Source organism: Homo sapiens, chromosome Y (assembly GCF_000001405.40).
Source record: "Homo sapiens chromosome Y, GRCh38.p14 Primary Assembly".
In the NCBI taxonomy this organism is placed as follows: Eukaryota; Metazoa; Chordata; class Mammalia; order Primates; family Hominidae; genus Homo; species Homo sapiens.
This window is the reverse complement of record NC_000024.10, coordinates 24,459,396-24,531,484: the sequence shown is the minus strand read 5'-3', so window position 1 is coordinate 24,531,484 and position 72,089 is coordinate 24,459,396. Positions and strand designations below refer to the sequence as shown.

The window sequence follows — 72,089 nt, the reverse complement described above, 5'->3', positions numbered from 1 at the left end:
TGAAAGAGGACATGAACAAATGGAAGAATATTCCATGCTCATGGATAGGAAGAATCAATATTGTGGAAAATGGCCATACTGCCCAAGGTGACTCATAGATTCAATGCCATCTCCATCAAGCTACCAATGACTTTCTTCACAGAACTGGAAAAACCTACTTTAAAGTTCATATGGAACCAAAAAAGATCCTGCATTGCCAAGACAATTCTAAGCCAAAAGAACAAAGCTGGAAGCATCATGCTACCTGACTTCAAATTACACTACAAGGCTACAGCAACCAAAACAGCTTGGTATTGGTACAAAAACAGAGATATAGACCAATGGAACAGAATAGGGCCCTCAAAAATAATGCCACACATCAACAACCATCTGATCTGTGACAAACCTAACAAAAACAAGAAATGGGGAAAGGATTACCTATTTAATAAATGGTGCTGGGAAAACTGGCTAACCATATGTAGAAAGCTGAAACTGGATCTCTTCTTTACACCTTATACAAAAATTAATTCAAGATGGATTAAAGACTTAAATGTTAGACCTAAAACCATAAAAACCCTAGAAGAAAACTTAGGCAATACCATTCAAGCCATAGGCATGGGCAAGGATTCATGACTAAAACACCAACAGTAATGGCAACAAAAGCCAAAATTGACAAATAGGAGCTAATTAAATGAAAGAGCTTCTGCACAGCAAAAGAAGCTGTCATCAGAGTTTCTTACACTGTTGGTGGGACATAAACTAGTTCAGCCATTGTGGAAGACAGTTTGGCAGTACCTCAAGGATGTAGAACAAGAAATGCCATGTGACTCAGCCATTCCGTTACTGGGCATATACCCAAAGGATTATAAATCATGCTGCTATAAAGACACATGCACAGATATGTTTAGTGTGGCACTACCGATAATAGCAAAGACTTGGAACCAACCAAATGTCCATCAATGACAGGCTGGATTAAGAAAATATAGCACATATATGCCATGGAATACTATGCTGACATTAAAAAGGATGAGTTCATGTCCTTTGTAGGGACATGGATGAAGCTGGAAACCATCATTCTCAGCAAACTATCACAAGGACAGAAAAGCAGACACAGCATATTTTCACTCATAGGTGGGAATTGAACAATGAGAACACTTGGACACAGGGTGGGGAACATCACACACTGGGGCCTGTCATAGAGTAGGGGGAGAGGGGAGGGATAGCATTAGGAGATATACCTAATGCAAATGATGAGTTAATGGGTGCAGCACACCAACATGGCACATGTAGACATATGTAACTAACCTGCACATTGTGCACATGTACCCTAGAACTTAAAGTATAATAATAAAAATAAAAACAATAAAAATAAATTCTTTTCCAGAAGGGCATTCTTACACGGTTCAGAAATGGTTCAGAATCATAATAATGTTACATGGTTCAGAAATGGTTCAGAGCCATAATGCTACATGGTTCAGAAATGGTTCAGAATCATAATAATGTGACTTTTCTGCCTGGGAACTGCAAACAGTGGATATTTTCACATATCTCTGGGCCTATTGACTAGGTAATATATCTCTCTTGCCAATGGCCTTCCCATATCCAGCTGTGTCATATTGTTAGATACAGCATCTAGGTAATGTGTCTCTGCTCTCCTGGCCAGATCCTGCCCACTGAAGAAATTGTGACATACCACTGAGTGCAAAACCTAGGTGACATTAATGTTCTCTTTGTCCTGAACTCTACCAAGAAAGGAAATTATTACATATTGCTGAGCCCAGCACCCAGGTGGTGTGATTTTCTTTTTTTACTGTAAACTGTCTACATTGGGCATAGTGACATATTACTTGAGGCTGTACCCAGGTGGTGTGGCTCTGCTGCCTGGTTTCTGCCCACATGTTAGATTGTGACATATAACTAGGGAAGCACCTAGTTGATATGACTTTTCTTTGTGGGCCCTTCATAATGAGGACACTGGGATGTATCTCTGAGCCCAAGACTGAAGTGAAGTGACTTTCAGCTTCTGCCTGGTCTTTACAAGAAGGGATTGTGACATATCGTAGAGGTCAGAAGTCAGGTTATTTGTCACTCCTTATTTTCTGGAACCATTCCCACCACCCGAATTTTTGGCCTATTGCAAGGTCCAGCACCCAGGCGATGTTTCTCTTTTGCCTGGGTCCTGCATACAGATAGAAGTATGGCATATTGCTGGGGCCAAAACTCTGATAATTTCCTGTTGAGAGCAGGACATTATCTCATGACTCATGACTGTCCTGGAGCCACAGAAGGTATTTTGACACATCCTGGGCCCATCATGTGGGTGTTCTGATATCTTTTGCCTGGGTTTCTTCCACAGGTAGGATGGTTTTGTTTTGCTCAGTCCAGCACCAATTTAATATGACTCTAATTCCTATACCCTGCCAAGCAAGGGAGGACATAGTGACAAGTTGCTTGGCACAGCACCAAAGAGATGTTACCCTCCTGCATACATTTTGCCCACAAATGGGACTCTGACATATACCTTGATCTCAACATATGCCTTAGTTGAGATCACAGGCCTGGTGATCAGACTTATATTGGAGTCAGCCAATAGGAGATATTTTGCCTCTCATCACTAGGCTTTGGGCAATGGGTAAGGCCCTGGGTTGCATATTTGTATGAAGCTCACAGAGCTTTACAGCACTAACTCATAGTGTATAACCTCCTTGGGTGGTACAGAGAGTTTCAAGACAAGAACCAGCAAAATGTTCAGATTGGGATTCTTGGTTATGCACCCAAGTGAAAGTAAATGTTTCCATCCCACATGGCCAAAGCCCACTGTTAAGGTCCTGAGTCTAAAAAGTAAATACAGTAGAAAGTTGGAATTTTGACCTTCCTATGTGGATCTGACCACAGATGGGATAGCGACTCATTTTTACATCTAGCTCACAGGCATGACAATGGATCTCATTCCTTAACCCAGCCTGCAGAAGAGATGTTGACTATAAAACTTGGGTTTAGGGCAATATGTTAAGATCGTGAATCTATACTACCATGTAGGGGTCAGAGTGGTTTGCCACTCTCACACGTGCTGTATAAACCCTTAAAATGTTGTAGAGTGTCATACAACAGCCCAGGAAACATGGAAAATTGTGACTCTCATATACAAACCCAGCTCACATTCAATGGTGTCAACATCAAAGACAAAAAGATTTGGCATATTACTAGGCCTAGTAACCAGGTGTTGTGAGTTTTTGGATTACATTTTTTTTCTGTTGGGTGCATTGTGACATATCACTGGGTTAGAATTATAATAATGTGACTGTTCTGCCTGAGCCCTGCCAACAGGGCAAATTATCTCATATCTCTGGGCCTATAAGCTAGGTGATTTTTCTCCCCTCCCTGTGCACTGCCATCAGAACACATTGTGAAATATTGTTTGGCTTAACATCTAGGTTATGTGATTTCCTCCCCTGCCTGTGTCCTGCTCACCAAAAAAGTTTTGATGTACTGCTTATTGCAGAAACTATGTGATGTGACTCTTCTTCATATGCTAGGCCCTGCCAAGAAAGTGGATTATTACACACTGCAGAGCACAGCACCTATGTGGAGTAACTCCTCTTTTTCTTATTCCCTTTCTATAGTGGGCTTGGGGACATATTATTTGAGGCTATATCCAGGTGATGTGACTCTTCTAAATAGGCCCACCCTATTAATGAGATTATAATGTATCAGCAGCTCAGCACCCAGGTGATGTCTCTCCTGCCTTTTTGTGGGGAAAAGCAAGAGAGATCAGATTGTTACTGTGTCTGTGTAGAAAGAAGTAGACATAGGAGACTCCATTTTGTTATGTACTAAGAAAAATTCTTCTGCCTTGAGATTCTGTTAATCTATGACCTTACCCCCAACCCCATGCTCTCTGAAACATGTGCTGTGTCAACTCAGAGTTGAATGGATTAAGGGCGGTGCAGGATGTGCTTTGTTAAACAGATGCTTGAAGGCAGCATGCTCCTTAAGAGTCATCACCACTCCCTAATCTCAAGTACCCAGGGACACAAAAACTGCGGAAGGCCGCAGGGACCTCTGCCTAGGAAAGCCAGGTATTGTCCAAGGTTTCTCCCCATGTGATAGTCTGAAATATGGCCTCGTGGGAAGGGAAAGACCTGACCGTCCCCCAGCCCGACACCCGTAAAGGGTCTGTGCTGAGGAGGATTAGTAAAAGAGGAAGGAATGCCTCTTGCAGTTGAGACAAGAGGAAGGCATCTGTCTCCTGCCTGTCCCTGGGCAATGGAATGTCTCGGTATAAAACCCGATTGTATGCTCCATCTACTGAGATAGGGAAAAACCGCCTTAGGGCTGGAGGTGGGACCTGCGGGCAGCAATACTGCTTTGTAAAGCACTGAGATGTTTATGTGTATGCATATCTAAAAGCACAGCACTTAATCCTTTACATTGTCTATGATGCCAAGACCTTTGTTCACGTGTTTGTCTGCTGACCCTCTCCCCACAATTGTCTTGTGACCCTGACACATCCCCCTCTTTGAGAAACACCCACAGATGATCAATAAATACTAAGGGAACTCAGAGGCTGGCGGGATCCTCCATATGCTGAACGCTGGTTCCCCGGGTCCCCTTATTTCTTTCTCTATACTTTGTCTCTGTGTCTTTTTCTTTTCCAAATCTCTCGTCCCACCTTACGAGAAACACCCACAGGTGTGTAGGGGCAACCCACCCCTACACCTTTTCCCTGCTCTCAGGTGAAATTTTAACATATATCTTAGTTAAGCACACGTGCACAAAATAATAACCCTCATACTTGGACTCACACAGTAGAAATATTTTGACTCTCAGAGCCATGGGTAAAGTCCTGGATTTTTCACTTTTATAAACTTCATGAAGGATTATAACACTCAGATATATCATATGAAGTCTTAATGACAAAAAGTGTCAAACAGAGAACAGAAACAAGGGGCAGATGGGACTCTTGTATGCACATCTAGCTGGCATGATTGTCATTCTCACACAGAACAGGGCCTAGGAATGAGGCACTAAATCTCACACATAAAAAGCAGTTGAAGGTTGAAATAATTACTCTAATTCAGGAATCTGATTCACTGGTGGTTTTGTAACATTTGAACCATGATTCAGCACACTGTGGTGCTCTGACTCCCCTGCTGGAACACAGTGTTCAAGTGGGATTGGGGATCTTATACATGGATCTGGTTCCAGGCTGAGACTGTGACTCTTCTACTTCAACCCAATGCATAGGAACAGTTGACTCACATAAACAAAACCAGGACTTGTGTGGGATGTGAAATTTATTTCTGAACCTTTCTGATAGTGTGATTGGAACAAGATAACTTTCCCAACACATGACTAATATGACTCTTTTCTAGGCCCAGACCATGGAAGAAATTGGGCCATATGTGGAACAAGCGACTAAGCAATAGATCCCTTGTTTCATGGCTCTGCCTACAATGGGAACTGTTATATATCATTGGGACCATCACCCAGGTGATGTGCATTATCTGCATAAAACTCATAAAACTACCTACAAAAAAATTGTGTTTTATATCTAGATCCATCACATAAGTGTTGTGGCTCCCTGCTACTGTTTTGGCCCTTCACTTACAGTGCATTGTGACACATAACCATGTACTGTACCCAGTTGATGTAATTCTTCTTTTTGGGTTCTGCTAACAGGAAGCATTGTAACATGTCACTTGGATCAGAACCTAGGTGGTGTTTCTTGGCTTTTGCCTGTACCTTGACCACAGGGAGATTGTGACATAAAGCTGGGCCCAGCACTAATGTGAGGCCACTCTCTGGCTTCTGTACTGCACTGAACAGACATTGTGACATATATCTAGGCCAATGGCCTTGGTGAAGTGAGGCTCCTCTCTTACCAAAGTCCTGCCAAGAGAGGGGGTTTTGATATGTCCGTGAAATTAGCATCCAGGTGATGTGACTCTTCCACCAGGTCCTTCCCACAAGGTGGATTGTGACATCTCACTGGAACTGCACCCACGTAGGTGATGAAGCTTGCTTTTTTTTTTTCTCTTGCCACAAGTGGTATTGTGCCATAAAGCAATGATTATAACAGAAACCTAATAACAATTAATATGCCTGGAGCCTAGGACTTGTGCAGGATGGTGGCTGTTACTATTAAGCCTTTCCACAGGTGTAATTGTGACATATACCTTTGCCCAACTACTGACTTATTTAATAATTCTGCCAAAGTATAGCCCATAAATGGGATTTTGACAAACACATTGGCCAAGCACTTTGGTAGTTTGACTGAGGTACCTTAGAAATGTCCTCAGGGGAGATTGTAACTGATTCTTGGATGCTTCATCTACATGACTCTCCTCTTTTGCCTGTACCCTGCTTCCTTTGGTAATTGTAGCTCTTCTAAACACTGCATCCAAATGATATGACCCCTTGCCTGGGCCCTGTCAACAATAGGCATTTTGACATATTTTTGTGCCCATCATTTAGGTGATATTACTCTCCTCTCCTGCCTGGACACTGCCCACAAGGCACATTGTGCCACACAGCTGGATCTATCACACAAGTTTTGTGAGATTTCTGATAGGGCACAGAATACAAAAAAATTTTTTGAAATAATTCTAGCCCAGCATTTAGGTGATGTGGTTGTTCTGCCTGCTTCATAACCACAGAGGGAATTGTAACATATACCTAGGCATGGCTCACAGGCATGATAATGACTCTCATATGTGGACTCAGAAAATAGAGAATATTTTCACCCTTATAACTAAGTTTAGGGACACGTTTGATGTCCTGGATCTCCTCCTTGTACAAAGGTCACAAAATATTACAACACTCACATACATTTTACAAAGTCTTTGGACTATACAGTCAGAGTCAAATTGGAGCTAAGCACCCAGGTGAAATTTTGAGTCTTGTATACCCACCCAGCTGAAGGTAAGGACTGTTATCATCTCACATGGATGAAGGCAACTGTCACACATGAAAACAGGACATGTGTGGTATTGTAAATCTCATCTTTGGAATTTTATGACAGTGTGATTGTGATATAAATGTTTGCCAAGCACTTGTGTAATTTGACTCACCAGACTTGTTCCAGCCCATATATGGGATTATGATTCCTACCGAGGCCAACATCGAGGTGATATGACTCTCCTACCTGGTCATATCTCTCAGTAAAGATTGTGAGATATCACTGGATCTAGCACCCTGGTGATGTTACATAGTTGCCTGTGCCAGGCTCACTAAAATTATTGTGACATATTTCTCTGTGCACTTCATAGTTGATGTAAGTCTTCTCTCTGAAATGGGCACTGTACAACAGAAGGATAGTGACACACTGCAAGAACAGGCACACAGGCAAGGATATTCCTTTGCAGAGGATCCCCAAAGGAGGGCATTGTGACATATCTCTGGGCCTATCATCTAGGTTATGTGGCTTTACTGCTTGGGCCCTTCCAAACTTGAGAGTTACATATTTCTAGGCAAGGCACACAGGTGATGGTATTCTTTTGCCAGGGCTCTGCCTCATAGTGGACATGGTGACCTATCTCTGGGCCTATCACCTAGGTGAAATGATCCCCTCCTTGAGCCCTACACGTATGGAGCATTGTGGTATAATCAGAAAACATACACCTAGTATGATGTTTCTCTCTTGGCTGGGTGCTGCATTAAGAGAGCCTTTGATGTATCTCGGGACCCACCACCCAAGTGATGTGGCTATTCTGCCTGGTTTTTGCCCACAAGTCACAAAGTGACATATTCCTAGGGAAGCACGTAGGTGATGGGCCTCTCCTCTTCTACATGAGCCCTGCCTACTGGGGACATTAGGACATATCTCTGAACCCATGACCTAAGTGATGTGACTCTCCTTTTCTGCCCGATCATTCACAATAGGAGGATTTTGGCACATGGCTGAGCCCAGTACTTAGGATATGTGACTCTCTCCTTTTACCCAAACCATGCCCACAGGAAAGAAAGTTTGACTTATTGCATTGCCCAGCACCCAGATGATGTTAACCATCTACCTGGAATCTGCATAAAGAGCTAATTATGATATATTACATATTGCTGGTCCCAGTACCCTTATGATGTGACTTTCCTGCTTGTGCTGGAGCTACTAAGATATGTTGATGTATCTTGGGCATACTGTGCTGGTATTTTGGCTCTCATAACTTGGCTGAGTCTTTTCCCATATGCAGGATTGTATCATATTGCTGGGTCCAGCATTCAGCTAATGTGACTCAATTTCCTATACCCTGCCTAGAGAAGACATTGTGAAGTATTTCCTGGCACAGCATCAAAATGTCATTACCCTCCTGCCTAGTGTTTTTCACACGTATGTAATTATAATATATAACTGCTTCAGTTCACAGCCATGATGATCAAACTTATATTGGGATTCAGCCAATAGAAAATATTTTGCCTTTCATTGTTAGGCTTGTGGAAATAGGTAAGGTCCTGGGTTGCATGTTTATACCAAGCTCAAGGAAGCTTACACCACTAAATTACATTGTATAAACTCTTTTGTGGTAGAAATTTTCATAACATGAGCCAGCAAAAAGTTCAGATTGGAAGTCTCTACTACACCCCCGGGTGAAATTAGAAGTTGCAACCATCCCACATTTAGAAAACCCACTGTTGAGGTTCTGAGTTTAAAACCCTCACAGGCGGGTTTTTCATATGTCACTAAAAGGAACTTCCAGGTGATGTGACTCTTCTTCCAGGGTCCTGACCACCAGGTGGATTGTCACATCTCACTGGAACTGCACCCACATAGGTGGTGTGACTTTCTTGCCTTCTCTCTTACTACAGGAGATATGGTGTCATATACCTGAGACCATAATAAAAGACTAATAAAAACTCATATGTCTGGAGCCAGGACATGTATAGGATGGTGAGCCTTATTTTCAAACCTTTCCACAAGTGTAATTGTATGTACACCTTTGTCTAGTGCCTGTGAAATTTAACACTTCCACCTAGGTACGTCCCACAAATGAGATTTTGACAAAACTTGGGTCACGGACATTGGTGATTTGACGGTGCTACCTTACCAATGTTTTCAGGGGGACTAGCCACATATTTCTGGACCCATTATCTGGGGTATATGACTCTCCTTTTTGGCATGTACCCAGCTTACTTTAGTAATTGTAGCATTTCTAAACATTGCATCCAAATGACATGACACTCTCTTCTGAACCTTCTCAACAAGAGGAATTTTGACATATTTTTGGGTTTAGCTTTTAGGTCAACCACATTGGGTGATGTAACTCTCCTTTCTGGTATAGGTCTTGCACAAAGGAAGGATAGTGACATATTGCAAAGCCAGGCACACAGGTGGGGATATTTTTTTGCCAGAGCCATGCCCAAAGGAGGGTATTGTGACATATCTCTGGTAGTATCACTTAGGTTATGCCGCTCTTCTACTTGGTCCCTGCCAACCTGGAGAGTGACATATTTCTAGGCCAGGCACACAGATGATGGTACTCTTTCCCCAGGGCTATGCTTCAAAAAGGACATTGTGACATATCTCTGGCCCTATCACCTAGTTGATATGACTCAATGTTTGGGCCTCACCCACAGAGAGCATTGTGATACGAAAGTGAAACCTGCACCAAGGTGATGTAACTCTTTCACTTTGTTTCTCTTCTAAGGGGGACCTGTGACACATCTTAGCACCCAGCACCTAGGTAATGTGGCTCTTCTGCCTGGTTTCTGCCCATGTGTTAGATTGTGACTTATACATAAAGAAGCACATAGGAGATACTACTCTCCTTTTCTTTCTTAGTTCTGCCTACTGAGGACTTTGGGACCTATCTCTGACCCCATGACCTAAGTGATATGACTCTCTTCTCCTGTCACCCTTCAAAATGGTGGGGGTGGTGGTGGTTGTGAACATATTGCTGAGACCAGCATTTAGGTCATATGATTCTACTCTTTATTCTGAACCATGCACACAAAGAGCAATTTTGACCTATTGCACTCAGGTGATGTTACTCTTCTGCTACTGTCCTGAATAAAATGAGAATTATTGCAGAATGGTGGCCCCAGAACCCTGATGATGCTACTGTCCTGCTGGTTCCAGAGCCACAGACACAATTTTTACAGGTCTTCAGCTTATTCTCTAGGTGTTTTGGCTCTCATCCCTTGGTTAATCTTTTTCTCAAGAAAAATTGTGTAATATTGTTGGGCCCAGCTCCCAGTTAATATGACCCTCCCCCTATATTCTTCCTAGGGAAGGCATTGTGACAAGTTGCTTACCACATAACCTAAGTGATGTTATTATTTTTCCTAATTTTTTTGTCCACAAATGAGATTATGACATATACTTTGCTCCACTTCGCAGGCATGATGGTCAAACTTATATTGGGATTCAACCAATAGAAGATATTTTGCCTCTAATCACAAGGCTTAGAGCAATAGGTAAAATCCTGGTTTGCATATTTGTACCAAACTCAGAGTAGTTTACAACACTAATTAGTATTGTACAAACTCCTTTGGTGGTACAGAGAGTTTCATAACAAGGCCTAGCAAAAAGTTAAGATTGTAACTCTCAATTAGACACCCAGGTGAAAGTAAAAGTTGTCACCATCCCACTTTTACAAAGCCCATTGTTGAGGAACTGAGTTCAACAGGTAAAAACACTTCAAATATGGAATTGTGACTCTTATTTGTGGATCTGGCCACAGGTTCGATCGTGTCTCATTTTCAGAGCCAGCTCAAAGCATAAAAATAAGTCTCATTCCTGAGCTCAGCCTAAATGAGAGATGTTGACTATCACACCTGAGTTTAAGGCACTATATAAGTTTGAGAGTCTATATGAGTGTGTGGGCCTCAGTGTAGTTTGCAACTCTCATGCATACTATGTAAGGCCCTCCGATGTTGTAGAGGGCATCATAAAATGATGCAGCACACACATGACAATGTGACTCATATACACACCAAGATCACTGTTCAAGGTGTCACCCTAAAATATGAGGAGATTTTGTCATATCATTAGGCCTAGTACCCAGGTGTTAAAACTTTGGCTCCAATTGTTTTCCATGTGTGCATTGTGACATATCATTGGGACAGAATCATAATAATGTGACTCTTCTGCTGGGGTCCTGCCAAGTAGGGATAATATCACATATCTCTGAGCCTATCTGATAGGTGATTTTTCTATTTTGCCTCTGATTTGCCCCCAGGGAACATTGTGACATCATCGGGGTAACATCTAGGAAATGTCACTCTTCTCTCCTGCCTACGTCCTACCCACTAAAGGAATTGTGACATACCGATGAGTGGAAAACCTAGGCAGTGCAACTCTTCTCTGTATTCTGAAGTTGGCCAAAACAGGGGATTGTTACATATTGCTGAGCCCAGCACCAAGATGGTGTTACTATCCTCTTTTTCTTCAACCCTGTCTACAGTGGACATGGGACCATATTACTTGTGGCTGTACCCAGGTGATGTGACTTTTCTGACTTGGCCCTGCTTGCAAAGGAGATTATAATGTTTCCTGAGCTTGGCATCCATGTGTTGAGACTCTCCTGTGATATTTCTGCCCACAGGTGAAATTGTGACATATAGCTGCATTCAGCTACCATGCACAAATATAACTATCATACCTCGACCCAGAAAGGGAGACATTTTGATTCTCATAGCCAGTCTTATGGCCATAAGTAAAGTAATCAGTCTCCTAATTGTGTACATTTCACAGAGGATTATGACACTCAGGCATATCATGTAAAGCGTGAGTGGTACAAAGAGTGTCATAACAGGGAACAACAATCAGATGCTATTGTCACTATTGGATGCACACCCAGATGACCTGATTGTCATTCTCTCACAAGAATAGGGCCTACAAATAACGTACTAGATCTCATGAAAAAAAGCAGTCGAAGTTTGAAATTTTTTCTCTCATAAATAAATCTGACCCAAGGATCCTTTTGTGATGCATGAATCAGCAGACCTGTGAAGCTGTGACTCTCCTCTTAGAACACAATCTTCAAGTGGAATTGGCATCTTATACATGGATCTTGTGCATTGTTGAGATTGTGACTCCTCTGTTTTGATCCAAGCCACTGGATGTGTTGACTCACACACGCAAAGCCAAGACTTGTGTGGGACTGGGAAATGTATTTCTGAATATTTCCTAGTGTGTGATTAGGACATAAAAGTTATCCCCACTCCTGAATAATTTAACTCTCCTTTTTTGGCCATGAGGACGGATGAACTTGTGACATATGTGGAACATACAACTAAGCAAAGGTGCCTGGACCTGCCTACAAATTGCACATTTACTTATCACTGGGACCAGCACCCAGGTGAGGTAAATTATTTGCCTTATCTCTGCCTATAAAAGGCATTGTGGCTCATATCTAGGTCTATCATGTAAGTGATGTCACTTCTACTTCCTTGGCCCTCCACTTATGGTGCATTGTGACACAAAACTGGGTACTGTACCCAGGTGATGTGACTCTCCATTTTGGGTTCTGTCAACAGGAAGCTTTGTAAAGTATCACTTGGCTCAGCACATAGGTCATGTTTCTCCTCTCTTGCCTCACCCTGACAGCAGGGGAGATTGTGACATATTAATAAACCCAGCACCAAAGTGAGGTCAGTTTCATACCTTGGTTTTGCACCAGCAGCCATTGAGACACATATATATAGCCAATTGCCTAGGTGAAATAAGTCTCCTCAACTTCTTAAGGCCTGCTCACACAAGGAATTTTGATATATCACTAAAACCAGTAGCCAGGTGAAGTGACTCTTCTTCCAGAGTCCTGGACACAAGAAAGATTGTGACATCTCACTGGATCAGCACCCACCCAGGTGATGCGATATTTTTGCTTGCTCTCTGCCCACAGATGATATTGTGCCATATACCTGAGGCCAAATAAGAGTACTAATCATGACTCTTAAACCTTAAGCCAGGTCATATACAAGAGGGTGATTCTCATTCCTGAAACTTTCCACCTGTGTCATTGTGACATAAACTATTTCCCAGTTCCCAAGAGACTAAATAATCCTGCCTACGTGTGGCCCACAAATTAGATTTGGATATATACCTTGGCTGAGCACCTTGGTGATTTGACTCTCCTATATTTACGGTATCCTCAAGAAGGATTGTAACATGGCTCTGGACCCATCATCTAGTTATCTAATTCTCCTTTCCTGCCTGGATACTGCTTCCAATGGGGATTGTACCATTTCTAAGCACTGCATCCAAGTGATCTGACTCTTTTGTCTGGTCCTTTCAACATGCGACATTGTGTCATATCTCTGGGCCTAGCATTTAAGTGATATGAGTCTCTTTTTGTGTCTGGACACTGCCAACAAGGGGCATTGTGCCATACATCTGGGTGTAACTCCCAAGTTATGCAACTTTGCTGACAGAAACTTGCCAACAAGGAGAATATTGGAATATTTCTGGCTCAGCATTTGTTGTACTTGACTGTTGTGCCTATTTCATTGCCACTGATTAAATTGTTACACATACCTAGGCACAACTCACAGGCATGATAATAACCCTCATATGTGGACCCCAGAAATTGGAGTAATTTTAAGTTTCATAACTTCGTTCAGAAACAGGAGTGAATAAATCACTTTCTTTTAAGAAAGGACAAAGAAGACTTTAACAGCCCTTGGCTTGTGCTGAGAGTGTATATATAATGGAACCCAGTAGGAAGGTGAAAGTGTGAGTCTCATATGCACACCCAGCTGACAGTAAGGACTGTCACTGTCTCACATATCTGAAGTCAAATGTCACTCATGAAAATAGGACATGTGTGGTATTTTAAATCTCATCCTGGTAATTTTCTGCCACTGTGTCTGTGATATAAATCTTGTGCTTGCTGGCCAAGCACTTGTGTGATTTGACTCTTCAGACTTGTTCCAGATCAATATGTTATTGTGAAATCTACCTGGGCCAACCTCTAGGTGATGCGATGTTTTTGCTCAATCCCTGCTCTCAGTAAGAATTGTGACGTATCACTGGATCCAGCACTCAGGTCATGTTACATTTTTGCCTGAGTCATGTGCACAGATATCACTGGCACTTATCACTGTGTCAACCACTTAGGTGACATAACTCTACACACTAGAATGGACCCTGCACACAGTGGGGGATAGTAACATATGGCTGTGTCAGGCAAAGAGGTGACAGCACTCTTTTGCGAGGGCCCTGTCCTTAAGATGACATTTGACAAATCTCTGGACCTATCACCTAGGTGAATTTGCTCTCCTGCTTGGGTCCTGCTTACTCAAATAGTGACATATTGCTAGGCCAGTCACACAGGTGATGGTGCCCTTTCACTAGGACCATAACTTAAGGAGGACATTGTGACATAGCTCTGCACCTATCAGCTAGATAATGTGACTCCCTGCTTGGGTTCTGCCCACATTGAACATAAGGGTAGAACCTGAACTCATTTGTTGTAATTCTCTAGCTAGGGTCCTGTCTTAAGGGAGGCTTGTGACATATCTCTAGACCAGCATCAAAGTGATGTGACTCTTCTGCATGGTTTCACCTAACACGTTAGATTATTTCATAAACCTAGGGAAGCATCTACGTGATATGACTCTTCTCTTATGCCTGAGTCCTACCTACCTGGGACATTGGACCATATATCTGAGCCTGTGTCTTATGTAATGTGACTCTTTTCTTCTGCAGGTTTTATTTTTTTTATTTTTATTTTTTTTTACAATTGGTCAATGTGACCTATTGCTAAGCCCAATAATTATGTAATATGACTCTTCTTTTTTTTCCCGAACCATGACCGTAAAAAGGAATTTTGACCTATTGCTGGGCCCAGCACTGAGATGGTGTTCCTTTTCTGACTGGGTTCTGCATAAAGATATAATTATGGCATATTGCTAGGACACACACTCTGATGATGTAACTCTCCTGCCTCTGCTGGAGCAACAGAAAGTATTTTTACATATCTTGGGCCAATTCTGTAGGTGATTTGCTCTCATCATTTGTCTGGGTTTGATTTATCCACGTTTGGGATTGTGTCATGTTGCTGGGTTCAGCACCCAGATATTGTAACCCGCATTTCAGACCCTGTGTAGAGAGGGCAATGTGACTTATTGCTTGGCACAGAATGTAAGTTGTGCTACTCTGCTGCTAATTTTTTTCTACAAATGAGATTATGAAATTTACATTGCTTCAATTCAGAAGTGTGACTATCAAACTGAAATTGGAATTCCACCAATAGCAGATATTTTGCCTCTCATTTCTACACTTAGAGTAATAGGTAAATTACTATTTACCTATTAAATTACAATTAAGAGTTGCAAATCTGAACAAAGCTAACAGAAGTGTAAAACACTGACTCATATTCTATAAAATCCTTGCGTGGTACACAGAGCTTTATAAAAGGGCCCAGGAGATGGTTAAAATCATGATTCTTGATTACACATGCAGGTGGAGCCAATGTTGTCCCCATCTCATGTTTACAAATCCCACTGCTGAAGCCCTGAGTTTAAAATGTAAATAAAGTAAAAAGATGGAATCGTGAGTTTCATATGTGGATGTTGTTACAGGTGAGATGGTGACTTATTTCTGGACCCAGATCAGGGGCATAATAATGGGTCCCCTGTCTAAATCCAGCTAATAAGAGAGATGTGGACTATCATAACTGGATTTAAAGCAATATGTAAAATTGTGAGTTAATATCAGCATGTAGTTCTCATAGTAGATTGCAAGTCTCATGCATACCAAGCCTTCAGATATGATAGAGTGTGTCATATGATGACCCGGAACACACGTGACATTGTGACTCTTATATACACACACCTAGCTAACAGTCAAAGGTGTCACCCTAACACATGAAGAGATTGTGTCATATCACTAGGCCTAGTACCTCTAGGTGTTGAGAACTTTTGGCTTACATTCTTTTCCATGGGTGCATTGTGAAATATCTCTGGGTTAGATTTATAATAATGTCACTCTTCTGCTTGGACCCTGCCAAACAGCAGATATTGTCACATATCTTTAGTTCTATCAGCTAGGTCATGTGTCTCTCCTGCCAGTTCCCTGTCCACTGGGAATACTGGGACATAGCTCTTGATATTGCATTAGGTAATGTGAATCTCCTCTCCTGTCTGGATCCTGCTCTCTGAAGAAATTGTGACGTACCACTGAGTCCCTGGATCAGAACCCAGATGATGAGACTCTTCTGTCTTGTCTCTGTCCAAAGGTGAAATTGGGACATACACCTGGATTCAGCTCATATGCCCAATAATAACTCTTATAACTAGACACAGCCATGGGAGGTGTTTCAACTCTCATAGCCAGTCTTATCAACAAAGGTAAAGTCCAAGATCACCCACCTGTAATAATTCACAGGAAAGTATGTTATTTAGGCATATCACATAAAGCCTGAGTGGTACAAAGGGTGTGATAACAGTCCCCAGAAACCAGGTGTTACTGTGACTCTTGGATTCACACCCAGCTGACATGATTGTTATTCTCACACATTAACAGCATCTACATATGAGGTACTAAATCTCACACATATAATCAATGGAAGCTTGAAATTGTTACTTCCATACATGAATCTGATCCACAGGTTGTTTGGTGACTTTTGAACCATGATTCAGTGAACTGTGGTGCTGTGAGTCTCCTACTGGAACACCATCTTCAAGTGGGACTGGGGCTCTTATACATGGATCTTGCTCATTGTTGAGATTATGACTCTTGTACTTAGACCCAACTGATAAGAAGGGTGGACTTTTGTCAATATCTGAGTGTTCTGACTTTCTACATCCAGGGCACGGTTGAAATTGTGACACACATGCAGCACACACTTATGCAATGGATGACACTTTCTTTGGCCATGTGACAAAGGCACTTTTACATGTCACTGCGACCATCACACAGCTGATGTGAGATCTTATCCTGACCCCTGCCTAAGAAGAGTACTGTGGCTTTTTTGTTTTCTTTTATGTTTTGCTTATTTTTTTTTGAGATGGAGTCTCACTCTGCTGCCCAGGCTGGAGCACGGTGGAGCGATCTCAGCTCACTGAAAGCTCTGCCTCCCAGGTTCACGTCATTCTCCTGCCTCAGCCTCCCAAGTAGCTGGGACTACAGGTGCCCACAACCACACCTGGCTATTTTTTTGTTTTGTTTTGTATTTTAATGGAGATGGGGTTTCACTGTGTTAGCCAGGATGGCCTCGATTTCCTGACCTCGTGATCTGCCTGCCTAGGTGCATTGCATAAGTGATGTAACTTCCTTCTACTACCTTGGCCCTGAACTCGCAATGCATTGTGAAACATAACTGGGCACTGCACCCAGGTGATGTGACTCTTTTTTGTGGGGGCTTTTTAACATATCCCATGGCTCAGCACCTGGGTAATGTTTCTTCTCTCTTGCCTGGGCCCTGAACACCAAAGAGATTGTGACATATTGCTGAATGCAGCACCAAGATTAGGTGACACTTCTGCCTTGGTTCTTCACATAGTGGCCACTGTGACACATATTCATGCCAATTACCAAGGTGAAGTTTGTCTACTGTTCTTCCTAAGCCTTGCCCACAAGGGGGATTTGCATATATCACTGAAACCAGCATCCAGGTGAAGAGACTCTTCTCCCACAGTCCTGCCCACAGGTAGGATTGTGACATTTCACTGGACCAGCACCCACACAGATGATGTGACTTTCCTTTCTTCTCCCTGCCAGAGGTGATACTGTTCCATATACCTGAGACCAGACCGAAACCCTAATAATGACAATTGTACCTGGAGCCAGGACACATGCAAGGTGGTGACTTTCATTTCTTAACCTTTCCACAGTTGTTTTTGTGACATATGCCATTGTCCAGCTCCTATGTGATTTAATAACCATGCCTACTTATAGCCCACAGATTACATTTTGACGTAAACCTATGCCAAGAACCTTGGTGATTTGATTCCCCTGTCTAAAAGTGACCTCAGAGGGGATTGTAACATATATCTGTACCCATCATCCAGGTTATGTGACTCTCCTCTCCTGCCTGAACCCTGCATCCAGTGAAGACTGTAGAATTTCTAAACATGGCATCCAAATGACATGACTCTCTGGCCTGGGCCTTTCAACAGGAGGCATTGTGACATATCATTGGGTCAATCATTTGTTATATGACTCTCCTCTCCTGCCTGGACTTTTTCCTCAAGGGCCATTTTGCCATAGAACTTTGCCTAGCACCCAAGTTTTGTGAAGTTTCTGTTAGGGTCTTACCTTTAAAGAAAATATTGAAATATTTCTGGCTCAGGATTTAGGTGAGGTGTTTGTCCTGCCAGTTTAATAACCAGAGAGAGGATTGTGACCTATACCTAGGCACAGCTAACAGGCATGATAATGACTCTCATATGTGAATGGAAACAATAGGAGAAATTTTGACTCTAATAACTATTTTTGGGACATGAGTGTTGTTCAGGTTTACCTTCTGGTAAAAAGGTCACAGATCATGACAACACCCACACATGATATCCCACCTTTGGTTTGTATAAAGAGTGTCATAACAGGTCCTAGCCCACAGAGAAAATTGTGAATCTTGTATGCACCCTCAGTTGACAGTAAGGACTATCATCATAACAGATGGATGAAAGCAGCTCTCCTACAGGTAAACAGGACACGTGTGTTATTTTACATCTCATCCCTAGAATTTAATTCCATCGTTATTCTGGCATAAAATCTTGCCAAGCACCTGTGTGATTTCACTCTTCAGACAGTTTCCAGCCTACATATGGAATTTTAATATCTACCTGAGTCAAACTTGAAGTAATGTGACTATTGTACACACTATTGTACTGAGGCCCTGCTCTCAGTAAGATTGTGACATCACTGAATCCCCACCCAGGTGATGTCATATTCTTGTGACATATCTCTGTGCCTATCACTTAGAAGACAATACTCTCCTCTTTTTTATGGACCCTGCACACAGGGCAGAATAGTGACTTATTCCTAGGCCAGGCACAGAAGTGATGAGTTTTTTTCCAGGGCCATGCCCAAAAGAGGGAATTTTGACATACCATAAAGGCCTATTATGGAGATGATATGGCTCCTCTCCCGGGATCCGCCCACTTGAATAATAACATATTGTAACATATTTCTGTGTCCATCTCATAAGTTATGTAACTCTCTTCTCTAAAATGAGCCCTGAACAAAGGAAAGATAGTGACACATTGCAAGGCCACGGACACAGGGAAGGGTACTCTTTTGTCTGAGACATGTCCACAAAAGGATATTGTGACATGTCTCTGGGTCTATCTTTGGGTTATGTGGCTTTTCTGCTTGGGCCCTGCCAACCTTGACAATGATATATTTTAGGCCATACACACAGGTGATGGTACACTTTTGCCAGGGCTATGCTTCATAGAGGTCATTGTGACATATCTCTGGGCCTATCATCTAGGTGAAGTGACTCCCTCCTTGGGCCCTGTGTACATGGAGGCCACACGGAGCATTGTGGCATAAACAGAGAACCCGCACCTAACTATCTTTGCTGGGTGCTGCCCTAAGAGAACCTTGTGAAATATCTCAGAACCCAGCACTCTGGGGTTGTGGCTCTTCTGCATAAGTTCTGCCCATATTTTACCCTGTGACATATTTCTAGGGAAGCACATAGGTGATATGACTCTCCTTGTTTGCCTAAGCCCTGACTACTGGGGACATTGGGACGTATCTCTGAGCCCATGACCTAAATGATGTGACTCTCTTTTTCAGCCTGGACCTTCACAATAGGAGGATTTTGGCACATTACTGAGCCCAGCACTCAGGTTATGTGACTCTCCTCATTTTCCCAAGCCATTCCTGCAAAACAGGAATTTTGGCCTACAGCAGGGCCCGGCACCCAGATGATGTTACTCTTCTGCCTTGCTTCTGCATATAGAGGAACTTATGGAATATTGCATATTGCTCGGCCCAGGACCATTGTTATGTGACTTTCCTCCTGTGCTGCAGCCACCTAACGTATTTTGACATATCTTGGTCTCTTCATGCAGGTGTTTTGGTTCTCATAACTTGGCTGGGTTTTTTCCACATGTGGGATGTTGTCATATTGCTGGGTCCAGCATGCAGTTAATATGACCAAATTCCCTATGCCCTGCCTAGAGAAGACATTGTGAAATATTGCTTGGCACAACATCTAAGTGATGTTACCCTCCTGCCTAGCTTTTTGTCCACATATGGGATTATAACATATACCCTGCTTCAGTTCACAGACATGATGTTCAAACTTATATTGGGATTCAGCCAATAGAAGATATTTTGCCTTTCACTGTTAGGCTTGGGGCAATAGACAATGTCCTCGGTTGCAAATATGTAACAACCTCACAGAAGCTTCCAACACTAACCTGTAGTATATAAACTCTTTGTTGATATAAAATTTCATAACAGGGCCCAGCCAAACCTTCAGATTGGGACTCTATGTTACATACCCAGGTGAAATTAAAAGTTATCACCATCCCACATTTACAATGCCACTGTCGAGATCATGAGTCTAATAAGGGAATGCAGCACAAAGTTGGAATTGTGACATTTATATGTGGTCCTGGCCACAAGTGGGATGGTCACTCATTTCTAGACCCAGCCCACAGGAATAATAATGGGTCTTCTTCCTTAACCCTGCCTAAAGGAGAGATCTTGACTATCAAACCTGGGTTTAGGTTAATATGTAAGATTGTGAGCCCATACCACCACATAGGCCTCACACAGCTTTGCAACTCTTATGCAGGTTTTATAAATCACTTGGATGTTGCAGAGGGTCATGCATTGTCCCAGCAAACATGTGAGATTGTCACTCTAATATACAAGTTTAGCTAAAAGTTAAAGTTGTCACCCTCAAAGATGATGAGATTGTGTCGTATCCCTGGGTCTAGTACCCAGGTGTTGAGACTTTTTGGCTCAAATTTCTTTCCATGGGTGCATTGCTACTTATCACTGGGTTAGAATCAAAATAGTGTGATTTTTCTGCTTGAGCTCTATCAAGAGGGTATAATATCACATATCTCTTGGCCTATCAGCTAGGTTATGTGTCTCTCCAGATTGTTCTCTGCATCCAGAAAAAATTTGAAATATCACAGAAATTAGCATCTAAATGGTGTAACTCTCCTCTCCTGCGTGGGTCCTGCTTACCAAAGGAATTATGACATATAGTTGAATGAAAAATCTAGGTGGTATGTCTCTCCTCTCTATTCAAAAGTTTATTTCTGTGCTGCATTCAGCTTCATTAATTTCTTTTTCTACTTTTATACTGGTACCAAAGTGCTTTGATTACTTTAGGTTTATTTTGTATTTGGAAATTGTTAAGTGTAATGCTTCCAAAATTTTTCTTTTTTTTATTATTTATTTTTTTCTCTTTTTTTTCTTTTTTCCCTCCCCCCTCCCGCCTCCCCCCAACCCACAACAGTCTCAAGAGTGTGATGTTCCCCTTCCTGCGTCCATGTGTTCTCATTGTTCAATTCCCACCTATGAGTGAGAACATGTGGTGTTTGTTTTTTTGTCCTTGTGATAGTTTGCTGAGACTGATGGTTTCCAGTTTCATCCATGTCCCCACAACGGACATGAACTCATCATTTTTTATGGCTGCATAGTATTCCATGGTGTATATGCGCCACATTTTCTTAATCCAGTCTATCATTGTTGGACATTTGGGTTGGTTCCAAGTCTGTGCTATTGTGAATAGTGCCTGAATAAACATACGTGTGCATGAATCTTTATAGCAGCATGATTCATAATCCTTTGGGTATATACCCAGTAATGGGATGGCTGGGTCAAATGGTATTTCCAGTTCTAGATCCCTGAGGAATCACCACACTGACTTCCACAATGGTTGAACTAGTTTACAGTCCCGCCAACAGTGTAAAAGTGTGCCTATTTCTCCACATCCTCTCCAGCACCTGTTGTTTCCTGACTTTTTAATGATCGCCATTCTAATTGGTGTGAGATGGTGTCTCATTGTGGTTTTGATTTGCATTTCTCTGATGGCCAGTGATGATGAGCATTTTTTCATGTGTTTTTTGGCTGCGTAAATGTCTTCTTTTGAGAAGTGTCTGTTCATATCCTTTGCCCACTTTTTGATTCAGGTTGTTTGTTTTTTTCTTGTAAATTTTGTTTGAGTTCATTATAGATTCTGGATATTAGCCCTTTGTCAGATGAGTAGGTTGTGAACATTTGCTTCCATTTTGTAGGTTGCCTGTTCACTCTGACGGTAGTTTCTTTTGCTGTGCAGAAGCTCTTTAGTTTAATGAGATCCCATTTGTCAATTTTGGCTTTTATTGTCATTGCTTTTGGTGTTTTAGACATGATGTCCTTGCCCATGCCTATGTTCTGATGGTATTGCCTAGGTTTTCTTGTAGGATTTTTATGGTTCTAGGTCTAACGTTTAAGTCTTTAATCCATCTTGAATTAATTTTTGTATAAAGTGTAAAGAAGTGATCCAGTTTCAGCTGTCTACATATGGCTAGCCAGTTTTCCCAGCACCATTTATTAAATAGGGAACCCTTTACTCATTGCTTGTTTTTGTCAGATTTGTCAAAGATCAGATGGTTGTAGATATGCTGCATTATTTCTGAGGGCTCTGTTCTGTTCCATTGATCTATGTCTCTGTTTTGGTACCGGTACCACGCTTTTTTGTAGTATAGTTTGAAGTCAGGTAGCACGATGCCTCTGGCTTTGTTCTTTTGGCTTAGGATTGACTTGGCGATGCAGGCTCTTTTTTGGTTCTGTATGAACTTTAAAGTCGTTTTTTTCCAATTCTGTGAAGAAAGTCATTGGTGGCTTGATGGGGATAGCATTGAATCTATAAATTACCTTTGGCAGTATGACCATTTTCATGATATTGATTCTTCCTACCCATGAGCATGGAAGGTTTTTCTATTTGTTTGTGTCCTCTTTTCATTCATTGAACAGTGGTTTGTGGTTCTACTTGAAGAGGTCCTTCACATCCCTTGTAAGTTGGATTCCTAGATATTTTATTCTCTTTGAAGCAATTGTGAATGGGAGTTCACTCATGATTTGGCTGTCTGTTTGTCTGTTATTGGTGTATAAGAATGCTTGTGATTTTTGTACACTGATTTTGTGTCCTGAGACTTTGCTGAAGTTGCTTATCAGCTTAAGGAGATTTTGGGCTCAGACAATGGGTTTTCTAAATATACAATCATGTCATCTGCAAACAGGGACAATTTGACTTCGTTTTGTCCTAATTGAATACCCTTTATTTCCTTCTCCTGCCTAATTGCCCTGGCCAGAACTTCCAACACTATGTTGAATAGGAGTGGTGATAGAGGGCATCCCTTTCTTGTGCCAGTTTTCAAAGGGAATGCTTCCAGTTTTTGCCCATTCAGTATGATATTGGCTGTGGGTTTGTCATAGATAGCTATTATTATTTTGAGATACATCCCATCAATACCTAATGTATTGAGAATTTTTAGCATGAAGGGTTGTTGAATTTTGTCAAAGGCCTTTTCTTCATCTATTGAGATAATCAGGTGGTTTTTGTCTTTGGTTCTGTTTATATGCTGGATTACATTCATTCATTTACATATGTTCAACCAGGCTTGCATCCCAGGGATGAAGCCCACTTGATCATGGTGGATAAGCTTTTTGATGTACTGCTGGATTCGTTTTGCCATTATTTTATTGAGGATTTTTGCATCAGTGTTCATCTAGGGTATTGGTCTAAAATTCTCTTTTTTGTTGTATCTCTACCAGGCTTTGGTATCAGGATGATGCTGGCCTCATAAAATGAGTTAGGGAGGATTCCCTCTTTTTCTATTGATTGGAATAGTTTCAGATGGAATGGTACTAGCTTATCCTTGTACCTCTGGTAGAATTCAGCTGTGAATCCATCTGGTCCTGGAATTTTTTTGGTCAGTAAGCTACTGATTATTGCCACAATTTCAGATCCTGTTATTGGTCTATTCAGAGATTCAATTTCTTCCTGGTTTAGTCTTGGGAGAGTGTATGTGTCAAGGAATTTATCCATTTCTTCTAGGTTTTCTAGTTTATTTGCATAGAGGTGTTTGTAGTCTTCTCTGATGGTAGTTTGTATTTCTGTGGGATCGGTGTTGATAACCCCTTTATCATTTTTTTATTGCGTCTATTTGATTCGTCTCTCTTTTCTTCTTTATTAGTCTTGCTAGCAGTCTATCAATTTTGTTGATCATTTCAAAAAACCAGCTCCTGGATTCATTAATTTTTTGAAGGGTTTTTTTGTGTCTCTATTTCCTTCAGTTCCGCTCAGATTTTAGTTATTTCTTGCCTTCTGCTAGCTTTTGAATGTGTTTGCTCTTGCTTTTCTAGTTCTTTTAATTGTGATGTTAGGGTGTCAATTTCAGATCTTTCCAGCTTTCTCCTGTGGGCATTTAGTGCTATAAATTTCCCTCTACACACTGCTTTGAATGTGTCCCAGAGATTATGGTGTGTTGTGTCTTTATTCCCATTGGTTTCAAAGAACATCTTTATATCTGCCTTCATTTTGTTATGTACTGAGTAGTCATTCAGGACCAGGTTGTCCAGTTTCCATGTAGTTGAGAGGTTTTGAGTGAGTTTCTCAATCCTGAGTTCTAGTGTGACCGCACTGTGGTCTGAGAGACAGTTTGTTGTAATTTCTTTTCTTTTACACTTGCTGAGGAGTGCTTTACTTCCAACTATGTGGTCAATTTTGGAATAGGTGTGGTGTGGTGCTGAAAAAAATGTATATCCTGTTGATTTGGGGTGGAGAGTTCTGTAGATGTCTATTAGGTCCGCTTGGTGCAGAGCTGAGTTCAATTCCTGGGTATCCTTTTTAACTTTCTGTCTTGTTGATCTGTCTAATGTTGACAGTGCGGTGTTAAAGTGTCCCATTATTATTGTGTGGGAGTCTAAGTCTCTTTGTAGGTCACTCAGGACTTGCTTTATGAATCTTGGTGCTCCTGTATTGGGTGCATATATATTTAGGATAGTTAGCTCTTCTTGTTGAATTGATCCCTTTACCATTATGTAATGCCATTCTTTGTGTCTTTTGATCTTTGTTGGTTTAACGTCTGTTTTATCAGAGACTAGGATTGCAACCCTTGCCTTTTTTTGGTGTTCTATTTGCTTGGTAGATCTTCCTCCATCCCTTTATTTTGAGCCTATGTGTGTCTCTGCACTTGAGATGGGTTTCCTGAATACAGCACACTGATGGGTCTTGACTCTTTATCCAATTTGCCAGTCTGTGTCTGTTAATTGGAGCATTTAGCCCGTTTACATTTAAAGTTAATATTGTTATTTGTGAATTTGGTCCTGTCATCATGATGTTAGCTGGTTATTTTGCTCGTTAGATGATGCAGTTTCTTTCTAGGCTTGATGGTCTTTACATTTTGGCGTGTTTTTGGAGTGGCTGGTACTGGTTGTTCCTCTCCATGTTTAGTGCTTCCTTCGGGAGCTCTTTTACGGCAGGCCTGGTGGTGACAAAATCTCTCAGCATTTGCTTGTCTGTAAAGTATTTTATTTCTCCTTCACTTATGGATATGAAATTCTGAGTTGAAAATTCTTTTCTTTAAGAACATTGAATATTGGCCCCCAATGTCTTCTGACTTGCAGAGTTTCTGCCAAGAGGTCTGCTGTTAGTTAGTCTGATGAGCTTCCCTTTGTGGGTAACCCGAACTTTCTCTGGCTGCCCTTAACAATTTTCCCTTCATTTCAACTTTGGTGAATCTGACAATTAAGTGTCTTGGAGTTGCTCTTCTCGAGGAGTATCTTTGTGAAGTTCTCTGTATTTTCTGAATCTGAATGTTGGCCTGCCTTACTAGATTGGGGAAGTTCTCCTGAATAATATCCTGCAGAGTGTTTTCCAACTTGGTTCCATTCTCTCTGTCACTTTCAGGTACACCAATCAGACGTAGATTTTGTCTTTTCACAAAGTCCCATATTTCTTGGAGGCTTTGTTCATTTCTTTTTATTCTTTTTTCTCTAAACTTCCCTTCTCACTTCATTTCATTCATTTCATTTTCCATCACTGATACCCTTTCTTCCAGTTGATTGCGTTGGCTCCTGAGGCTTCTGCATTCTTCACGTTGTTCTCGAGCCTTGGCTTTCAGCTCCATCAGCTCCTTTAAGGACTTCTCTGCATTGTTTATTCTAATTATCCATTCATCTAATTTTTTTCAAAGTTTCCAGCAATGGAACAAACTGGACCAAGAATGACTTTGACGAGTTGAGAGAAGACTTCAGATGATCAAACTACTCTGAGCTACAGGAGGAAATTCAAACCAATGGGAAAGAAGTTAAAAACTTGGAAAAATGCTTCTAATATTTTTCTTGTTTTTAAAGATTGCCAGGATTTTCATGTAATTTGTGGGTTTTGTAATTTCTATTTTTGGGAAAGTTTAATTTAAAATTGAAAATTGGTGGCTGGGCACGGTGGTTCAAGCCTGTAATCCCAGCACTTTGGGAGGCTGAGGCAGGTGGATCACGAGGCCAGGTGATTGAGACCAACCTAGCTAACACGGTGAAACCCCATCTCTTCAAAAATACAAAAAAATTAGCCTGGCATTGTGGTGGGCGCCTGTAGTCCCAGCTACTCGGGATGCTGAGGCAGGAGAATGGCATGAACCTGGGAGGTAGAGCTTGCAGTGAGCCAAGATTGTGCCACTGCATTCCAGCCTGGGTGACACAGCGATACTCCATCTCAAGAAATAATAATAATAATAAAAGAGAAATAAAATTGGTTTGTCAAATGTGTGGATCACTTCAAGCAGCATGGACAACTTTACAATACTATGTCTTCCAACCCTTGATAAACAGCATGCTCAAAAGTGTGTTACTGGCCAGGCATGGTGACTCATACCTGTAATCCCAGCACTTTGGAAGGCTGAGGAGGGTACATAGCCAGATCAGGAGATCAAGACCATTTTGGCCAACATGATGAAATCCCATCTCTACTAAAATGCACAAAATTAGCTAAGTGTGGTTGGGCATGCCTGTAATGCCAGCTACTGGAGAAGCTGAGTCAGGGGAATTGCTTGTACGTGGAAGTTAAGGTTACAGTGAGCCGAGATTGTGCCACTGTATTTCCTCCTAGTGACAGAGTGAGGCTGTATCTAAAAAAAAAGGAAAGAAAAAAAGTAAAACTATGTTAACAGTTAATTTTCATATATTTTTTCAGCTTTTCTCCCATTACTGATTTCTAGTTTCATTTCATTTGTGCTATAAAAAATTGTCTGCTAAATTTCAATTAAAAAAACTATTAAGACTTCTTTCATGGCATCACAGGTAATCCACCTAGGAAAATGTTTTATGAGCTATTGCAAAAAAAAAAAAAAAAGTGTATTCTTTTACCGGTATACATTTGTTAGGTAAATATATTGTATAGTGTATTCAAACTTTTTGTTCCCTTGTTGATATTCTGTCTTTATTTATTACTGAAAGTGGGATACAAATGTATCCTTCCATTATTGTATTGCTATCTATTTTTGCTTCAATTCTGTCAATGTTTGTTTTATGTGTTTGGGAAAACTCTCACATATTCACGGAATTTCAGTGAATGAACTCTCTTAATATAATTGAATGTCCTACTTTGTCTCTTGTGAATTTTGACTTAAAGCAAACTTCATAAAATATGACAGTTTTCAACTTAATAAATTGTTGCCTTTTCTCTTATGATTTGGTTAACACTTGCATGGCATGTATTTTTTATCCTGCCATTTTCAGTCTATTTTTTTAAATTAGGTCTGAAGTGAGTCTCTTGAAGACATGACATCGATACATCTTGATACAGGTCATAATATAGTTAGTTTTATTCTTTTTCCTGTTGAAGGATACTTTTGCTGGATATTGTATTCTCACTTAGACTTTGTAAAATGTTTCTCATCAAGTTTCCCTTCTTTTAAAGAAAAATACTAAATGTTAGAAATAAGATTTTCTTTTAAAGATAAAATTTCTTCAAAGCCTTCTTGTTTTGTGCTAATAACTCTTTGTTAAGCCCTACTCTATGTAGCTGTTATACATAAGGGAATAAGTACATTCTATGGCCTTGTACTTTCACCAGAACATTTCTTCTGTACATGCTCAGGCATGTCCCAGGTTGCAGCTTATGTCCCCTTTCTTATTTGGAAATCTTATTACTTCTCTAAGTATTTTTGCAAAAACTTTCCCTTTTTCTTTGTTCTCCATTGCCTTTACCTATTTAGGGAAGTTTCAGGTTGTTAGCCAATCAGGTTTAGCTTAGACTGTGATGCCTAGTTCCAACTAATGGAGATAGGACACAGAAGTAAGGACTCAATGCATACGGGTAAATATTCCTGCCTTTCTTTTTCATTGTGCTCTCAGGGTAGGATTGCTGATGAGCAGCACCCTTTCTGCAGAAAGTAAAATTGCCTTGCTGAGAAGATTCCTTGTCTGAGTATTAGTTCTATTTTTTGGCTCTGAGGAATAGGATTTTCTAACATAATTTTTTTTTCGGTGTTTTAAGTATGTTATCCTACTCCTTTTTTCCTGAAAGGTTTATGTTCATAAACTTACTGGTAATCTTACAGAAGCATGCATATAAATAACATAACTCTTTTTTCTTCCTGCATTCCAGATTCTCTTTTTGTGTGTGACTTTCAAAACATTGCTTATTTGGGGTCTTGTTAGAAATTTATTTGTGTTAGTTGAAATTTACTGAGCTTCTTGATTTTCTCATATTTTTAAATAATATTGAAGTGCGTATGAGACTTTTTTGTACTTCTACACTTTTTTGTGCTTTTTATCGTTTTCTTAATTTCATTTTTGTTATTTCATTTTGTTTTATTTATTTCCATTTAACTCATTAAGCATCATTCAGATGGTAAGTTAATTTCTCAGGTCAATTTATTTTTTCTTTCAAAAATAAATGCAGACTTTAATTGAAATTTTCTTAGGTAAGTTTTACATCTCTGTTTTGTATCATTGATTTCTGAATATTTATTTTTATCTTTGAGTGAGACATATTATCTTAATGTTTTGTATATGTTGTAGTCTTATGTTGCAATTTGTATAATAAATCACCACATGTGAAAATGCTTATTAAGTGATTTTTTCTTGGGAAATATGAACCAACTTTTGGGCTAGAGATTCTTGACGTCTCTCACTTCTGTTCTATACAAGTTTTATCTGGGCTTGTGTTTTTTCATTAAAAAATATTTCCAATTATTTATTATATTTTATTTTATTTTATATTTATTTTATTTTATTTTATTTTGAGTGAACATTTTACTCTTGTTGTCCATGCTGCAATGTGATGGCATGGTCTTGGCTCACTGCAAGAATCAACTCCTACTTTCCAGTGATTCTCCTGGCTCAGTCACCAGAGTAGCTGAGATTAGAGGTGCCCGCCACCATGCCTGTGTAATTGTTGTATTTTTAGTAGAGATGGGGTTTCACCATGTTGACCCGGCTGGTGTTGAACTTTTGACCACAGGTGAACAGCCTGCCTCAGACTCCCAAAGTGCTGGGATTACAGGTGTGGGCCACCACTCATGGACATTCCCTATGTTTCCTATTGAGATTCTGACTACAGTCAATTGCTATACCCATTTTCTGTCTATGACACTGAAGTCTTTTTTTGTAACAGTCATTTACCTTTGGTCTCACCAGCCCCAAACTGTCAAAGAATACCACTTTTCCTTTAAACACTGTCATATAATATAGAAATTAGTCTTTAGTAAGGTCTCACAAAACAAGAAGCCTGAACACAGGTGCCACTATTTTATTTATTTTTGAAGGGGGAAGACATGAGTTGGGAGTCTATATTTGAAGTCATCATAGGATGAAGAATGGCTGCGGTGGGTAAATATAAAACACTTTTATTACACTTCTATGTAGTTCTTGACATTTTGCTCCCTTGAAGTGCTATAAATTCTTAACTGATTCTTAGTCTTCTCACACAGGAATTTTGTTCATTATAATTGTGTTAAGTTTACATGTCTATAAAGGAATTACAGCCTGTGGTATTTTATTGTCACCTTGTTAATGTGCTTTGTGTAACTAATATTTGTAAAATGTATTCACATGAGCCTAATGTGGGAGAAATTTTGTTGTTCCTTTTGTTTTTGTTTTTCAGCTGGCTCTTTTCATATTACTGCAGACATATGGTGGGAACATATTATAAAACATTCATTTCAAAAAGTGATTCTGAGAAAATATGGAACCTGTGACCTTAACCATTTACATTTAAAAAAGACTAGCAAAGTGTGAATTACTACAAGGGACAGAAAGAAAAGCAGTTATAATTTCTTTCTTCAATGTTTATCAACTACCCAGAGAAAAACTTGTCAATGTTATAAATTTGGAAAGCTTTCCAGGTGTACCCAATCTTCAGTGAACAGAAGAAAACCTTTAGCAGAGAGAAATACTACAAATGCAAAGAATATGGCAGAAACTGTAGGTAGTTCTCAGATTTTACTATAAAAAATGGAATACTTACTGCAGAGAGATGCTACAGATATGAAGAATGCGGCAAAGCCTTTAAAAAGTTCTCAAACCTTACTGAACATAAGAGAGTTCATACTGGAGGAAAAACCTACAAATGTGAAGAATGTGACAAAATTTTAACCTGCTCCTCAACCCTTATTAAACACAAGATAAATCATTTTGGAAATAGATCCTACAATTGCAAAGAATGTGTAAAAGCCTTTAAATGTTTCTCAGACCTTACTAATTCTAAGAGAATTCTCAGAACTTGCTAAAAATAAAATAATTTATACTGGAGAGAAACCATCATACAAATGTGAAGAATGTCACAGAGCCTATGGGGGGTTCTCAGACCTTAATAAACATAAGATAACTCATACTGAAGAGAAACCCTACATATATAACTAATGTGGAGAAGCTTTTAAGTGGTTCTCAGCCGTTAGTAAACATAAGAGAATTTATACTGGAGGGAAACCCTACACCTGTAGAAAAAAAAAAGTCAAAGCCTTTACCTGCTTTTCAATCCTTATTAACCACAAGATAATTCATATAGAAGACAGCCCTTACAAATCTGAAGCATGTGGCAAAACCTTTAAGTGCTTTTCAGACTTTGCTAATCATAAGAGAATTCACACTGCAGGAAAAGCCTACAAATGTGAAGAATGTGGTGAAACATTAAGTTCATTCTCACACTTCATTAGAAATAATAGAACTCATAGTAGAGAGAAGCTTCACAAGTGTTAAAAATGTGGAAAAGCTTTTAAAGCATCCTCATTTTATGTCCAACATCAGAGACTTAATACTGAACAAATGCCACATAAAGGTAATGACTGTTGAAGAAGATTTAACTTAACATCTTGCAGCATCACTAAGAACTCGCTTTATACTCAGTGCTTTTGGGTTGGGTTTGTCTATTGCATTTTACTATTATGGAATGCCTTCTTTCTCTTAAAAAAAAACTACGTGGATTTTAAGTTTGCTTTGCTAGAAACTAGGATTGCATCACCTCCTTTTTTCTGTTTTCCATCTATTTGGTAGATTTCTCTTTTTTCTTTATATTTAGCTTAATTGAGATGAGTGTCTAGATTACAGAATACCATTAGATCTTGATTCTTTACTCAACTTGCCACACTGTTTTTTAATTGGGGCATTTAGCCCATTTACAGTTATGGTTAGTATTCATATGTGTTGATTTGATTCTGCCACCACGATTTTAGCTGGCTATTTTGCACATTTGTTTTGTGGTCGCTTTAGAGTGTCAGCAGTTTATTTACTTTGGTGTGTTTTTGAAGTGACTAATTACAGGGTTTTTTTTTTATTTAGTGTTTTCTTCAGAAGCCCTTGTAAGACAGGTCTTGGGTAACAGATTTCTTCAGCGTTTGCTTATGTGAATAGGATCATATTAATTTTTTTCACTTCTGAAGCTCCCTTTGGTTGGATATAAGCTTACTTTGGTCTCGTGGGAAGCTGCAGTATGGGGAAGAAACATGTGGACTGGTGGAGTCATAGGGGCTGTATTGCTGAAGCTCTTCAGGGATCAGGCATGGCCCACCAGTACCGATGCTATGGTATGGGATCCCAGGGTAACTGAGACTGCCCTGTAAGAACCTGTGGCCAGAATAGGTCCCTATAAGAGGCCAGGAGACCAAGGGGTATTCAATTGGAACAATTTCTTCTGATTTGCAAGACCATCCTGCAAAAATTAGGTCCAACAATTTTTCTAGGGCTAAAGCCTCTTATGGGAGAAAGTTGAACCTAGAGAAGTGGCCATCACTGGCAACATATTACTACAGATGCTCTTGCACCAACACTCTTGACACCACATGAGGTGGCTTGCTGCCCCTTCTTTGCTTGGCTTCTAGGGGCTGCATCTCAGAGAGATGTAGGTCAGCAATCCCTTACTACAGACAGCCCAGGATGGAGGATCTCTGCTTTTGGCCAAGTTTGGTGTTTACTGTCTTGTGAGGAGCAATAGGTAGCTTGTGGAACCCATGGAGGGTGGACTGGCCCTCACTCTTTGGGTAAAATGCAGCTTGTTTGAGGTGTAAATAAGGTACCTGGGTTTTGAATTTTTCATTAGTCTGAGAAGCATAGCAAGGACAGTTCTAACACAGAGATAGTGGCAGAAATATTTTCAGTTACTCCTAGAGGCTGTGTCCAGGAAGTTGCTAGGTTGCTGCAGGCTCAATATCCCTGCCAATGATTGGCTAATGGCCGAGACCTGGAGAGTCTGCACAGTGAGAATGTGTGAGAACAGGTGCTCATGTAACAGTATGGCCACTTTTCTAAAGGGCTGCTGCAGTATGTTTTGTGTCCACTGCAGTTTCTGGTCACCTCAGGTTTTACAGAATCTGAAGCTGTCCCACTGAATGCTGAAAAACAGCAACAAAGGCAGTATGCCCCATTCTCTGGAAGCTCCATCCCAGGCAGGTATAGACCTGTTTCCAGCCCAAAAGCACCTGAAGGAGATAGCTGGAACCCCTCTTCAAATGTCTTACCCAGTGAGGAAAACATAATTCGGGACCCACTTAAGATAGCAGTCTAGCCACATTTTTGTAGGAGAGCTCTGCTGTGCAGAGGTATCACTTTCATCCCTTGTTTATTTGGATTCTCCAAAGCCAGAAAGCTGGAACAGCTAAGTCACAAAAACAGCAAAAGTGGCAGCTCACTCTTCACTCTAGGAACTATACCCCGAAGAGGTTTCAAAATTCCATAAATCAAATAACACTGGTGGTGGTAGCTGGACACCCTGTTTGGGAAGTTCTTTTCAGTGAGGAGGAAGAGTTTGGGGACGTGCTTTACCAGGCAGACTGGTGGTGTCATTTTAGAGCACCTGTACGGTGCTATAGATCCTTGCTGCCCCAGTCAGCTTAGGCTTTTCAAAGCCTGAAGGCTGGGATGGCTATGTTGTTGAAACAGCAAAGATGGAGGTCCACTCCTGTTTCTGGTAGCTCCAATTCAGAGAGATACAGCGCTGCTGCCAATGATTGGCTGGAATTCTAAGCCAGTAGATCTTACTCTATGAGGCACTGTGGAAGTGGGTCCTACAGACTGTCACTGCTCAGGTCCCTGGATTCTGCCTATTTCCTATAGGTATGTATATGGGTATAACCTCCTGCTTTGCTGGCGTTGCAGCTACTTTTTCTGGGAATCCTGGAAAGCCAGAGTATCTGTGGCTCTGCAACACGCCAGTGCAGTTGCTATGCTGAGACTCCAAGTAGCTCTATGTGTTAGACTAAAGGCCTTGGTAAAGTAGGTTCCTCAGGGAGTCTCCCCATCTGAGGATTAAAAAGATGTGTGGGAGAATTGTAGGTTCCCAGGGTCACACATGCACTTACTGCTTTACTGGATGGGGAGGTTCTCTTGGCTCTATGTCTTTTCTGGGTGGCCCATTGTTCGGCCTTGCTCTACTCTCCACAAGTTGTTTATTTGATTATTCTGAAGGCAAATACCTGGATATTTCATTTGAAGGTGCTGTATTTATGCACGCCTTGCATTTTTCTCTGTGAGAACTACAGGGTCTAGCTGCTCCTAATCTGCAATGTTGGTCTCTTTCCTCTAAAAGAAACCTACTTTTTTATATGAAAATAATTTAAGCTGGGCACAGAGGCTCATGTGTGTAATCCCAGGATTTGGGGAGGTCAAGGTGGATAGATCATGAGGTCAAGAAATCAAAACCATTCTGGCCAACATGGTGAAACCCCATATCTACAAAAAACAAACAAAAACAAAACAAAACAAAAAAAACTTTTGAGCATGGTGGTGCACACCTGTAGTTCCAGGTACTCAGGAGTCTAAGGCAGGAGGATTGCTTGAATGCAGGAAGTGGAGGTTGCAGTGAGCCAAGATCACACACTGCAGTCCAGCATGGCAACAGGGTGAAACTTTCTCTCATAACAAACAAATAAAAATTTAATATTTTTTCAAAAGCAACTATTGATGGAATTTAAGTCTTATATTTGAAGCTGTGTGTTCATTTCTAGAATTTATGTGAAAGAGCATGGTCAATGGTCCCTGCACTAGATTTAAGAGAGGTTCTTCTATATTAGATTGACAGATTTATATACTTTCATATGGAAGATTAAGAAAACTGAAATCTAAGATACATGAAGAAATTCTAAGTGGAAAGTCTACTTAGTGGTTGGGTATCATAAGTGCAGTATCATAAGTGACAGGATGATAGGAGTGTGAAAAGTAACCAGAATAATATTCTGCATAGTAAGAGAAACAATTTGGATTTTAGAAGGAAATTGCTTTACCATTTGCAGATTAAGATAATTAAAATACAGTGAATTTCAAAATGCCTTTTTAATGGCAATGTGTAAACTTAATTTTTTTAATTGAAGAAAATATTTGTGAATGTAATAATGCTACTTTACATTGAATTTTTATCTTGCCACTGATGTTACTTATCCCATTTTACCCATGGTTGTAGGTAACAGATGGTAACTATATTCTATAGAATTACACTGAAATAATATCTCTCATGATTCCTTTGTCAGTGGTCTTTAACTTAAAATAATTTGAAGAATATGGTTCCTACAATTTATATTTTTGTTTTTCTTGTAACTACAGATTATTGTGATGGTTGTTATGAAGATTTGGAATATAATAGACCTATATGCTTTAATTCTGAATTCTGAACAACTATTTGCAAAATTTTATCCTACTTCTTTTTTTTAACTGATGACTTCTCTGGTCTGCTAAACATATTCATACCTTTATTTTTTATTTAAATGGATGTAAATATACAGACAAATCACTGTAAAATAAACTTTGTATGTAACAGCTTTATAGAGAATACTCATATTTGTTTGTGATTGTGTACCTACTTTGAGAAGCAAAGAAAAATATTAGAATAAAACACATAATTTTACATGTCTTGATAACTTACCAGCAAACCGGAAACTTCAAAGATTTTGAAAGCAAATCTATTTTCTCTGCCTTGTATTAATCCCGTTTACCAAAAATGTTATTGCTCTTGTCTTAGAAACATCTTGTGCACATTCTCCTTTTTTTGTCTGTTTGCTTGTTGCTCACTATAGACATAATATATACATTTATTTTAGTCTAATTTCATAAAGCATTCCTTGTATAATTTTCTCAGAGATGATGAATGTGACTTTGATAAAATTTAATGATCTTCACAAAATAATTTTTACATGTAATTTCATGGTGTGTGTATTATTGTATGCTATTTATTTAGTACATTTTTTATTTTATTTCAATTTGAGAATGCTATTTAATCCAATTTTTATTTATTGTTCATTTTACATTATGAACTTGATATAATTGAGTTTATTAAACTTATTAGGCCAATTTATTCAAATTAATAGTTGAACATTTATTAAGTCATGAGGTCCTTTTGGCATATACATGAAGTAAACAAGATAATACTAGCTATATAATAGAAGCTACATAATTAGAAATAAATATTCTTCTTGAAATTAGCCAGTAGACTCAGATGAAAATAAAAATGTCTATAGTATGACATGAATTCTGCATATGAAGTGAACAAAATTGTACCACTGCTGCACAGTTGACTCTCACAATTGAAACAAATTATAGAGTTGGACATACTATAAAAACTAAGTTAAAATCTTGTAAAATTTTTAAATTGCATTTCTACCTTTAAACATCTACTGAGTGAGGTAGAGGGCATGTCTATTTAATCAAACCTGGAATGGCTAATACATGTCAATACTGTGCACCACAGGTATCAAAACCTAAAATTCCCGAAACCCTTTCCCTTTAGATTAGCAAAATATGATTTTAATCTCCCAACTCTATATTGTGTCTTAGACAAAATTACTAGGCCATTTTTTTTACATTTGATTCTGGATTTTTTTTTTTAATGGAGTCTTGCTCTGCCACCCACACTGGAGTACAGTGGTGTGATCTCAGTGCACTACAACCTCCACCTCCTGGGTTAAATTGATTCTTCTGCATCAGCCTCCTAAGTAGATGGGACTACATGTGCCCACTGCCATGCCTGGCTAATTTTTTTGTGTTTTTAGTAGAGACGGGGTTTCACCATTGTTAGACAAAATGGTTGATCTCCTGACCTTCTGATTTGCCCATCTCAGCCTCCCAAACTGCTGGGATTACACGTGTCAGCCACCACGCCAAGCCTTGATTCTAGATCTTGACACATCCTATCCTCAACTTAATTTCTCTGAGGATAGAAAAACTGTGTGATATGGAATAATAATACCAAACATTTGTTATAAACAAAGGATATTTTATTTCTGCCCTGCTGTCCTGGCCTCTTAGAATCATAGCTCTTCTTAGAAACTGGCAGAATCAGCCTTCTGTTCAGGGTAAATTTTGGGCAATTATGTGACATATGAAGGCTGGTTTCATTGCACCAGGTACTAAGAAAACCTGCTTCTGCCAGAAGTAAAATCCAGTAAGTTTTTTTTTTTTTAATATAAATTGGTGATTTTTTTTTATTATACTTTAAGTTTTAGGGTCCATGTGCACATTGTGCAGGTTAGTTACATATGTATACATATGCCATGCTGGTGCACTGCACCCACTAACTCGTCATCTAGCATTAGGTATATCTCCCAATGCTATCCCTCCCCCCTCCCCCCACCCCACCACAGTCCCCAGACTGTGATATTCCCCTTCCTGTGTCCATGTGATCTCATTGTTCAATTCCCACCTATGAGTGAGAATATGCGGTGTTTGGTTTTTTGTTCTTGAGATAGTTTACTGAGAACGATGATTTCCAATTTCACCCATGTCCCTACAAAGGACATGAACTCATCATTTTTAATGGCTGCATAGTATTCCATGGTGTATATGTGCCACATTTTCTTAATCCAGTCTATCATTGTTGGACATTTGGGTTGGTTCCAAGTCTTTGCTATTGTGAATAATGCTGCAATAAACATACGTGTGCATGTGTCTTTATAGCAGAATGATTTATAGTCCTTTGGGTATATACCCAGTAATGGGATGGCTGGGTCAAATGCTATTTCCAGTTCTAGATCCCTGAGGAATCGCCACACTGACTTCTACAATGGTTGAACTAGTTTACAGTCCCGCCAACAGTGTAAAAGTGTTCCTGTTTCTCCACATCCTCTCCAGCACCTGTTGTTTCCTGACTTTTTAATGATTGCCATTCTAACTGGTGTGAGATGATATCTCATTGTGGTTTTAATTTGCATTTCTCTGATGGCCAGTGATGATGAGCATTTTTTCATGTGTTTTTTGGCTGCATAAATGTTTTCTTTTGAGAAGTGTCTGTTCATGTCCTTCACCCACTTTTTGATGGGGTTGTTTGTTCTTTTCTTGTAAATTTGTTTTAGCTCATTGTAGATTCTGGATATTAGCCCTTTGTCAGATGAGTAGGTTGTGAAAATTTTCTCCCATTTTGTAGGTTGCCTGTTCACTCTGACAGTAGTTTCTTTTGCTGTGCAGAAGCTCTTTAGTTAAATTAGATCCCGTTTGTCAATTTTGTCTTTTGTTGCCATTGCTTTTGGTGTTTTAGACATGAAGTCCTTGCCTATGCCTATGTCCTGAAGGGTAAAGCCTAGGTTTTCTTCTAGGGTTTTTATGGTTTTAGGCCTAACGTTTAAGTCTTTAATCCATCTTGAATTGATTTTTGTATAAGGTGTAAGGAAGGGATCCAGTTTCAGCTTTCTACATATGGCTACCAGTTTTCCCAGCACCATTTATTAAATAGGGAATCCTTTCCCCATTGCTTGTTTTTCTCAGGTTTGTCAAAGATCAGATAGTTGTAGATATGCGGCGTTATTTCTGAGGGCTCTGTTCTGTTCCATTGATCTATATCTCTGTTTTGGTAACAGTACCATGCTGTTTTGGTTACTGTAGACTTGTAGTATAGTTTGAAGTCAGGTAGTGTGACGCCTCCAGCTTTGTTCTTTTGGTTTAGGATTGACTTGGCAATGTGGGCTCTTTTTTGGATCCATATGAACTTTAAAGTTTTTTTTTCCAATTCTGTGAAGAAAGGCATTGGTAGCTTGATGGGGATGGCATTGAATCTGTAACTGACCTTGGGCAGTATGGCCATTTACACGATATTAATTCTTCCTATCCATGAGCATGGAATGTTCTTCCATTTGTTTGTATCCTCTTTTATTTCCTTGAGCAGTGGTTTGTAGTTCTCCTTGAAGAGGTCATTCACATCCCTTGTAAGTTGGATTCCTAGGTTTTTTATTCTCTTTGAAGCAATTGTGAATGAGAGTTCACTCATGATTTGGCTCTCCGTTTGTTTGTTGTTGGTGTATAAGAATGCTTGTGTATTTTGTACATCGATTTTGTATCCTGAGACTTTGCTAAAGTTGCTTATCAGCTTAAGGAGATTTTGAGCTGAGACGATGGGGTTTTCTAGATATACAATCATGTCGTCTGCAAACAGGGACAATTTGACTTCCTCTTCTCCTAATTGAATACATTTTATTTCCTTCTCCTGCCTAATTGCCCTGGCCAGAACTTCCAACACTATGTTGAATAGGAGTGGTGAGAGAGGGCATCCCTGTCTTGTGCCAGTTTTCAAAGGGAATGCTTCCAGTTTTTGCCCATTCAGTATGATATTGGCTGTGGGTTTGTCATAGATAGCTCTTATTATTTTGAAATACGTCCCATCAATACCTAATTTATTGAGAGTTTTTAGCAGAAGGGTTGTTGAATTTTGTCAAGGGCTTTTACTGCATCTATTGAGAGAATCGTGTGGTTTTTGTCTTTGGCTCTGTTTATATGCTGGATTACATTTATTGATTTGCATATATTCAACCAGCCTTGCATCTCAGGAATGAAGCCCAGTTGATCATGGTGAATAAGCTTTTTGATGTGTTGCTGGATTCGTTTTGCCATTATTTTATTGAGGATTTTTGCATCAGTGTTCATCTAGGGTATTGGTCTAAAATTCTCTTTTTTTGTTGTGTCTCTGCCTGGCTTTGGTATCGGAATGACGCTGGCCTCGGGAAAAGAGTTAGGGAGGATTCCCTCTTTTTCTATTAATTGGAATAGTTTCAGAAGGAATGGTACCAGTTCCTCCTTGTACCTCTGGTAGAATTTGGCTGTGATTCCATCTGGTCCTGGACTCTTTTTGGTTGGTAAGCTATTGATTATTGCCACAATTTCAGATCCTGTTATTGGTCTATTCAGAGATTCAACTTCTTCCTGGTTTAGTCTTGGGAGAGTGTATGTGTCCAGGAATTTATCCATTTCTTCTAGATTTTCTAGTTTATTTGCATAGAGGTGTTTTTAGTATTCTCTGATGGTAGTTTGTATTTCTGTGGGATCGGTGGTGATATCCCCTTTATCATTTTTTATTGCATCTATTTGATTCTTCTCTCTTTTTTTCTTTATTAGTCTTGCTAGCGGTCTATCATTTTGTTGATCCTTTCAAAAAACCAGCTCCTGGATTCATTAATTTTTTGAAGGGTTTTTTGTGTCTCTATTTCCTTCAGTTCTGCTCTGATTTTTGTTATTTATTGCCTTCTGCTAGCTTTTGAATGTGTTTGCTCTTGCTTTTCTAGTTCTTTTAATTGTGATGTTAGGGTGTCAATTTTGGATCTTTCCTGCTTTCTCTTGTGGGCATTTAGTGCTATAAATTTCCCTCTACACACTGCTTTGAATGCGTCCCAGAGATTCTGGTATGTTGTGTCTTTGTTCTCGTTGGTTTCAAAGAACATCTTTATTTCTGCCTTCATTTCGTTATGTACCCAGTAGTCCTTCAGGAGCAGGTTGTTCAGTTTCCATGTAGTTGAGTGGTTTTGAGTGCGATTCTTAATCCTGAGTTCTAGTTTGATTGCACTGTGGTCTGAGACATAGTTTGTTATAATTTCTGTTCTTTTACATTTGCTGAGGAGAGCTTTACTTCCAAGTATGTGGTCAATTTTGGAATAAGTGTGGTTTGGTGCTGAAAAAAAATGTATATTCTGTTGATTTGGGGTGCAGAGTTCTGCAGATGTCTATTAGGTCCGCTTGGTGCAGAGCTGAGTTCAATTCCTGGGTATCCTTGTTAACCTTCTGTCTCTTTGATCTGTCTAATGTTGACAGTGGGGTGTTAAAGTCTCCCATTATTATTGTGTGGGAGTCTAAGTCTCTTTGTAGGTCACTCAGGACTTGCTTTATGAATCTTGGTGCTCCTGTATTGGGTGCATATATATTTAAGATAGTTAGCTCTTCTTGTTGAATTGATCCCTTTACCATTATGTAGTGGCCTTCTTTGTCTCTTTTGGTCTTTGTTGGTTTAACGTCTGTTTTATCAGAGACTAGGATTGCAACCCCTGCCTTTTTTTGTTTTCCATTTGCTTGGTAGATCTTCCTCCATCCTTTTATTTTGAGCCTATGTGTGTCTCTGCACGTGAGATGGGTTTCCTGAATACAGCACACTGATGGGTGTTGACTCTTTATCCAATTTGCCAGTCTGTGTCTTTTAATTGGAACATTTAGTCCATTTACTTTTAAAGTTAATATTGTTATGTGTGAATTTGATCCTGTCATTATGATGTTAGCTGGTTATTTTGCTCGTTAGTCGATACAGTTTCTTCCTAGTCTTGATGGTCTTTACATTTTGACATGATTTTCCAGTGGCTGGTTCTTGTTGTTCCTTTGAATGTTTAGCGCTTCCTTCAGGAGCTCTTTTAGGGCAGGTCTAGTGGTGACAAAATCTTTCAGCATTTGCTTGTCTGTAAAGTATTTTATTTCTCCTTCGCTTATGAAGCTTAGTTTGGCTGGATATGAAATTCTGGTTTGTAAATTCTTTTCTTTAAGAATGTTGAATATTGGCCCTCACTATCTTCTGGCTTGTAGGGTTTCTGCCGAGAGATCCACTCTTGGTCTGATGGGCTTCCCTTTGAGGGTAACCCGACCTTTCTCTCTGGCTGCCCTTAACATTTTTTCCTTTGTTTCAACTTTGGTGAATCTGACAATTATGTGTCTTGCTCTTCTTGAGGAGTATCTTTGTGGTGTTCTCTGTATTTCCTGAATCTGAACATTGGCCTGCCTTGCTAGATTGGGGAAGTTCTCCTGGATAATATCCTGCAGAGTGTTTTCCAGCTTGGTTCCATTCTCCCTGTCACTTTCAGGTACACCAATCAGACATAGATTTGGTCTTTTCATATAGTCGCATATTTCTTGGAGGCTTTGTTCATTTCTTTTTATTCTTTTTTCTCTAAACTTCCCTTCTCACTTCATTTCAGTCATTTCATCTTCCATCGCTGATACCCTTTCTTTCAGTTGATCGCACCGGCTCCTGAGGCTTCTGCATTCTTCATGTAGTTCTTGAGCCTTGGTTTTCAGCTCCATCAGCTCCTTTAAGCACTTCTCTGTATTGGTTATTCTAGTTATACATTCTCCTAATTTTTTTTCAAGTTTTCAACTTCTTTGCCTTTGGTTTGAATGTCCTCCTGTAGCTCAGATTAATTTGATCGTCTGAAGCCTTCTTCTCTCAGCTCGTCAAAGTCATTCTCCATCCAGCTTTGTTCCGTTGCTGGTGAGGAACTGCGTTCCTTTGGAGGAGGAGAGGCGCTCTGCTTTTTAGAGTTTCCAGTTTTTCTGTTCTGTTTTTTCCCCATCTTTGTGGTTTTATCTACTTTTGGTCTTTGATGATGGTGATGTACAGATGGGTTTTTGGTGTGGATGTCCTTTCTGTTTGTTAGTTTTCCTTCTAACAGACAGGACCCTCAGCTGCAGTTCTGTTGGAATACCCTGCCGTGTGAGGTGTCAGTGTGCCCCTGCTGGGGGGTGCCTCCCAGTTAGGCTGCTCGGGGGTCAGGGGTCAGGGACCCACTTGAGGAGGCAGTCTGCCCCTTCTCAGATCTCCAGCTGCTTGCTGGGAGAACCACTGCTCTCTTCAAAGCTGTCAGACAGGGACATTTAAGTCTGCAGAGGTTACTGCTGTCTTTTTGTTTGTCTGTGCCCTGCCCCTAGAGGTGGAGCCTACAGAGGCAGGCAGGCCTCCTTGAGCTGTGGTGGGCTCCACCCAGTTCGAGCTTCCCTGCTGCTTTGTTTACCTAAGCAAGCCTGGGCAATGTCGGGCGCCCCTCCTCCAGCCTCGCTGCCACCTTGCAGTTTGATCTCAGACTGCTGTGCTAGCAATCAGCAAGACTCCGTGGGCATAGGACCCTCTGAGCCAGGTGTGGGATATAATCTCGTGGTGTGCCGTTTCTTAAGCCGGTCAGAAAAGAGCAGTATTCTGGTGGGAGTAACCCGAGTTTTCAGGTGCGTCCATCACCCCTTTCTTTGACTCAGAAAGAGAACTCCCTGACCCCTTGTACTTCCCAAGTGAGGCAATGCCTGGCCCTGCTTCGGCTTGCACATGGTGCGCGCACCCACTGACCTGCGCCCACTGTCTGGCACTCCCTAGTGAGATGAACTGGGTACCTCAGATGGAAATGCAGAAATCACCATCTTCTGCTTCACTCACCCTGGGAGCTGTAGACCGGAGCTGTTCCTATTCGGCCATCTTGGCTCCTCCAGTGATTTTTAAAATAATATAAATGATAGGTTTCTTCTGTTTAATTGTAATGATTCTTTCAAAGAGATGTTTGGCTTTATTTCTATAATGAAGCAAATTCTGAACATCTTATAATCTGTTCATTATCATATAGTAAATAATAAAGAACAAGTTAATGAATCTCAGTTTTTGTAAGTATTTTAGTGAATAAATTTAATCTCATTTCCATAATCTTTAAGTTTTACTACTGAAGACCAGAATAGACTTTTTTCTTCTTTTGGGAAACTATAAAAGCATGTTCATAATGTTACTTTCATAGATAATATGAATATCAACTGTCAAGTGTGTTGGTTTCTAAAATAAAATATTTTAGAATTGTATTACCAAACATATTCAATGAAATGTTTTAAAGTTGCCTATTTAAAAAATCTGCCAATTTTGAATTGCATATGCAGCTAAAATTTTCTTAAGATAGAGGATAAGATGTAAAATAATTCATACAAATAATATAAACTCAGTTTTCTGAAATTATTTACTTAAGAAATCTAATTACAGTTTAAATAAGTTGTGATCACCTATTAGCCTTTATGCAGCATATTATATTACTAAAATTTTGCATCTAAAATGGTAGCAATTAGAACAAAGTAGAGAAAATACAATAATTGGCATAAAAAATTTCAAGAAAATGAAATGTTTGTATGATGACCTAAATAAAGTAATATGAAGAATGAAAGGATAGTATTAGTTTTACACATTATTGGTCAAAAGTAACCTGAGATATTGTGTAGAAAGTGCTATTAATTATATCTTTGAGACCGTCTTACTGATTTTGGCACTTAGAGAAGCTCCAGCACAGACCCAGCATTCCTTAGGCATTTTTTTCCAGGAGAACATTTAATAGAAATGAAGCAGAAGGTGACTTACACAAAGGTAAATGAATACTTGTCTCCTAGAGACCAGTGGGTGCAGCTTGCTAAAAGAGTAGACCTTTCCTGGAAGTCACGGAAGGGGCTATGGGCAAGCATCTTAGAATAGGGGCCTGGAGCTCCATGAAACACTCCTGCCAGCAGTGATCTCAGAGGGCCACGTGGTAGGTCAGCCTAGGTGCTCTGTCATGTTCCCGGTCCTTGAGTCCTTCCTCACCCACTAGGTATTTCCACAAAGAAATCAGGATGGCAACCACAAGTGCAGCCCCCCTAGAAGGAGATCAAGAGTGTCAAGGATCACATTCTTCTTGGAAAATTCAGTGATTTAGTAACTCGTCAATAAGCTGTAGCAGAATGTGCTGCTCTAACCCACAGAGATCACACTCTAGGAGGAAATTTGGGTGACACCTGCCTGAAGATGTGCATTGGAGGAAGGACGGACAGGTCACCTGGGACTTAGTGAGCAAGTGCCCCTAGCCAATCCGGGGAGACATGGGCTTGGCCAGAGCAGAAAGTAAGGGTGGCATACAGCAGACATGCTGAGCTGTCAGATGGGCACACAAGGGTAGGTATGAGTGGTCCCTGAGTGGGAGAACCCCCTCAAAGCCCTCAACTCACCCAAGAGATCCCCCAGCCTTTTGAACCACAAGCTGTACCTGGAACTCCAGGGTGCGCACTGGGTAGTGGCCTGGTAAAACTTGGGTGAGCAGCCAGTCACTGAGTGACTTCCATTGCCCATGTCTCTAATGAGAAAATTGAATCCCCAAAGTCACAAGCCAGGAGCAGCAAAAGCACTAGGCTGAGGCATCACATTTTTTCTTCACTGGCACCCATAATCCTCAGAACCCCTGGGCTTCCCTTGAGGAAAAATATTCCTCTTCATTGTGAGTGTAGGCCCAAATCAGAGAACTGGCTTGACTGTTCAACTGCACTCAGGCAGTGTGTGTACCATTCCAAGCAGGTCCCATTTACTTCGTGCCTCCAGTTATTTCATCTGCAACATATCACTTGTAACAGCTCTTTCTCTACCCTCCAAATTCTATGGTTTTTGAAATTCCTCTGAAGACCACATGAGCCAAGCATCAAGGATCATTGTTCTTTAGGCTACTCAGGCTATTCCAGGAAGAGAGATCTCTCAAACTACGTTGACACTTAAGAGTCATGTATAGATAGTACCAGATCTAGGAGGAGGGCTGTCAAATATCCAGATTCTTTTCTGGTCTCCATTCCAAAAGATATGTTAAAATGACAAGGAAAATAAGACACAAACCTGACATTTCTCCCTTTAAAAGGGCAGCCTCAGCCTGGCCACACTGAACCAAAATTTCAGGCTCTGGTTCACCTTGACTCACATTGGAAAATACTTGAACTGGGACCCCAGAATGTCCAGTGAAAATCTTGAGAATGGGCACCTCAGCAGCCTGAACACACCTGTAACAGGAACAAACCCTACCAAGTAAGAAGCCATCTCATTTACTTAGAAAACCATACCAGCAATGTGCACACACATCAGGCTTTTTAGATAAACTCCTGTTAATCCAAGGATTCAAGAAAAAGGAAAAAAAAAGTTTGAATCTAGATTCTCAGGAAGAAGAACCTCCACTGCCTGGACCAGCCTGTATGATGGATGCAACTGACAGTGGTAACTTGTCTTGCACATACCTGAAGACTGATCTTATATAAAAAATGTTTCTGAGTGTTCAGAGTTTCAAGCTAAAAATCTACTAGTGGCCTGGCCAGCTGCAGTGGGTCAGGCCTGTACTCCCAGCAGTTTGGGAGGCCAAATCAGATGGATCATCTGAGGTCAGGAGTTCAAGAACCACCTTATCAACATGAAGAATCCTGGTCTCTACTAAAAATACAAAATTAGCCAGGTATCATGGCAAATGCTTGTCATCCTAGCTACTCAGAAGGCTGAGGCAGAGGAATCACTTGAACCTGTGAGGCGGAGGTTTCGGTGAGCTGAGATTGTGCAAACACCCTCCAGCCTGGGCAACAAGAGTGAAACTTCATTTCAAAAAAAAAAAAAAAAAAAATCTAGTAGTGGCCAACCTGGAGATTACTCTTTATCTATGAGGAAAGTCTGAGCCTTTGCTCTCTCCCATGCTGTGGTATGGAGTAGGCCACACAGGGGACTGAGGCCCTTATTTTTTGTTAAATGAAGGACAACAGATAAAAGATTGTTCAGAAAAAATGTGCTTAATAAATATGCTATGCACACTGCATGCTTTTTCCAAGTGGACGTGGTTATCCTGCTAAGCCCACTGACACTGGACTTTCTCTCCTCTATGTAAGTCGCCAGTAAAACTCCATATCCTATTTACTGATTCTGAGTTTCTTCTTTGACATCGTGAACCTGCTGCCATTTACATGGGAGTCAAATTTGACACAACTTACCCCATAATGAGGAAGGATTTCAGATTCTTCTCAATGTGCTTCAAAGCTCAACAAGGCATCAGCTACAGAAGGATGCAGTTGTTCTCTTTACCACTATCACACAGGGCTCGTTTCCTTAGATGCACCTTCAGTGGAATACCAAGAAAGATGAACAAGAAACACGTCATGGTCAGAAGCAACATTAATGACCAAATAAGCAGTGACCACTTGTAAAGCAAAAGGGAGCATTTTGCTTTCTACTCTGGGCAGCCCTCAATGTCTGCCATCACTTTCTGGTTTCAGTAATGGTTTTTAAGCTCCATCGTGGCTCTGGAGAAACCTTAGGCACTAGGTGGTAAACACCTTCACTTAGTCCTGGAGCAACAAAGCTTTCTCTTGTCAAATATGACCTCTGTGATCATGAGCTACTAAGCCATCTAGACAATGCACCACCAGAAAACCTATGAAAGGGAGATGAGTAGACATGAGGGAAACAATTTCCCACTTTTTTCAGTGGCAAGTTCAAACAACTGTGACAGTAGATCACAGAGCAAAAGAAAACAGCATAGTAGAACTCCTCATCATGTAAGATTACAACCAAGACTTTTCTATCCTCAGTGTGAGAGCACCAAATGAAAACCAGAAATTACTTCACTGTGTATCTATCAGTAATTAATTGCACAATATTTTCTCTATCATACTGAAAAGTATTCACTGAGGATTTTCTAATTGAACATGTAGAGATAAAGACAGGAGAATGTAAAATAGCAATTCCATAAAATCATTAAAGAAATTGAAGGTATCCTTGTTAACTTTCTGTCTCATTGATCTGCCTAATGTTGACAGTGGGGTGTTAAAGTCTCCTGTTATTATTGTAGGAATTGAATTCAGCTCTGCACCAGGCGGACCTAATAGATGTCTACAGAACTCTCCACCCCAAATCAACAGAATATACGTTCTTCTCAGAACCACACCCCAACCATTCCAAAATCAACCATATAGTTGGAAGTAAAGCACACCTCAGCAAATGTAAAAAAACAGAAATTATAACAAAATGTCTCTCAGACCACAGTGCAATCAAACTAGAACTCAGGATTAAGAAACTCACTCAAAACCTCTCAATTACATGGAAACTGAACAACCTGCTCCTGAATGACTACTGGGTACCTAACGAAATGAAGTCAGAAATAAAGTTGTACCTTGAGACTAATGAGAACAAACACACAACATACCAGAATCTCTGGGACACATTTAAAGCAGTGTGTAGATGGATATTTATAGCACTATATGCCCACAAGAGAAAGCAGGAAAGATCTAAAATTGACACCCTAACATCACAATTAAAAGAACTAGAGAAGCAAGAGCAAACACATTCAAAAACTAGCAGAAGGCAAGAAATAACTAAGGTCAGAGCAGAATTGAAGGAGATAGAGACATAAAAAGCCTTTCAAAAAACCAATGATTCCAGGAGCTGGTTTTCTGAAAAGATCAACAAAACTGATAGACCACTAGCAAGACTAATAAAGAAGAAAAGAGAGAAGAATCAAATAGATGCAATAAAAAATGATAAAGGGGATATCACAACTGATCCCACAGAAATACAAACTACCTTCAGAGAATACTACAAACACCTCTAGGCAAATAAACTAGAAAATCTAGAAGAAATTGATAAATTCCTTGACACATACACCCTCCCAAGACTAAACCGGGAAGAAGTTGAATCTCTGAATAGACCAATAATAGGCTCTGAATTTGAGGCAATAATTAACAGCTTACCAACAAAAAAAAGTCCAGGACCAGATGGATTCACAGCCGAATTCTACCAGAGGTGCAAGGAGGAGCTGGTACCATTCCTTCTGAAACTAGTCCAATCAATAGAAAAAGAGGAAATCCTCCCTAACTCATTTTATGAGGCCAACATCACCCTAACACCAAAGCCTGGCAGAGACACAACCAAAAAAGAGAATTTTAGAACAATATCCCTGATGAATATCTATGCAAAAATCCTCAATAAAATACTGGCAAACCATATCCAACAGCACATCAAAAAGCTTATCCACAATGATCAAGTGGGCTTCATCCCTGGGATGCAAGGCTGTTTCAACATATGAAAATCAATACACGTAATCCGGCATATAAACAGAAAAGAAACAAAGGCAAAAACCACATGATTATCTCAATAGATGCAGAAAAGGTCTTTGACAAAATTCAACAGCACTTCATGCTAAAAACTCTCAATAAATTAGGTATTGACAGGACGTATCTAAAAATAATAAGAGCTAATTATGAAAAACCCACAGCCAATCTTATACTCAATGGACAAAAACTGGAAGCATTCCCTTTGAAAACTGGCACAAGAAAGGGATGCCCTCTCTCACCACTCCTATTCAACATGGTGTTGGAAGTTCTGGCCAGGGCAATTAGGCAGGAGAAGGAAATAAAGGATTTTCAATTAGGAAAAGAGGAAGTCAAATTGTCCCTGTGTGCAGATGACATGATTGTATATCTAGAAAACCCCATTATCTCAGCCCAAAATCTCCTTAAGCTGATCAGCAACTTCAGCAAAGTCTCAGGACACAAAAGAAATGTGCAAAAATCACAAGCATTCTTATACACCAATAAGAGACAAACAGAGAGCCAAATCATGAGTGAACTGTCATTCACAATTGCTTCAAAGAGAATAAAATACCTAGGAATCCAACTTACAAGGGATGTGAAGGACGTCTTCAAGTAGAACTACAAACCACTGCTCAGTGAAATAAAAGAGGACACAAACAAATGGAAGAACATTCCATGCTCATGGATAGGAAGAATCAATATCGTGACAATGGCCATACTGCCCAAGGTAATTTGTAGATTCAATGCCATCCCCATGAAGCTACCAATGACTTCCTGCACAGAATTGGAAAAAACTACTTTAAAGTTCATATGGAACCATAAAAGAGACTGCATTGCCCAGTCAATCCTAAGCCAAAAGAACAAAGCTGGAGACATCATGCTACCTGTCTTCAAACTATACTACAAGGCTACAGTAACCAAAGCAGCATGGTACTGGTACCAAAACAGAGATCTAGGCCATTGGAACAGATCAGAGCCCTCAGAAATAATACCACACATCCACAACTATCTGATCTTTGACAAACCTGACAAAGACAAGAAATGGGGAAAGGATTCCGCATTCAATAAATGGTGCTGGGAAAACTGGCTAGCCATATGTAGAAAGCTGAAACTGGATTCCTTCCTTACACCTTATACAAAAATTAAGTTAAGATGGATTAAAGATTTAAATGTTAGACCAAAAACCATAAAATCCCTAGAAGAAAACCTAGGCAATACCATTCAGGACCTAGGCAAGGGCAAGGACTTCATGTCTAAAACACCAAAAGCAATGGCAACAAAAGACAAAATTGACAAATGGGATCTAATTAAACTGAAGAGCTTCTGCACAGCAAAAGAAACTACCATCAGAGAGAACAGGCAACCTACAGAATGGGAGAAAATTTTTGCAATCTACTCATCTGAAAAAGGACTAATATCCAGAATCTACAATGAGCTCAAACAAATTTACAAGAAAAAAACAAACAACCCCATCAAAATGTGGGCGAAGAATATGAACAGACACTTCTCAAAAGAAGACATTTACGCAGCCAAAAAACCATGAAAAAATGCTCATCATCACTGGCCATCAGAGAAATGCAAATCAAAACCACAATGAGATACCACCTCACACCAGTTAGAATGGCGATCATTAAAAAGTCAGGAAACAACAGATGCTGGAGAGGTTGTGGAGAATAGGAACACTTTTACACTGTTGGTGGGACATAATATAGTTCAACCATTGTGGAAGTCAGTGTGGTGATTCCTCAGGGAACTAGAACTAGAAATACCATTTGACCCAGCCATCCCATTACTGCGTATATACCCAAAGGACTATAAATCATGCTGCTATAAAGACACATGCACACATATGCTTATTGAGGCACTATGCACAATAGCAAAGACTGGGAACCAACCCAAATGTCCAACAATGATAGACTGGATTAAGAAAGTGTGGCACATATATCCCATGGAATACTACGCAGCCATAAAACAGGATGAGTTCATGTCCTTTGCAGGGACATGGATGAAACTGGAAACCATCATTCTCAGCAAACTATCTCAAGTTCTCACTCATAGATGGGAACTGAACCAAACACCGCAAGTTCTCACTCATAGGTGGGAATTGAACAATGAGAACACATGGACGCAGGAAGAGGAACATCACACACCATGGCCTGTTGTGGCGTGGGGCGAGGGGGGAGGGATAGCATTAGGAGATAGATATACCTAATGTTAAATGACGAGATAATGGATGCAGCACACCAACATGGCACACATATACATATATAACTAACCTGCATGTTGTACACATGTACCCTAAAACTTAAAGTGTAATTAAAAAAAGAGAAAAATACTGTTGTATTATAAAATAAATAAATAAATAAATATAAAAAATTTTAAAAGAAAAAACGTAGGGAAACTTTTTTAACTAAAAAACACTCAAGCACAGAGAAAACATTCATAGAACAGACTGAGAGACTCCAAGAATCTCTAGTCTAAAAAATTGGCAACATGTTTTTAAGACAAAGGACACTTAGTAAAGATTTTGACATATAGCTTTTTGTTATACAAATTGTAACCTAAGATTACAAGACATACAAATCGTCAGATAATATGATTAAACCAAAACTAAAAATAAACATTCAGGAATCAATTATTATGAAATGAAGATGGAAAAATTACCCGAGAAAATTTGATTTAAATTCTAGATCTATTTTTGAAAAGAAAAAATAAATTACCTTAACAATCAAAATTATCATCTCAAAGATGCTCAGTGAGTAAAGTGGAAATAAAGAAAACAAAATAAAAGAACAAAAATGAAGCCAACAAAAAATGGAAAGCACAGAAAGAAATAAAAATTTTGGCATATAAGTCCAAAAAGCAATATGCACTTCGACATTAGTAAAAAAATAAGAAAATCAAGAATCTTAGAAAATTTTAACTAAGTTTAACAAAAAGAGATTTCTAACAAGACAAAACATAACCAGTTTTTGTAAGTCAAAGACTTGAAGAGAATCTGAAATGCACGAAGCAAAGAGATGTGTTATTTGTATGCATGGTTCTGCAAGATTACCAGAAAATTTATGAACATAAATATTTCAGGCAAGAAGAGAGGAGAATGACATAGTCAAAACATAGGAAAAAGAGTCTAAGCAAGAATACTGTATCCTTCAAAATAAAAAAAAATCTAACTACATCAAGATCTATATCAAGATCTCTGTCATGGCTTCAAGAGACTCACTTCAGAGCCAATAAAAACATAAACTGAAAATGCCAGGATGAAAAATACATTCCATGCAAATGTTCACCAAATGAGAGGAGAAGAGGCAAAAATATATTAAGTTGACAACTGTAATATTTAACAAAAGTTACTTTTAGTCAAATTTCACAAGAAACAAAGTAGTACATTCAATTATAGTAAAAGGTTTCATTAACAGACAACCTGCAAATATATGAAACTTTTCCCAAACACATGAAGCAAACATTGACAGAATTGATGCAAAAATAGACAGCAATATAATAATGGATGCATACATCAATATCTCACTTTCAGTAAAAAATAAACAAGACAGAATATCAATAAGGAAACAAAATAATTGAATGCACTATACAATCATTACACTTAATAAATGTATACAGACAACAGAATACACATTCTTTTCAATAGCTTATAAAACATTTTTCTACACAGACAACCTGTAACACCAGAAAAGAAGCCTTTACGATTTTTTAATTGAAATTTTACAATTATTTACAGCCCAAATGGAATGAAACTAGAAATTAGTAAAAGAAGAAAAGCTGAACAATTCAAAAAATAAAAATATTAAAATACACAGTTTTTTTTTTCTTTTTTAAATTTCTTTTTTGATGGAGTATCACTCTGTCACTAGGCTGGAGTGCAGTGGCACAATCTTGGTTCACTGCAACCTCCAGTTTCTGGGGACAAAGGATTCTTCTGCTTCAGCCTCTCAAGTAGCTGCAACTACAGACATGTACCACCAGGCCCAGCTAAGTTTTTTGTATTTTAGTAGAGATTGGGTTTTGCCATTTTGCCAAGAATTTTCTCACTCTGCTGACTTCTCCATGCACCCTCTTCGGACTCCCAAAGTACTGGGATTACAGGCACAAGCCACCATCCTCAGCCAACAACACAACTTTGAGTAGGCTTTATTTCAAGGGTTGGAAGACATAATATTGTGAAGATGTCCATGCTGCTTAGTGACCCAATACTCAACACACCTCTTTTTAATTTTAATTATATTTTTCAAAAATAGAAAAAAAAAACCTGTAAGATCTCAAAGGACTATAAAAAGCCTGACAATCTTGAAAAAGAAGAAAAATATTCGAAGCCTTACATTTAACAATTTTCAAACACGCACAAAAACCTACAGTAACCAAAGAATTTTGGTACTGGTATAAAAGTAGAACACTAAAGTAATGAAACAGAATGCAGCACGGAAATAAACCCTTGAATGGAGAAGAGAGAAATACCACCTAGGTTTTGTAATCAATCATATGTCACAATTCCTTTGACAAGCAATACTCAGGCAGGGGAAGAGAATTACACTTCCTAGATGCTAGTTTCAGCGATATTTCTAAATGTCCTCAGGGGGTTGAGCACGGGCTGGAGAGGCATATCACCTAGCTGATAGGCCCAGCGATATGTGATAATATCCCCTGTTGACAAGGCTCCTGCAAAAGAGTAACATTATTATTATTCTGACCAAGTGATATGTAAGAATGCGCCCATGGAAAAAAAAATTAAGCCACAATCTCACAACACCTCGATATTAGGCCCAGTGACATGACACAATCTCATGATTTTTGAGGTTGACACTTTTAACTTTTAGGTGAGGGTGTATATTAGAAACATGTGAGCTGGGTCAATATATGAAACTCTGTACAACATCTCAGGGCTTTATAAAACCTGCAGGAAGAGGCAAGGTATGGTGGCTCATGCCTGTAATCCCAGCACTTTGGGAGGCTGAGGTGGGTAGATCACGAGGTCAGGAGTTCAAGACCCATCTGACCAAGATGGTGAAACCCCGTATCTACTAAAAATACAAAAAATTGGCCAGATGTGGTGGCAGGCACCTTTAATCCCAGCTACTTTGGAAGCTGAGGCAAAAGAATCGCTTGAACTCATAGGAAAGATGTCACAGTAAGCTGAGATCACATCACTGCACTCCAGCCTGGGTGACAGAGTGAGAGTTCATCTCAAGAAAAAAAAAAAAAAAGAAAAAAAAAAGAAAAAAAAGAAAAAAACCTCCATGAAGATTGTAAACCTCTCTGAGGCCTAGGTGCTCATATGGACTTACAATCTTACATATTGTCCTAAGCCTAAGTTTGATAGTCAACATCTCTCCTATAGTCAGGGTTAAGGGAGAAGACCCATTATTATGTCTGTGGGCTGGGTCCAGAAATGAGTCATCTTTCCACATGTGGCCAGATCAACATATAAAAGTCACAATTCCACCTCTGCTGTATTTCCTTGTTACACTCAGGACTTCAAAAGTGGGCTTTGTAAATGTGGGATGGTGAAAACTTGTAATTTCACCTGGGTGCATAACTGAAAGTCCCAATCTAATCTTTTTGTGGGGTCCTGTTGTGAAACTCCCTACCAACAAAGAGGTTATACAATATAAGTTAGTGTTGTAAGCTTCTGTCAGCTTTGAATATATATGCAACCCCAGAGTTTATCTATTGCCCTAAGCTTAGCAATGAGAGGCAAAATATCTCCTATTGGCTGAATCCAAATATAAGTTTGATCATCATGCCTGTGAATTGAAGCAAGGTATATGTCATAATCCTATTTGTGGGCATAAAACTAGGCAGGAGGGTAACATCACTTAGATACTGTGTCACAGTGCCTTGTGATGCTGTGTCACAATGCCTTCTCTAGGCAGGGTATGATAAATTGGGTCACATTAGCTGGGTACTCAACCCAGCAATATGATACCGTCCCACTTGTGGAAAAAATCCAGCCAAGTTATGAGAGCCAAAACACCTACATAGTGGGCCCAAGATATGTCAAAACAAACAAACAAACAAACAAACAAAAACCTTCGGTGGCTCCAGTATAGGCAGGAGAGACACATTGTAAGGGTGCTGGGCCCAGCAATATGCAATATGCCATCAATTTTTCTTTATGCAGAACCCACACTAAAGAGTAACATCATCTGGGTGCTGGGCCATGCAATAAGTCAAAATTTGTTATTTTGTGGGCATGGATTAGGAAAAAGAGGTGAGTCACCTATCCTGAGTGCTGGGCTCAGCAATGTGCCAAAATCCTTCTATTGTGAAGGTCCAGGCAGACAAAGAACATCATATCACTTAGGTCATGGGCTCAGAGATATGTCCAATATCTCCAGTAGGCGAGGCTCAGGTAGATGAGGAGAGTCATATCATCTACGTGCTTCCCTAGAAATATGTCACAATGTAACACATAGACAGAAACCAGGTAGGGGAGCCACATCACTTGGGTGCTGGGTCCTGAGATATGTCACAAGGCTCTCTTAGGACAGCACCCAGCAAAGAGTTACATCATCTAGGTGTAGATTTTCTGCTTATTCCACAATGTTTTATTTGGGTAGGTCTAAAGGAGGGAGCCACTTCATCTAGGCGGTAGACCCCAAGGTATGTCACAATGTCCTCTATGAAGTATAGTCCTGGCAAAAGAGTACCATCAACTGTGTGCCTGGCCTAGAAATATATTACTCCAGGTTGGCAAGGCCCAAGCAGGAGAGCCATATAACCCAGGTGACAGGCCTGGATATAAATCACAGTGCCCTCCCTTGAACATGGCTTTGGCAAAATAGTACCCTCAACTGTGTGCCTGGCCTTGCAATATGTCATTATCCATCCTTTGTGTATGGCCCATTCCAGAGAGCAGAGATACATCACCTATAATGGGGGCATAGAAATATATGCAATAATTTTGGTGGACATGGCACAGGCAAGAATGTAACATCAGCTGGGTGCTAGATTCAGATGTATGTCACCATCCTTACTTAGAGAAGGGCCCAGGCAGGAGAATAACATCACCTTGAGGTTGGCCTAGCTAGATAGCACAATACCATATTTGGGCCGGAATAAGTCTGCAGAGTCAAATTATACAGGTGCTTGGCAAAGATTTATATCACAATCACAGTGTCAGATAATTGCAAAGGTGAGATTTACAGTACCCCACATATCCTTTTTTTCATGTGTGACATTTGGCTTTATCCGTGTGAGATGATGACAGCCTTTACTGTCAGCTGGGTGTGCATGCAAGACTCACAATTTAACCTGTGTTCTGAGCCCTGCTACAACTCTGTCTCTATAACCCAAAGACTTTGTAAAATATATGCGAATGTTGTAATCTTTTGTGGCATTTGTATAAGAACGTTATTCAGGATATCATGCATGTACCTAAACTTGGTTATAAGAGTCAAAATAACCTCTGTTAGCTGAATCCCCATATGACAATCATCATCATTCCTTTGAACCATGCCTAGGTACATATTACAATCCTCTGTATGGCTATGAAGCAGGTGGAACAGCCATATTATTGAAATGCCGGGCCAGAATTATTCCAATATTCTCTTTGTAGGCAAAGCTTTGTCAGAAATGCCACCAAACTTTTGTGCTAGGTCCAAATATGTTGCACAGTGTCCTTTGTGTGAGGTGTCAGAGCAGGAGAGTAGAGACATTTCACCTAAATGGTGGGCCCAAAAATTTGTAACAATGCCTCCTGTTAACAGGGCCCAAGCACAGTAGTCATATCACTTGGGTGCAGTGTTTAGAAATGCTACAATTACCAAAGGAAGCAGAATACAGGCAGTAGAGGGTAGAGGAGAGTCCCGTAACCTAGTTGATGGGTCCAGAAATCTATCACAATCCCCGCTGAGGATTGTACTAGCACAGTCAAATCACCAAGGTGCTTGGCCCAGGTATATGTCAAAATCTCTTTTGTGGGCTATACCTGGCAAATTATTAAATCATTCTGGAGCTGGGAAAAGGTTTATGTCACAATTATACTTGTGGGGAGGTTTAGAAATAAGAGTCATTATCTTGCACATGTTCTGGCTCCAGGTATATGAGTTGTTATAAGGCTTTTATTATGGTGTCAGATATATGGCACAATATCACCTGTGGACACAGAGAAGGCAAGAAAGTCAAATCACCTACTTGGGTGTGGGTCCTGCGAGATGTCACAATACCCCTTGTGTGAAGGTCTTTGTGGGAAAGTCACATCACCTGGCTGCTGGTTTCAGTGACATATCAAAAACTCCTCTGTGGGCAGGACTTTGGAAAAAGAGGAGACACAATTCACTTAGGCAACTGGCCTAGGTATATTTCATAGTGTCTTTTCTGTACAGTACCAAACCTGGAGCATGATCACACATTGGTGCTGGACCCAACAATATGTCACAATCTCCCTGTAATCAAGACAAAGGCTAAAGCAAAAAAGAAACACAACTTAGGTGTTGAGCCAAGTGATACATTACAATGCTTCCTGTTGGCAGATCCCAGGAAGGAGAATCACATCACCTGGGTGCATTGCACACTTATGTGTCACAATGTACTGTAAGTGCTTGTCCAAGGCAGTATAAGGTTGTCACATCACATACATGATGGACCGAGATACGAGACACAATTCTATTTGCAGGCAGGTTTCAGGCAGATAATTCACTTTACCCAGGTGATGGTCCAGGAATATATAAAAGTGTCATTTTGTAGGCATAGCCAAAGAAGGTGTTATACATGGCTTACGTGTCTGTTCCACGTATGGCACAATTTCATTCTAGGCTTTGGCCTAGAAGAGACTGTCAAATTATTCATATGCTGGGCAAATTTACCTGTCTCAATCATACTCTTAGAAACATTGAGAAATATGTTTTTTATCGCACATGAATCCTGGTTTTGTGTATTTGAGTTAACTCTTTCTATGAGTTGGGTCGAAGTAGAGGAGTCACAATCCCAACCATGGGCAAGATCCATGTATAGTAGCCTCAATCCTACTTGAATATCATGTTCCAGTAGGAGAGTCAGAGCATCACAAGTGTGCTGAATCATGTTTCAAATATTACCAAACTACCTGTGAATCAGATCCATGTACTATAGTAATTATTTCAAGCTTTGACTGCTTTTTATGAGTGAGATTTAGTATCACATTCCTAGGCCCTGTTTATGTGTCAGAATGACTACCGTGTCAGCTAGGTGTGCATACAAGAGTCACGTTCTCACCTGGTTGCTGTTCTCTGTTATGACACTGTTATGACGCTGTTATGTACCAATAAGGCTTTATATGATATACCACAGCGTTATAATCCTTCATGAATATTATGCAAGTGAAAAACCCAGGACCTTACCCATGGCAGTGCAACTGGCTATGAGAGTCACACCATCCCTACTGGCTGGGTCCAGGAATGAGAGTCATTATTGCACATGTGTGCTTATCCCAGTTATATGTCACACTTTCACCTATGAGCTGGGACAATGTGGGAGAGTCACATAACCTGGGTACTGAGCCACTGACACAATATGGTCTCATTTGTAGGCTGGGCCTAGTCAGAAGGGTCAAATCAGTAGATGTTGGGCTCTGCAAAATGTAATAATTCCCTCTCTTGACAGAGTTTAGGATATGAAGGAGAGTCACATCACCTATGTTTTGTAATCAGTGGTATGTCACCACATCTGTGGTAAGCAGGACCCCGTCAGGAGAAGAGAGTCACATGACCTAGATGTTTGGTCAAATGATATTTCACCATGTACTCTGGGGGTGGGTACAGGCAGGAGAGACAAATCACCTATCTCTTAGGCCCAGAGATATGTGATAATATCCCTTGTTTGCAGGGTCCAGGCAGAAGTAACAAGATTATGATTCTAACCCTGCAATATGTCAAAATGCATCTATGGGGAAAAAATTAAGCCAAAAAGTCTCAACACCTGGGTACTAGGCCTAGTAATAGGTCAAATCTTTTGTTTTTGTGGGTGATATCATTAAATTGAGCTGGGTGTGTATATGAGATTCACAATATCATGTGTTCTTTGGGCTATTGTATGACACTCTACAACATTTGAAGGCTTTATACAGCATGCATCAGGGTTGCAAACTACTCTGAAGCCTATGTGCTCAGAGGGATTCATGAGCTTACCTATATCCCTAAACCCATGGATAATAGTAAACATCTTTTATGTGGGATGGTTTTAGGTATGAGACCCATTATTATGCCTATGAGCTGGAAACAGAAATAAGTCACCATCCCACCTGTGGCCAGATCCACATATGAAGGTCAAAATTCCAACCTGGTACTGTATTCACTTGTTAGACTCACGGTGTTAACAGTGGGCTTTGGACATGTGGGATGGTGACAACATTTGCTTTTACCTGGGCATGTAATTGAAGGTCCCAATCTGAATTTTCTGCTGGTCCCTGTCATGAAACTCTCTGTACCAATCAAGCAACTTATACATTATGAGTTAGTGTTGTAAAGTTCTGTGAGCGTTCTACAAATATGCAACCAAGGACCTTACTTATTGCCCTATGCCTAGTGATGAAAGGCAAAATATCTCCTATTGTCTGTATCCAAGTTTAAGTTTGACCATTATGCCTGTAAACTGAAATAAGGTATATGTCATAGTCCCATTTGTGGGCAAAAAACTAGGCAGGAGGGTAACGTTACTTAGGTGCTGTGCCAAGTAACATGTCCCAATGTCCTCTCTAGGGAGTGTATAGGAATTAGAGTCACATTAACTAGATGCTGGACTCAGCAATATGCCCCCATCTCAAATGTGGGAAAAAATCCAGGCTGGGCACCATGCCACACGCCTGTAATCCCAGCACTTTGGGTGGCCAAGGCAGGCAAATCACGAGGACAAGAGTTCTAGACCAGCCTGACCAACATAATGAAACCCCGTCTCTACTAAAAATACAAAGATGAGCCGAGCATGGTGGCACATGCCTGTAATCCCAGCCACTCAGGAGGCTGAGGCAGGAGAACAGCTTGAACCTAGGAGGCGGAGGTTGCACTGAGCCGAGATCACACCATTGTACTCCAGAGCTCCAGGCTGGGTGACAGAGCAAGATTCCATCCCCCCACCAAAAACAAACAAACAAACAAATAAAATAAAAATAAAAAAATAAAAAAGCCAAGTTACGACAGACAAAACACATACATAATGGGCCCAGGAGAGGTCAAAATACTTTCTTTGGCTCTGGGACAAGCATGAAAGTCACATTAACAGGGTGCTGGGCCCAGAAATCTGCAATAATTATCTCTATATGCAGGACCCAGGTAAAAGACTAACATCATCTGTGTGTTGGGGTCCTGCAATAGGTCAAAATTTATTGTGTGATCATGGTTCAAGAAAAAAGAAAAAAGTAAAATAACCTGAGGGCTGGGCTCAGCAATATGGCATAAACCACTGTTATAAAAGCCAGGGAGAAGAAGCAGTCTCTTCACTTAGGCCAAGGGCTCATAGATGTTCCCCACTGCAGACAAATATCTGCAGGGCCCAGGCAGAAAAGGAGAGTCATATCACCTAGGTACTTCCCTAGTTATACATCACAATCCAACATTTGGGCAGAAATTAGACAGAAGAGACATATCACTTGGGTACAGCCTGTAATAATATGCCAGATCCCCAATGTAGACAGTTTTGAAGAAGAAAAAGAGAATCACACTGGCTGGGTGCTAAGCTCAGAATTATGAAATAAAGCCTGGCAGAGTTTAGGAAAAAAAGGAAAGTCACGTCACCAAGGTATTTCACTCAGTAATATGTCACAATTTCTTCAGCCGGCAGAATCCAGGCAGGAGGGGAGAGTCACATTACCTAGATGCTATATCTCACGATATGTCATAGTGCCCCTGTGGGCAGGACACTGGCAGGGAGACATATCAGGTAGCCAATAGGCCCAGAGATATCTAAAAATATTCCCTGATTAAAAGGTCCAGCCAGAAGAATCACATTATCATGATTCTGAACCAGTGATATGTAACAAAGTGCTTATAGAAAGGAATTTAAACCAAAAAGTCTCAACACCTGGGTACTAAGCAAATGGATATGACACATCTTTTCATTTTTAAGGGCGAAAATATTAACTGTTAGCTAGTTGTGTATATGAGAGCCACAGTCTCACATATGTACTGGTCATTGTATGGCACTCTCTATAACATCAGGGAACTTTGTTCAGCATGCATCAGAGTTGCTAAACTTTCTGAGGCTTACATGTTTATATGGACTCATGATCTTATATATAGCCATAAACCCAGGCATGACAGAATACAGATTTCCTATACACTGGACTCAGGAATGAGACCACAATTATGCCTGTTACCTGGAGCCAAAAATGAATCACCATCCTATATGTGGCCACATTCACTTATGAATGTCACAATTCCAACTTTCTGCTGTATTTACTTGTTAGACTGAGGACCTCAACAATGGGCTTTGTAAATTGAGAATATGTAGTCAAGAGTCACAATCTTAACTTTTTGCTGGGCCCTATTATCAAACTCTCTATACCAGCCAAGAAGTTTCTCTGATATGATTTAGTATTGTAAATTTCAGTGAGTTCTGCACAAGTATGCAATGAAGGACCTTAACTATTGACATAAACATAGTTGCTTGAGGCAAGATATCCCCTGTTGGCTGAATCCCAATATAAGCTTGATCATCTTACCTTTGAACTGAAGCAAGGTATATATCCTAATCCCATTTGTGGGCAAGAAAATTAGGCAAAAAGTTAAAATCACTTAACTGATGTGCCACACAACATGTCACAGTGTCATCTCTAGGCAGGGCCTAGAAAAGAGGGTCACATGAACTGGGGGCTGGAGCCACCAATATGATACAAACTCATGTTGAAGAAACCCAGAAAAGTGATGAGGTCAAAACACCTAAAGAATGGGCCAATAATATGTCAAAATACCTTCTGGAGCTCTGGCAGAAGGAGGAGAGTTACATCATTGGAGTACTGGGCTGAGCAATATGCTATAATGTTTCCATTTATGCATGACCTAGGCAGAAGAGTGACATAATCTGGGTGCTGGGCCCTGAAGCACAGGAAAAGTCCTGTTTGTGGGCATTGTTCAGCAAGAAAACAAAAGACACATTACCTAAGTGCTGGACTCATTAATATGTCAGAATATTCCCATCAGAGAAGCACAGACAGAGGAAGAGTCAAATGACTTAGGTCATGGGCTCAGAGATGTGTCTCAGTGTCACCAGTAAGCTGGGCTCAAGCAGAAAAAGAGAGTCATATAACCCAGTTGTTTCCTTAGGTATATGTCATAATTTAATATGTGGGCAGAAACCAGGCTGAGGAAACACATCACCTGATTCTTGGTCCTGATGTATTCACATCACTTGTCACCCTTAGAAAAGGACCCAGGCAAGGGAGATACATCACCTAGGTCCAGATTCCACCCTTATGTCACAATGCCCCATGTGGGCAGGACCAAGCAGGAAGTCACATTAATTAGGTGATAGCCACAGAGATATGTCAAAAAGTCTTCCCTAAAGCATGGCTCTGGCAAAAGAGCATCATCACCTTTGTGCCTGGCCTAGCAGTATGTCACTCTTCAAGTGGGCAGGTCCTATAACCTACATGATAGGCCCTGTGATATGGCAAAATGTCCTCTTTGAGGAATGGCCCTGGAAAAATAGTATCATCAGTGATGTGCCTGGCCTAGGAATGTGTCATCATCCATCCCTGTGTGCAGGGCTCATTCCAGAGAGGAGAGTTACATCTCCTAAGTGATGGACACAGTGATGTTGTTAAGATGTTTCTGGGCATGGTGCAGACACTAATGTAAAGTAACCTGGGAGCTGGATCCAGCGATGTCACCATTCTTACTGAGCATGATCCAGGCAGAAGAGTCACAGCACTTTAAAATTGGCTTAGGTAGATGTCAAAATCCCATATGTTGGCTGGAACGAGTCAGAAGAGTAAAATCACACAGATACCTGACAAAGATTTATATCACAATTATGATGGAATAAAATACCACACATGTGCTGTTTTCATGTAGGACAGTTGCCTCCATCCATCTGTAATAGTGAAAGTCCTTACTGTCAGCTGGGTCTCAGCATTGGAGACCCAGAATCCCTTTTGTGTGCTAGGCCCTGTTATGACACTCTCTATACAACCCAAGGGTGTTATAAGATATGCGTGAGTTTTGTAATCTTCTGTGACATTTTACAGAAGAAGATCCTGGAAATCACTCAGGTACATGAACCTAGAAGAGTCAAAATTTCTCCTATTGGCTTGGTCCACCTATGAGAGTCATTATTATGCCTTTTAGCTGTGCCTAAGTATATGTCACCATCCCCTTTGTGGTTATTAAACAGGCAGGAAAACCATGTCACCTAAATCCTAAGCCAGAAATATTCCAATATTCTCTTTGTAGGCAAAACACGAACAGAAATCTCACAAATATGGGGTGTTAACCCAACTCTATGGCATAATGCCTCCTATGGAGATTGTCCAGGCAGGAAAGGAGAGTCATACCACCTAAATGATGGCACAGAAATATGTCACAATACCTACTATTGAAAAGGTTAGGCAAGAGGGTTATGTCATTTGGATGCAGTGCTTAAAAATGCTACACTCTTCACAGGAAGCAGGGTTCAGACAGGAGAGGAGAGTCACATAAGCTAGACGATAAGTCTAGAAATATGTTATGATTTCTTCTGAGGATAGTGTTAAGACACAAAATTCAAATCACTGTTGTGGGAAGTCAGGGAACCCGAACAGAGGGGCTGGCTGAAGCCATGGCAGAAGAACATAAATTGTGAAGATTTCATGGACATTTATCACTTCCCCAATCAATACTCTTATAATTTCCTATACCTGTCTTTACCTTAATCTCTTAATCCCAGTATCTTCATAAGCTGAGGATGTGTGTCACCCCAGGACCCTGTGATGATTGTGTTAACTGAAAAACTTGTTCATAAAGCATGTGTGTTTGAACAATACGAAATCTTGGCACCTTGAAAAAAGAACAGGATAACACCAATGTTCAGGGAACAATGGAGATAATCATTAGGTCTGACTGCCTGGGAACCAGGCAGGACAGAGTCATATTTCTCTTATTACTGAAAATGGGTAAGAGAAATATTGCTGAATTCTTTCCTCAGTAAGGAATACTAATAATTAACAGCCCTGGGAAAAGAATACACTCCTCGGGGGAGGGGAGCCTCTAAAACGGCCACTCTGGGAGTGTCTGCCTTATGCAGTTGTAGATAGGGATGAAACATGCCCTAGTCTCTGGCAGTGTCCACAGGCTTGCTAGGATTAGGAAATTCCAGCCTGGTGAATTCTAGTCAGACTGGTTCTCTGCTCTTGAACCCTGTTTCTGTTAAGACATTTGTCAATGACAATGCATGCACAGTGGGACATGAAACTCCATCAGCAATTCTAGTTTCACCCTGGCCTTGTGACCCTGCCCCACCCATTCGCCTTGTGATGTTTTATTGCCTTTGAAGCATGTGATCTCTGTGACCCACACCCAATGTGTACACTCCCACCCCTTTGAAATTTGCTAATTAAAAACTTTCTGGTTTTGCAGCTCAGGGGGCATCATGGAACCTGCTGACATGTGATGTCTTCCCCAGACAACCAGCTTTAAAATTTCTCTCTTTTGTACTCTTTCCCTTTATTTCTCAGACATGCCTGCACTTAGGGAAAATAGAAAAGAGTCTATATTGAAATATTGGGGGCTGGTTCCCCTGATATCTGGTGCACCAATGTGTTTTTTTCTTTTTCCTAAGTGCATGTGGGAATCCAATTCCCTTTGGTAGGTAGGTGTGGAGAAACATCATCGGTTTGGTCCACAGAAACACTTGTTCAACTCCCTGATGATTTGTGAGTAGTCTGTGAATTTGTCTGGGTTAACTATGGGTCATACAGAGTCTAAAAATTATACTTATCTCTTCTATATTAAACTCCAGTTAAAAGAGGAAAGGGTTTGAGTGCCCATGGAAAAATATGATCACTCTATTCAAGAGAGTGGGAAAATACTGTCCTTGGTTTCCTGAAAAAGGAAACTTAGATGTAGACCTGTTAAAACGGGGAAGGGTCTAAGTAACCATGGAAAATATGGTGACTGTATTCAGGGCAGTGGAAAAATACTGTCCTTGGTTTCCTGAAAAAGGAAACTTATATGTAAAATTATGGGATCATGTTGGTTCAATATTCTGGGAACTTGTCTCGACAGGGAATTATGTTCCCATCGCTGTGTGGGGTGATTGGGCCTTGGTACATGCTGTCCTAATACCTCCTCAACTTTCCTTTCCCATACCGCCTTTGTTATCTGCTCAGCCTCTCCCTTCACCTACTCCTCCCCCCACCTAACGATGCTGAAAATTCAGTGTCTAACTCCAGTAACTTTGGCTTAATGTTACCCCCTGCTGACCTTATTTCTTTTCATGAAAAGCCAGTACTTGTAACTCCCGTGGCCCCAACTCCTACAGCCCATTTCCATATATGTGGTAATTCTTCTCTCTTCAAACCTCTGGTGTCAGCTAATGGCTCTGGAACCAAACTACAATTTACCTTTAATTCTCCAAGCACTCCCCCATCCATCGCATCCCCGCACCCTCCTGTCATTTCAGTTCCTCAACCGGTCTGCATCATTGTGTACCTCTCAATCTTACCTTTTTAAAAGAATTTAAGGATGCTTGTACTCAGTATGACCCTACTTCTCCTTATGTTAAAATGGTATTACAAACTTTTGTACAGAGGTCATTTTCCTTCCTTTAGACTGGGACCTTTTGGCAATAGCTGTTCTAACCCATCTCAGCATTTACAGTTTTGTACCTGGTGGTCAGAGAAGGCCTATTTGCAGGCTCAGCTAAATTTGACTAATGGCATTCTAACTACTCAGGCTCAGCTCACAGGGTCTGATAATTTCTCTGATACTTATGCCCAATTAAACTTTGATGCTCTTACCACAGAACAAGTAGCAAAGGTGTGTATGAGAGCTTGGGATAAATTACGCACCCTAGGCCAAGCTCCTGCTTCTTTTACTACTGTTAAACAAGGTCACACTGAATTATACCCTGATTTTTTAGCTAAATTACAAGATGCTGTTGAAAAATCTGTCTCTAATTATCATGTTCAAGGTGTTCTCCTTTGTATGTTAGCTTTTGAAAATGTGAACCATGAGTGTAAGATGGCCATGCATTCCATCCAATGACAAAATTTACTGGATCACGAGATGTTGCCTGCATACATTAAAGTTTAATCTGACACACCTGTGAGGATTAAACACCTGCAGTGGCTTCTAAAGAAAACTGGAGGGTTTAACTCAATTAGTTTCTGAACAGTTACAACTTGGTAATGCAGAATTTTCCCTTTTCCCCTGGAATTCTACTGTGTTTCTAGTAAAAAAAGAAATCAGGAAAGTTGCAGATGGTAACTCATTTAAGGGCCACTAATACTGTAATTAAACCTATGGGAGTCATCCAACCTGGCATGCCTGCCCCTGCTTTAATATCTAAGTTTTGACCTCTCATTTGATCTTAAAGATCATTTTTTATATTGCTTTACATGAATTGAATTGTGAAAAATTTGCTTGTACTTTACCATCTATCAATAATCAGGAGCCTGCAGCTCGTTATCAATGAAAGCACTTCCTCAGGGAATGCTGAATAGCCCTACAATCTGCCAGCTTTATGTTAGACAAGTGCTTTCACCAGTTTGAGCCCAATTCCCCAGGCCTATATTCTTCATTATATTGATGATATTTTAGTTGCCACCCCCCTTCATAAAGAATTAATTGACTGTTATCAAATTTTGAGCCATTGTGTTACAGAGGCTGGATTGCACATCACTCAGAATAAAATTCAGCAGACCACTCCTGTTTGATATTTAGGAATGGTGGTTGATAAACAACGTATTCAACCTCAAAAAGTTCAAATTAGGAGAGATTCTTTGAAAACTTTAAAGACTTCTGAAACCTTTGGGTAACATTAATTATTTAAGACCTACTTTAGGCATTCTGACCTATGCACTGTCTAACTTGTTTTCTACACTGTGGGGAGATTCCAATCTCTGCAGTTCCAGGAGTTTGACACATGAGGCTTCACCAGGACTGGAATTCATAGAGGGAAGAATCCAGACTGCCCAGCTATCTAGAGTACAGCCATTTCAGCCTTTTCAGCTTCTAGTTTTTGCTTCCTTGCACTCCTCTACTGGGCTAATAGTTCAACATAATGATTTAATAGAGTGGTGTTTTCTTCCCCATTCTGTGTCAAAAGCTTTGTCTGTTTATCTGGCCCAACTGGCCATCTTAATTGAACAAGCTTGGTGTAAAATACTTGAAATTTCTGGATTTGATCCAAATTTAATTGTAGTTCCTTTAAATTGGCTCAAAATTCAAGCCACCTTTCAACATTCTGTACTGTGGCAAATTCACTTGGCTGATTTTATTGGCGTTATTGACAATCATTATCCAAAAAACAAATTGTTTAATTTTATAAAAATGACATCTTCGGTGGTCTCTTGCTTAACCAAAGACCAGCCCATTCCTGAGGCCATTACAGTGTTCACTGATGGCTCCAGTAATGGAAATGCTGGCTATGTGGGTCCTACAGACAAGCTTATTTCTACCCTTTATACCTCTGCTCAAAAGGCAGATTTAATTGCTGTAATTACTGTCTTACAGGATTTCCCTAAACCTTTAAATATTGTCTCTGATTCTACTTAATGTGGAAATGAGGATATGCTTGCATTTCACCAGGAGATCATCAATCCCCTCTCTGAATATCCACTAGGAGAATCAAGCTTCATGTGAATATTGATGACAAAAACCACAGGGAACAGAGGTCCGCATCAGAGACGGACCTCAGCCATGGTGAGATCTGTGCCAACTCCTCAGAAGCTGGCCCACCAAATCAAGATGGGTCTGGTTCAATCGTCCTTGATGGCAATGGAGACCCATCTAACCAATCCCACTTCACCTAATTACCTTTCTTTTTCCCCTTACAGACCTAAAAATCTCACCGTTCATATTAACCTGAAAATAACATCCCTCTGTTCTTCTCTTCCTCCCTGAATCTCAGCACTGAATCTTACTTACAATAGGTTTTGTTTAATGATTCTCCTCCTTATACATTCTGTCTCACCAGTTTCCTCTCACACTGATTTACCTGCTACACAAAATTATTCTTAGTGGGCTTATGTGTCTTTTCCTCCACTTATTTGACCTCTCACCTGGATGGATGCTCCTGTGGAAATCTACACTAATGACAGTGCATGGATGCCTGGACCTACAGATGACTGTTGCCCCACTCAACCAGGAGAAGAAGCCACTGCATTTAATGTTACTATGGGTTGTAGTTATAGATGCCCATCTCTGTGCCTCAGACAGGCAGCTGGTTGTATACATCTAGAAACTCTAGTCTGGGCTGCTTATCTTCTGGAGAGATCAGCTACAGAGGAACCGGGGCATTTGGTCTCTGGCCTCTCCCTTTCTCCTTTAAAACAAATGAAAGGGGGAGTAATGGGAGATGCCTCATACTTTCAATATAAACCTGCAGGAAAAGCATGCCCTAAAAATTTTGAGGGCCCATCTAAAACTTTAGTTTGGGATGATTGTGTTAACTCACATGCAGTAATATGAAAAAAAGGCTCATATGGTTTAGTAATAGACTGGGCACCAAAGGGCTATTTAAAAAACAACTGCTCCTCTGGTGGAAGGGAATGCCTGGAGGCTACTTATTTTGTTTCTTATCAGGAGAATGAGAATCATCATTCTACTTTGAATAAGAGGTTCAGCTTTTTCTTTCCCTTAAAATGGGAAGCATGTGATCTCTGTGACCGACACCCTATTTGTACATTCCCTCCCCTTTGAAAATTGCTAATTAAATCTTGCTGGTTTTGCAGCTCAGGGGGCATCACAGAACCTGCTGACATGACCAACAAGACACTCAGCTTTAAAATTTATCTCTTTTGTACTCTTTCTCTTTATTTCTCAGACCCACTGACACTTAGGGAAAATAGAAAAGAACCTATGTTAAAATATTGGGGGTTGGTTCCCCTGATAAATCACCAAGGTTCGTGTCTCAGGTATATGTCAAAATGTCATCAGTGAGCTATAACCAGGCAAGATTATTAAATCACTCAGGGGCTGGGCAAAGGAATATGTCACAATAACACTGGTGGAAAAGTTTAGGGATACGAGTCACCATCCTGCACATGTCCTGGCTCCAGGTACAAAAGTCACTGATAGACCTTTCATCTAGTCTCAGGTATATTCCACAACATCACCTGTGGACAGGGAGAAGAAAGGAAAGTCACACCACCTGAGTGGGATCTGCTCCACTGAAATGTCACAATCCTCCTTGTGGGCAGGATTCTGGAAGAAGAGTCACATCACATAAATGCTGGTTTCAGTGAGATATCTGAACCCCTCTCCTCACCATGGGCAGGGCCTGCCGGGGCTTAGGCAGTATAGGAGACAAACTTCACCTAGGAAATTAGCCTGGATATTTGTCATAATTTCCCCCGTGTGCAGGACCATGCAGGAGAGGGACCTGACTTGGTGCTGGGTTCAGCAATATTTCACAATCTTTCTGGTGGTCAGGGCCCAGGCAAAAGAGTAGAAACCTCACCTAGATACTGAGACAAGTGATATGTTCCAAAGTTTCCTATTGGCAAACCTCTCCCCAAAAAAGAGTCACAACACCTGAGTGCAGTACACAGTGATGTGTCACAATGCACTGTAAGTGCAGGGCCAAGGCAGTAGAAGAAAATCACATAACTTATGTGACAGGCCTAGATAAAAGCCACAATGCTCTTCACAGGCAGAGTTCAGGCCAAGAGTTCATATCAACTTGGTGCTGGTCCCAGGGATATGAAAAAGTGCCCTTTGTCACATTGCCAAAGGTGCTTGGTGCATGTATTTTACAATTTCAACTGTGCTCTGGGACCAGAAAGGAGGGTCAAAACACTCAGATGCTGAACAAAGTCATACTTCTCAATCACAAACTTGAAAATGTTCAGAAATAAGTTTCACAGTCCCACAAAATTCCTGGCTTCAGGTATGAGAGTCAGCACCCCCTATGAAGTACAGGCATTACAGTCTCAACAAGGGGACAGATCCATGTATAAAAGCCCCAATCCCAGTTAATAATTGTGTTCCAGTAAGAGAGTCAAAGCACCACAGTTCTACTGAATAATGGTTCAAACGTCATCAAATCACCTGTGGAGCAGATTCATGTATGAGAGTAACAATATCAACTACTCAGGTGTGAGAGATTTAGCACCTCATTTGTAGGCTCTGTTAATGTGTGAGAATGACAATTACGTCAGCTGGGTGTGGATCTGAGAATCACAATGACTGGCTATGAGAGTTGAAATATCTCTCCTGGCTAGGTCTAGGTATGAGGGTTATTATTGTGCATATGAGCTGAATCCAGGTATATGTCACCGTTTCAACTTTGGACAGAGACAAGAGAGAAGTGTTATGTAATCAGGGTGTCGAGCCAGGGATATATTATAATCTCCTTTGTAGGCAGGACAACGTCAGAAGAGTCATATCACCTGGGTACAATCTCAAATATGTCATCATGCTCAGTGTATACGGGGTTGAAAAAATAGTGAATAGTCACATTCCCTAAATGCTGTGTGCAGTAATATCTGATAACTCCCTCTCTTGGCAGAGTCCAGGAGAAAGAGGAGAGTCACATCACCCAGGTTTTGCACTCAGTGGTATGTCACAATTTCTTCAGTGGGCAGGATCCAGGGAAGAGAGGAGAGTTACGTTACCTATATGCTATATTTAGCAATATGTCAGAGTGTCTTCTGTGGTCAGAAAACCAGGAGGAGAAACCCATCACCTAGCTGATTAGCCCAAAAATATGTGACAGTGTTTGACAGTGTCCCCTGTTGGTTGGGTCCAAGCTGAAAAGTTACATTGCTATAATTTTTTTTGTTTTTGTTTTTAAGACAGAGTCTCCCCCGTCACACAGGCTGGAGTTCAGTGACATGATCTAGGCTTACCAGGCTCACTGCAAGTTTTGCCTCCCATGTGGACGCCATTCTCCTACCTCAGCCTCCTGAGTAGCTGGGAACAGAGGTGCCTGCCACCAGGCCCGGCTAACTTTTTTTGTATTTTTAGTAGAGACAGGATTTCCCCATGTTAGCCAGGATGGTCTTGATCTCCAGACCTCCTAATCTGCCCACCTCAGCCTCCCAAAGCGTTAGGATTATAGGCGTGAGCCACCACACCTGGCCACATTATTACGACTCTAACTCAGCCATATTTTACAATGCACCCATGGTAAAGAATTTAAGTCAAAAACTTTCAACACCAGGGTACTAGGCCTAGTGATATGACACAATCTTCTCATCATTTGATATAACACCTTTAACAGTTAGCTTGGTGTGTATATAAGGGTCACAATCTCTCACGTGTTTTGGTTCATTGCATGACACACTCTGCAACATCTGGAGGCTTTATGCAATATGCATGAGAGTTGCAAATGTCTCTGAGGGCTACATACTCGTATTGACTCAGAATCTTATATATTGCCCTAAACCCCGTCTGGGTTCAGACAAGAGACCCATTATTATGCCTGTAATCTGGGTCCAGAAATGATTCACCATCTCACCTATAGCAAGATCCACATATGAAACTCACAACTCCATCTTTGTACTTTATTTACTTTTTAAAATCAGGACTTCCACACTGGGCTTTGTAATGTGGTGTGGTGACAACATTTGCTCTCACCTACACATGTAATCAAGAGTCACGATCTTACCCTTTTGCTGGGCCCTGTTATAAAACTCTGTGTATCACCCAAGGAGCTTATAGAATATGAGTTGGTGTTGAAAACTTATGTGAGTTTTGTAAAAATATGCAACTCATAACCTTACTTATTGCTTGAAATGTAGTGATGAAAAGCAAAATATCACTATTAGTGGAATCTCAATTTGTTTGATCATCTTGCCTGTGAAATGAAGCAAGGTAAATTTCATAATCCCATTTGTAGGAAAAAAACTTGGCAGGAGGATAGCACAACGAAGATGCTGTGCCAAGCAATATGTCGCTGTGCCAAGCAATATGTCACAATGACATTTTTAGGCATGGTCTAGAAATGAGGGTTACATTAACTGGATGCTAGACCCAGCAATATAACACAATCCCAAATGCGAAAAAACAAAAATGAAAAATAACGGAAACAAAAACACCTAGAGAATAGCTCCAAGATAAATAAAAATACTTTCTGTTGCTCTGGCACAAGCAGGAAGGTTACATCATCAGGATGGGGGTCCCAGCAATATACCATAATTCTTTCTTTATGCAGGACCCAGACAGAAGAGGAACATCATCTGGGAGCTGAGCCCCTGAATCCGTCCAAATTCCTTTTCACGTGCATAGTTTTGGATAAAAAGTGGAATAAAATTTGGACAGGGCCCGGCAATCTGTCCAAATTCCTTTTCATGTGCATAGCTTGGGATAAAAAGTAGAATCATATTGCTAAGTATTGGGCTCAGCAATATGTCACATCACCACACTTTAAAGGAGCAAGCAGAAGAAAAGGGTCATATCACTTGGGACCCAGGCTCAGATAATTGGCCAAATATCAAAAGTAGGCAGGGGTCAGGTAGAAGAGTAGAGTCACGTCACCTAGGTGATTCCCTAGGTATATGACACGATCTAGTATATGAGGTGAAGCCAAGCAGAATAGCCACATCACCTTGATGCTGGGTCCTGAAATATGTCACATGGCTCCCTTAAGACAGGACCCAGACAAGAGAGTTACAACAAATAGGTGCAGGTTCTACCCTTATGTCACAATATTCTATGTGGTCAGCATGCAAGCCAGGAGTCACATCACCTAGATGATAGACCCAGAGATATGTCACAAAGTCCTCCTTGAAGTCTGGCCCTGTAGAAAGTGTACCATCACCTGCATGCCT

At 40.3% G+C, this 72,089-nt stretch overlaps 1 long non-coding RNA gene and 2 pseudogenes across 1 annotated transcript; 2 read left to right on the top strand and 1 right to left on the bottom strand.

The window, feature by feature from the left end:
• Positions 29,982-30,595, top strand: ZNF736P12Y (zinc finger protein 736 pseudogene 12, Y-linked; annotated as a pseudogene).
• Positions 35,893-36,757, top strand: TRIM60P5Y (tripartite motif containing 60 pseudogene 5, Y-linked; annotated as a pseudogene).
• On the bottom strand, positions 45,022-46,153 carry TTTY17B (testis expressed transcript, Y-linked 17B). Its single transcript, NR_002180.1, has 2 exons — positions 46,094-46,153; positions 45,022-45,127 (listed from the first exon to the last, which is right to left on the bottom strand). It is a non-coding gene; the product is annotated as a testis expressed transcript, Y-linked 17B (long non-coding RNA).
• Positions 46,154-72,089: the final 25,936 nt, after the last annotated feature.